Source organism: Hemibagrus wyckioides, linkage group LG15 (genome assembly GCF_019097595.1).
Source record: "Hemibagrus wyckioides isolate EC202008001 linkage group LG15, SWU_Hwy_1.0, whole genome shotgun sequence".
Taxonomy (NCBI): domain Eukaryota; kingdom Metazoa; phylum Chordata; class Actinopteri; order Siluriformes; family Bagridae; genus Hemibagrus; species Hemibagrus wyckioides.
Window position 1 is genome coordinate 16,458,348 of NC_080724.1, and position 71,389 is coordinate 16,529,736.

Here is a 71,389-nt window from a genome sequence, read left to right on the forward strand (position 1 = left end):
CGTCCTCACCGTGCCTAAACACCATGGTTGGTACATGGTTTGCGTAGTTTATGGAGTTCTGTAGCTCTGTGCTGTGCATTGAGGTGCTTTGTAAGTGACCTGTAGTGTTATATAGAAGATAGTTACTTGGACTTGATCCTCTAGCGCCTCTCAATCAAATCCTCTCCAGCCACTGTTTCGCTTGGATGTGTAGCAGATCAGGAACAGTATCCATGAAGTGAGAAATCCAGTGTATATAATCCTGAATATCTGAATATGAGCTTCAGTGGATTTTCTTGTATTATTCCTCCCTAGCCACGAGTCCTAGTTCTTCTAGCTGCTTCTGTAGTGCAGATCAATTCAGCCTAAGTGCTTTACACCATCTGACTTTGGTTTTCACTGGCCACTAAAGTAGCTTTCCCACTTTTCCTTAGTGTACCCTACCCTGAGCCAACTAGTAGTTTTCCTTTGAGGCTTGTGCTCTATCTCTCAGCTCTCCACCCATTAGTGCTTCAATCGTCAGTGTACTGTATGGCCGAGGAGAGCAGCACAGGAAATTGGAAGTGCCTTGTCTCTTTCAGCAGGCACTGATGAGCACATTATTGCATGATATTGATTTTCTTGAGTGGCAGATCAGATCAGAGCTCATCTTTAGTTGCATGCATCTATATCCAACAGCAATTAGTCTACTGTATGTAATTTTCCAGTTCCAGTTTTTCATGAACCTTAGTAATCTGTAGTCTAATTGGAATTGGGAATTCTCCCATGACAGCAGATAAATGCTTTAACTGGGCTTTATCTCTAAAGACGTATGATTGCACCCTTTATATAACATCACAGTATATCCTCCTGTTGGTCATTTTTATTTGGCAGTATTTCTGTGTAGTGCACTTATTGACTCTCTGCACAGATGAGCCAAAACATTATGACCACTGGCCTAATATGCTGCTTGTCCTTCATGTGCCTCCAGCTTCAGTCTGTTGAGGTGCCCTCTGAAGGTGTACTGTAGATGAAGAAGAAGCCTTTATTTTTCACATATGCATTACAGCATAGTTAAATGCTTTTCTTCATATATCCCAGCCTAAGAAGTTGGGGTTAGAGCACAGGGTCAGCCAGGATACAGCACCCTGGAGCACAGAGGTCTAATGGCCTTGCTTGGCAGTGCTGGGACTGACATTTCATTCAGCAGCCCAGAGCTTTAACCATTTGAGCCACCACTGAAACCTGGTACATGGCTCTAAGATATTAGCAGCAGATCCTTTAAGTCTACTTGTTTAAGTTTTGAGATAGATCTTACTTCTTCAAGCATGGAATTGATATCTGGGGAATTTGGTAGACTGAGTCAACTCCTCAAACCATTCCTGAACAACATGTGCAGTGTGGCAGAACATGTTTTCCTGCAGAAAGAGGCTGGTGCCTTCAGAGAATATCACTGCCATGCCTGGCTGAACCATGAGAACCGACCAGTTTGGAAACTGTCTAATATATCCCAGATCTTGATAGCCTGTCATAATGTTTTGGTTCATCAGTGGATGACAAGGCCCTGCCTATTCTTCTGCCAAAAGTTAGCAAAATAATAAAGTAATAAATAAGTGAAATGTTTGTAGCAGATCATAATTTAAGTTAGATTGAGTGGAGTAGGGTCTAAACTGTGTTATGTGTAGGCCTACCGAAGTCATGCTTTGCTTTGCATTGAGAGCATTCATCATCTACCATCTTGTTTCATTAGAAGTTAATTATGTTTCAGCTGCCATTAAATGATCCCGTTTGCAGCCGTCACAATGGTTTGAGGTAGATGACAACAGTATTTCTGCAATAATAATTGGAAACACAAGCAAGCTGAAAACCATTAACTGGATTTACATAACTTTAATTCAGTCTCATTTAGTCACCTCATTACCCATGCATTCTATAGTAGCATACTGTACAATATTTTGACAGAGACTGACTGAAAACGATTGGTGTTTGGTGCATGTACTAATATTTTAGACTTCTGTTATGTCCATCTGTTTCTTTCTGTAGCTGCTTTGCTCAGTGCTTATATTCTCTGTGCAGTTCCAGCCACCAAGCTGAACACCATCAGCAAGTCCAACCTGGGCCAGTGTGTGAGCAAGTATGATCTGCTAGCCTGGTTTGAGATCAGTGAACTGGAACCAACTGGAGAGTGAGTATACCTCAAAATGTCTACATTTCCCCTGTTGTTTATTTGTTTCAGTGAGAGTTCACGGATCATTTTTTCTTCTTCGTATCAGGTATATCCCAGCTGTTGTGGACCACACTGGAGGACTGCCCTGCCATGGCACTTACTTACTGCACCAGGTAACACACTGTCTACCTGTTTATCAACTCTTTCTACTTACAGGAGCAGGAAGTTGTCCAGACTCCTGTTCCTCACTTGTATAGCTACATAGTAGTAGTTTTTCTCTAATTGCTGATGAATTCATGGTTGTTACTGAATAAATCAAGTCTTAGCCATTACTATAGGTGATATTCTACCTAAAATTACCAAAAAGGGGAAAATTTTTAACCATCAGCTAGATTTTACAGATCTGCAGTCTGTAATTTACAATACATTCAATACCAATTGATATATTTTACAGTCAAGTAGAAAAATCAGCATCTCCTATGCTTTAGAAATGGAAAGAATGAAAATAAGCAATAATCTACGACAGAAATAAAAATTGCACAAAACTAAAAGTGAAATCTGCAACAATACAACAATCCACAATATAATCTTTTAATATTAATCTTAAATATTATAACTAGGAGGATCCAAAAACTGTGTACATTATATAATTTAGGTTGAAACTAGTGGGTGAGCATTGAAGCTATTAAAAATACTTATATTACATACAAATATGCAAATATTTGACCTGATATCATATTATTTGTCCATAAATGAATATCAGTGGAACTTAACACATTATTGTCTCATTGCTGTAAATGTAATTCCTTTGTCTGCATTATTTTGGGTATACAAAGGTTGTTTTTGCACTCGTGTTGTGTGAGACTGATTACGTTACTGCATTTTTGCCCCACAGGGTATCCAGCGCAGGATCACAGTGACGCTCATCCACGAGAAGGGCAGTGAGCTCCACTGGAAGGACGTCCGGGAGCTGGTGGTCGGTGAGTTTTTTGGATGGGTATATAACTGCGAATTGACAAAGTTCTGCAGATTTTTGTTTTTTTAATGCTGGCTATTATGATGCTTTCAGGTCGAATCAGGAACAAGCCGGAGGTGGACGACGCTGCAGCAGATGCGGTTCTCTCTCTTAACATCATCTCAGCCAAAAGCATGAAGTCCTCCCATAACTCCAACAGGTATGATTCACGCCCCATTTCATCTCCACTTCATACATAATAAGAAATCTGATGTATTTATTATGTTTCATTTTTAACATTAAAGTGTCAGGCCTTGAGCATTTCCCATGAGCTATGTTCATTTGTGCTGGAAAATAGATTTCAGGGAACATGATGTACAGGCTCTTTTCCTTTTTTTTCTTTTCTGTCTGAACGAAGTCGTGACAAATAGTCTTGGTTTAGAGCAACAGAGACACCTGGTGGACATAATAAAACTTTCATGTGTATCTGATTGACTACAGGTTTGCATTTTGCTGCTTGCTGACATGACATTTCATTTGCCTGTCTAATTTCAGTACCACCGTCATTATTTCTTATCACCTCACTTTTTGTGTCTCTTTTGTGTTCTTTTCTTGTTGCTGCCCATGCTGGACGCTTTCCTTCATACAGGCTTTCTATTGATTATGATATTCCTAGGTATCACCAACACTTGGGCATAAAGTGCTTTCCCTGGAAAGGGCTTTATGAACAGACATCACTAGTGACTTTAGCAGTTATTTGTAATCCTGTAGCCACCAGTAGAGTGTAGTGCAAATACTGTGTAGTTCTGTGTCATTGTCATCTCACTGTTTTTAGCTTCTTCTTTTATTTAATCGTATTAAATATGAATGAATTAAAAGGAAAAAACAAAACAAAGCTTTTTTCATTCAGATTAGATATACGTAATTGTATGGTCAAAAGTATGTGAACACCTACCCCGCAGACCCATTTGTGCTTGTTGAACATCACATTTCAGACGTAGTCTTTCATTTGCTGTCATAATAACCCTCCGTAGTGGAGAACCTTCCACCTTTTTGAAGGTTTACCCCTAAATTTTGGACCATATCTGTGGAGTGTGAACAGCTGATAACTTCAGTTTGATATACAAGACTTCAGTTTAAAACTCTAACGATGCTCGAGTTGCGTTACACACTTATCACTGTTATTGAAAAGAAACATAACACAACTGTTACTGAAGAAAATTTATAATCCGACAATCGGGATTGTGTGAATGGATTGATGGATTCTGTTTTGGGTCTGTTTCCTTTTAAGATTTTTGTCCTTTTGTCATCTCAGGGAGTTTTTTCGTCACCATCATTGTCTCCGTCTTGCTTATTAGGATTTATAATCTGAAAATCATGTACATTTTTTTTAGGAATTATTAAAATAGAAAATCAGCGGTTTATATGACGTATAACTATAAAATTGTAAAATATTTCATTATTAACAAAAATATAATGTAATAAAATTATTGCCAAAATAATACGATAAACAATAATAGCCAAAGTTACAAAACAAAAATTTACTTTAGTAATTCATCTTCAAAATAATAATAATAAGCTTTTTTATTTAAAATTTATACCACCTTTTAATTTGAATTTTCTTTCCAATTTTCATACATTTTTCATACAAATATAGCTTAGAGTACTTTATTGGCCATATAACACCATCCTGACATTGATTTGATTATTTTCCTATTAACCACACACCCAGAAACGTTTTACTTTTTGCTTAAATTTTGCTAATGGTTAATTAATTATCACAGGGTATAAAAAGAGTCAGCCTCCTCCTACCTGAGTCCATTCAGCTGTACAGATTGAAGGAGGTCATGCGTTAAAATGAGTCTTGGACAGATTCCTCCAGACGGCCATAAGCTTGAGGATTACACGCATGTCATGTCCATGCTCAGTCAGAGTCTGTCTGCTCTCAATCCTAAACATATGCAACATGACCTCCTACACACAGTCTGCATCTCCTAGTTTTAATCATCGAGCACATACTCACTCCCTGACCGCCAGCGACTTTCACCCCATTACCATTTGTCTCACGGTGTAACACCTGCTAACACTCCACAGTGTTGTGGCTGTCACACTGCACCTTATCAGCATCTTGTTTAAGTACAGAGAGCCGTTCTCACCTTCTGGGGCACAATAATAGATGTGTCGGGCATAAACATGATGTTCATGTGCCGTGGTCTAACAGGAGCAACTCTCAAGAGTATTAGCAGGTGTTTCACTGCTGCATTAGAAGATCTTGCTCTATCATGTTAATGTAGCATTGCAAATACAGCATTAGATCCAGAGTTATAGCCTTAACGGTTATCAGAAATTGGCAAAATATCAGTTTAGGTATTAAAATGTGTCTAATTTTGGCCAAAGAATTGATCGAACATGACTATGTATATCAGAATTTTTCAACACCAGCCCTGGACTCTCACTACTCTGCTCTCACAAGCACTGAGTATCAGGTGTGCTGAGAGACACTCTGGAACCTCTGAGAGCAGTGTGTGTTATAGACTGGAACTGGTCTGTGGATTGGACTAATGTGAATTTGGACTAACCCTAACCCGAGGGCTCTCATTTTGTAGTTCACTTGAAAGAAAATCTCGAAATCCAGGCAAACAATACCTGGAAGTATTTAGCTTTAACAACATCTCATGTGCTAGTGCAGAGAGATTGATTAGGTTTCTAATGGTCTTAGAGCTGTATTTGGAGCTCTCTTTTATCAGGAAACCTGGTGTTTAGACAGAAATGTGTTCACTTACAGAGACAAACTGAAGACGCCTTGAAGGTTAAAGATTATGTATGTGGAGGTTCTCTGATAGGAAAACGATCTGCTTTAGTGTCATATGTATTAAATTTATGGGCAAAACAAAGAACCCAAAGTTTAGACATCTGGTTCCTGGACTTCTTGCTGATTGGCTCTGAACGTCCCCAATCTTTTTTTTTCTTTAACAGTGTAGCATCAGTCTCTGGGTAAATTGTTCTTGTTTGGATGATTTATGGTTCTAGTCTTGGGAAGAGGTTATATAGGGCGCTAGATAGAACCATGCTTTTTCTAAGGGTGTAGATTACCAGGACCATGTGTGAAAGTTTAATGACAGTATGAGAGAAAAAGTCAAAGCAATGAATACTGTCATTTTGTGCATAGTCTTTTTGTGCATAGTCTTTTTGACTAGTCTATAGTGGTCCTATTTTGACTAGTTGATCATTACAGACACAAAGACAGTTTTGTGTTTGGGCCATTTATCATTTGTATTGTCTATGAAGTATTATGTAGGCATTTTCCTATAAATGTTTAGAGACGAGGTTCACACCCAGGGCTGAGAGAGAGAGAGAGAGAGAGAGAGAGAGACTCATTTTCACACTCGTCATTTTTGCCCTTGTAAATATGTCTGTTTAACATTTACATTTAAACTATTATTTGTATGTTTGTTTGTTTTTTTAAAGATGGCCTTTTTTAATAAAAATGACCTTGATGTAATCTTCAGGTAATATTTGTTGACCAATCTGTTTATCAGAAACAGTTTAAAAAGCCGTTTCTAAGAGCTTACTACCTTGTATTTTCCGCCTGCAAAACACAGCAGGCTCACTTGTGAAACATGTTGCAGAACAGAATAAGCAACAGCATCATTGCAATACAGCAACCACCAGTTAAGACATATTCAATGTGCACAGGTCTGACATAGTTCCTTGTTTTTCTACTCACAAATCCCTCTCTAAATGTAGCCAATGTACCCAATGTTTGCATATTAGCGATTTTATATACTGTATTTGTGGCACATTGTTGAGTTGAAATGTGTTAACCTATGCAGCCTTTATAGCAGAAGCCTTGACCTCTTTCCTCCCTCCCGTGCAGGACATTTTACCGATTTGAGGCTGTATGGGACAGCTCGCTGCACAACTCTCTCCTGCTCAACCGTGTCACTCCTTGTGGAGAGAAGATTTATATGACCCTGTCTGCATATCTGGAGGTTAGCTTAATCCACTCCCCATGCACTTGAAGCTATTCTATTCACAACAGCACTACAGTCTAAATGTTAGGCTCTGGTTAATGGGTAAATATGGATAAAGCACCGTGTCCAGAATGAATTCAATGACTCTGTTGAATAGATACTGACCTAAACATACCATGTGTTTTCTTCCTCTAGCTTGACCACTGCATCCAGCCTGCCATCATCACCAAAGATATCTGTATGGTGTTCTACTCCAGAGATGCTAAGATCTCACCTCCACGCTCTCTGAAGAGTCTGTTTGGCAGCGGCTACTCCAAGACACCTGACTGGTGAGCTGCTTTGTAGATTTGTAGATTTCATTATCCAGAATTCAGACAAGGTTACATACACACATACGTATATGGCATACACAGTATGAAAAGTGATGACGGAAGCAATGTTTCACTGAGGACTATAAATATATAACCTTAGTCAGAAAGGAACAACAGAACTGGAAGTTTCCCATTTGGTTCTTTTTTCCCAGTATTATTCATTTCTGTAGGTCTTGAGCAGATACCGAAAACTTTTAGAAATGGCCAGTGGCATCTGACACCAAAACTTCTGGCACTGGGCTTTTATTCATTTGAAAGGACAATCAATCCCGAACACCAAACTAAAAACAAGAGGTGTTTGAGTGGTCTAGCATTCTAAAATGATGATTTTTGTTAGGAATGTAGTATTACGTAGAGTATATATCTGTTTTTGTTTTTGTTTGAGTGTTCTATAGTTTAACCAATCTAAACTCAAGCTCTGTGCTCCACTATTCTACCTACAGTAATAGAGTGACCGGGATCTATGAGCTCAGTCTGTGCAAGATGGCCGACACAGGAAGCCCAGGTATGTTGTGTTGTTCTGACCTCATTTTTGCTGTGAATGGAAATTATACATTCCAGGTTCTAGGTATAAGTGTGTGTCTGTGTGTGTGTCCACGTGTGTGTGCTTACAGGCATGCAAAGGCGAAGACGGAAAGTTCTGGACACTTCAGTGGCATATGTGCGTGGAGAGGAGAACCTGGCTGGGTGGAGGCCCAGAGGAGACAGTCTGATCCTTGAGCACCAGTGGGAGCTTGAGAAACTCGAACAGCTGCACGAGGTGAGATGCAGAAGTGTGTTTATATTAGGCATAATGACACACCCTGTATGCAAAATCCGACATTAAACAGGAAAAATGAGAGAGGAAGAAGATTTTTCTGCCCCATGTCATTTCTGCATCCAGTGTCATTGAGAGTTTGTTTCGGTTGTTTTCAAACCCAGGTGGAATTCAGAAAATGTTGAAGATCACTTGAAAATGGTGGTCTGAGGTTCCATGTAAATAAATTTGACCCTTGAACAGCTCTTCGCTATCAGAGTTGATTTGGCACAAGTGCACATAGCAATTAATCTACAGTTCAGACATGAAACTGGATACCAACTTAATTCTAATTTCCATATCTACTATGTGTGTGTGAATACAGGTGGAGAAGACACGTCACCTCCTGCTGTTGCGGGAGAAACTGGTAGAGTCGGTTCCTCAGAAGTCTCTGAGCGATTCTCTCTCTCCGAGTTTGAGCAGCGGCACCCTGAGCACCTCGACCAGCATCTCCTCACAGATCTCCTCCACCACCTTCGAGAGCGCCATCACGCCCAGCGAGAGCAGTGGATATGATTCGACTGACATTGAGAGCCTGGTGGACCGTGAGAAGGAGTTGGCCACCAAGGTAACACAAACACAAGCAGCTAATTTAGACATTATTTCATTCATCATATTTATTGTTGTTTAATAATGCCATAAATCAAATGATGTTCTTCATTTCAGTGCCTCCGCCTTTTGACTCACACATTTAACAGTGACTATAACCAAATGTGCAACAGCATCAGCGCCTGCCAGGTACAGCTGATTGTTCAGTGAATTCTTTTGAAGCAGGTGACATGTCAAGAGTAGTACATTTTAAAGCTTATTTTCTGTGTTCCTTTTTATTAGCTGTCTGATATCTCACCCATGGGCCGAGATCCGTCAGTCACCAGTCTCAGCAGTGCCACCCTCACCCCGTCCTCTACCTGCCCCTCCCTGGCAGAGTCTCGATGTTCAGACCAGAAGTAAGTAAGATGCTCTGCACCTCTCCTAACTTAAATATGCTTTTTCTGAGGTTACGCATTGGGTCCTAAACTGTGGATTTCTTTCAGGACTCCTGAGCCCAACTCCCGTGCCACCAGCCCCTCGTGCTCTGACTATGAGAACTTCCCCATGGTGCCCAGTGTGGAGGCGTCATACCTGGCTCGCGCTGGCAAACACGAGTTCCTCAACCTGGTGCCCGATATTGAAGAGATGAGGCCTGGGTTAGTCCCGTCACACACTTTCACAGGGAACCTGCACTGGTAGAAATGAATTGATTCCACCAGTGATTGATTTTTGATTTTAGTCGTGTTGGAAAGGGGATTTCTATGCAGCACATCTGCAGCGAATGATAATTATGCACAATAAATTGGCCAAATTCTTTGTACTAAGAATCATTTATGTGAAATTCTAAGTTTTGCAAAATATGTATGTACAATGCTATTATGAATTCCAAATTCAGAAGTGTTTATAAAGTAATTGGCCTTGTCTGTAGTAATCAAAGATACTCTACATACAAAGCTTAAGCTGATAAAACAGTAAGAATTCCTGTAATATATTGATGTATTTTCTGAGCTCTTGGTTGTTCATATAGTTTACAAAAGAACCATTTTTTTTCTGTTCGTAGCTCTGTGGTGTCTAAGAAGGGATACCTGAGCTTTATGGAGCCACGCTCGAACTCCTGGGTGAAGCACTTTGTGGTAGTACGCCGCCCGTATGTCTTCATCTACAACAGTGACAAGGACCCGGTGGAGCGAGGTGTCCTGAACCTGTCCACTGCCCAGGTGGAGTACAGCGAGGATCAGCAGGCCATGCTCAAGGTAAACACTCATCACTACTCACTACATATTTCACGTCCGATAAAATGGCGAGTTGAGTAACCGCTTGTTTATTTGTCATCTTTTAGACTCCCAACACGTTTGCCGTGTGCACTAAGCACAGAGGGATACTGCTCCAGGCCAACAATGATAAAGATATGAACGACTGGCTGTATGCTTTTAACCCGCTTCTAGCAGGAACAATAAGGTATCTCATTACATTGTGTAAAGCAGTTTCTCAAGATAAAGATATTTCAAATTAAATATGTTTAATCTGTATTATTGTATCATCAGCGTATATACACTATATTGCCTAAGGTTTTGGGACACCCCACCAAATCATTGAATTCAGCTGTTGTTTTTCAGGCCCCTTAGTTCCAGTGAAAGGAGCTCTTAATGCTTCAGTATACTAAGACAGTTCGGGCAATTTCATGCTCCCAACTTTGTGGGAACAGTTTGGGGATGACCCCTTCCTGTTCCAACATGACTGACCACCAGTGCACAAAGCCAAGTCTCTAAAGACACGGATGAGTGAGTTTGGTGTAGTCCTGACCTCATGCTGATAGAACACCTTTGGGATAAATCAAAGCAAAGTCTGTGAGCCAGGCCAAAACTGGGACGTCTGCCTTTACATGCACATGAATTTAATATGGAGTTGGCCTGCCCTTTGCAGCTATAACAGCTTCAACTCTTCTGGGAAGGCTTTCCACAAGGTTTAGGAGTGTGTTTATGGGAATTTTTGACCATTCCCCTAGAAGCACATTTGTGAGATCAGGCACTGATGTTGGACGAGAAGGTCTAGCTCGCAGTCTCTGCTCTAATTCATCCCAAAGGTGTTCTGTGTTCAGGACTCTCTAAAGTTCCTCCACACCAAACCCACTCATCCATGTCTTTATGGACCTTGCTTTGTGCACTGGTGCGCAGTCATGTTGGAACAAGAAGCGGTCATCCCCAAACTGTTCACACAAAGTTCGAATGCTGAAGCATTAAGAGTTCCTGTCACTGGAACTAAGGGGCCGAGCCCAACCACTGAAAAACAGCACGAGTTCAATGATTTGAAAGGGTGTCTCAAAACTTTTGGCAATGTAGTGTATAATGGAAATGAGAATTATTCAAGCTTTCTGTGACTATTAAGATCTATTATTACTATCTGCATTTGAGGAACTAGACATTAAGCTTTCCTTTTCCCCAATGTCAAAATCACATCAGTGTCATCTGATACCTTTCTGCCACTGATTCACAATTTAGTAAAGCGGTGTGTGTGTGTTTTATAGAATTTTATGGACTCTGCTCTATTTAACTCCTGTCTATTAAATTAATGTCCTGTTGTTTTTTCCTGCAGGTCCAAACTGGCGAGAAGACGCTCTGCTTTGCTGAAGGACTAAACAAGCTTCTCTGTTTGAAGAGATCGTGCTCTGTTTCTTCTCCCTAGCCTTCGAGTGTTAACACTTATTAAAACTTTGTGATTCTTGATGGTTTTCTCTTGTATGTAGACCTGTGGCTTAAATCTCCTCTCCAGCAAATGAACTCTTGAGTTTCTGAACACCTCTTCCTCTTCCTCTTCTCTCTCTCTCTCTCTCTCTCTCCCTCCCCTCCCTTCCCCTAACCTCTCGCTATTTTGTTTGTTTGGATCCTTTCCGTCTTTAAGTTTCCGTTCTCTGCCATAGCGGAACCTTCTTCTAGTAGCATGTCGTAATAGTCTGTTTGTGTGTGCACGATTCTTCCGAGCAGTTTCTCTTCTCTATTTGAGTTATTACTCGTCTGTAACGATCGTCTTTATCAGTGTTATCTGTTGAGTCAGGTCCATTTTCTCCCGCATGGCCACAGCAGCAGTCCTCAGGATATGAGCAGTTTGCTTACAAAGCCTCACAGAGTACCACTGAACTTAGCTGAAATACACTATATGACTTATCTGAAAAAGAATTATTTCTCTCCTAGAAAATAATAGCTCAGTAGTTTTTACACTAGTGAGTAGATGTCCCAACACTGGAAGAGATGGAGACGTATAAAGGGCCAAGGCATGAATTTTAAGTGTATGACTAAATCTGGGACCAGTCAGCATTTATTATGAGTATTACTGTGGATCTGGATGAAGATTTCAAACAGATTTAATTTCTGTGGTCCATCAAGCAGTTCTCCAGCACAGTGCGGCACATTTGCTTAGCATTATTTTAATCGTGTGTAGTAAAGGGATAACACGTACCCATTTATAAAGGTGCATTACTATGTAGCACTGGAGGACGGATGGATGGACGGATGAAAGAGAACACTATTACCCTGACGTTTATGCAGTTGCTCAGCATTTGCTTCAGAAAATCAACTATTTAAAATAAGTCACGGAACAGAGCAAAGCGATCCGCTGAGACAAATGAGATGAAGGTCATTTGTAAATACTTTTAAGGATTCCTGCGCTTTCACGCTAGTCATTCTGAAACAAGAGACATTCCTTTCGCACTGTTGTCCACACGATCTTTTATTTAGAACGAGATCACAGCAGTTATTTTAGCCAGGTGGATTTGATGTCCACTGGAGTTGTGGTACTGACACTGGAGCTTAGTTAAATAATGATACAGTGGTGGTTGAAGCAGCCTCTTAGCTCTCCATCAGAAAATAGCTCCATGACCATGTTTGACCTTGAACCTATGAATTTAACCTCGATAACTAATTCCTGTACTCGTTATCTTAACTTATTTTTCTCTAATGCTGCTTGTTTTTATATCTCATTAACTTAAGTTTGAATTGAAAAATGAAGCAGGTTGTTGAAAGAAGGGCTTTTTTTTTTGTTTACTTTTACTTTATCCAGCTGATAGTTTTGCACATGGACACAAAACCCAAACGGGTCACTGAAGTAGATTTTGGTCCCACACTGTTTGAAGGTTTAAGTATTTTGCAGTGTGATGCATAGAAAACGGATAGAATGTATGCTCACACTTTTTAATTTATCATGAGAAGATTTGCTCTGTTAATGTTTGATGCAGTTAGAGACGTATCTGAATAGACTTAACTGGCTTTCAGTCTCTGCCTTGCTTTAATGGACGGTTTTGGCTCGGAGATATACGCGACTTGGTGCACAGAAAGCCTCTGGCCAGCCAACCAGCCGGCTGTTGTGCTTCACGTAATCTCTGGAGCTAAAGCAGACTTTCAGCTTAGTCTAAAGGCCTGCCTTTCCAATGAAGCAAAGTCTATCGATGACTCCTTTAGTCGTAAGGTCACGTGAAAGCGAAAGATTCTGATCCTGTTCTGAGGTCAGCCAACCTGAGAAACAGAAATAACAAGGTGATGAGAAAAGACATTTGCTTGAACTGTTATTAAACACATACATGTGTATATATATATTTCATATGACAATTTTAAGGGGAAATGGTTTTGTCACGCCATCAATTTCATCAGAATTTCAGTGTTGAAGGAGAATGTGATGTAATGAATTGCAAGAGCATACGAGCAATTTGCACAAATCTTGACAGAGCAAAGAGGTGTACTTTTGAGAGACATTAGAACTGTATAGACCTAGACAAGCATCATCTGACTTTTTTTTTTGTTTTTGCAGTGTATATATTAATTTGCAGTCCTTTGCACATTTAAGGGGTGATGACTAACAGATCAAATAAAGTGGATTTCTGGTGTTTTACTCAAATGAATAAAATAGGGTAAGATCAGATGGGATTATGTGGTGTGTTACGGTTGGGAGTGGATTTTGAATGTACCTCTGGGATGTCACTGACAAATATTCACTAACTGCATTGGTGTAAGAATAAAAGGGAAAACTTTATTTCTTTTCTTCTTCTTTTTTTTTGGAAACTGCCAGCTTGATTCACTGTAGTGCTTCTTGTTGCTCTCGTTTGGTTGCGCCACTCCTACCAACCCAGTTCGAGTTCAGTTGTGTACTTCAGAGTTATGATGATGCGGGGAGGGATACTGCTTAGATTTATTTTCTAATATCAGGGACTATATTTTTAGAGGTATTCCAGAATTAATCATTACTCATGCATATACCATTTAATCTTTGTGGGGGTTTTTCAGTCACTGTAGTGCATTTTCCCATGCTGCCTTCAGAACCACTCTGGTATACACTCCCTCTCAGAGGCCTCCTTTTATTAACCTCCCACTCGTTTTTGCTGACAGACAACAAGCTAAACCAAGGCGTTAACACTGTACATTATTTGTCAGATTGGCTTCATTTTCATACTTATTTTGTAAATATTACATGTTGTATGGAGCTTGAATTAAAATGTAAATATGTCTCCTGTATTTGTAATACTTATAATCCATTCGCTGTATAGCCTAGATGTGTAATGCAGATATCTTAATTCTGTGTATGGTAATCTTGCACCATTGATCTGTTTAGTGAATGAGGTAACAATAAAGTCCATCCAACGCATTAGCAGAGGAAACATCACCTGTCTCTTTCTTTTAAAGTTTCACGAATCAAACGGATACCTGAAGACACGTGATCATTTTTGCTTGTTTGCCTGCATCACATTCTCTGTAGTAGTCAACTTTTTTTATATTTAAAGCAAATCTCTTTCAGGGCTTACAGGCTACAAATTCAAGGAAAATAAATTGGTTTAATAAATAAGTACACTGATCAGGCATAACATTATGACCACCTGCTTATTGTTGTGTTGGTCCCTCTTTTGCTGCTAAAACAGCCCTGACCCATCATGCACTGTGTATTCTGACACCTTTCTATCAGAACCAGCATTAACTTCTTCTGCAATTTAAGCAACAGTAGCACGTCTGTTGGACCGGATCACACGGGCCAGCCTTCGCTCCCCATGTACATCAATGAGCCTTGGCCGCCCATGACCCTGTCGCCGGTTCACCACTGTTCCTTCCCTGGACCACTTTTGATAGATACTGACCACTGCAGACCGGGAACACCCCACAAGAGCTGCAGTTTTGGAGATGCTCTGATCCAGTGGTCTAGCCATCACAATTTGGCCCTTCATCAAACTCGCTCAAATCCTTACGCTTGTCCATTTTTCCTGCTTCTAACACAAACTTTGAGGACAAGATGTTCACTTGCTGCCTAATATATCCCACCCACTAACAGGTGCCATGATGAGGAGATCATCAGTGTTATTCACTTCACCTGTCAGTGCTCATAATGTTATGAACTGATCGGTGTACAAAATATAAGAATATATGCATCATTTTAGATTATTTACCAAACCTTAAAATGTTCTCATGTGGACGAGCCGGCAGATTAAATGAAATCATTGATTTTGAAATAGAAAGAGTGCAGGATGGAAGTTTGTTAAGATATAATACTAAATGGAGGAGGCACTGACAATAGCACTGTCTGGGAGTTATAGCCATCTTGATCAGCACCAGCTTAGTAGCATCGTAAAACAAGGTACATTTTAAAAAAGGGAACTCTGTTTATCGTTAACAAATGTATGGTTTCAAGAAAATGTTCAAATCCGTTTGCTCCGGCCTTTATAAAATGAGGTCGGTAGGTCCTCAGAGCAGAAGGAACACTATTAAAAAACAAGCTCTGTGTCTTAAACAGTGTTCTACTGCCAAGTCCTATAGGTTCTTTCTAACAGGTTCTTTTTGCATCCCAGCCTACTGCTTAATCTGACACTTAGTCTGCCTATTAATAGCGTGCTGTAAAAGGTGTAAAAGGTATTATTGATAGTGACATATGCAAAAATCTTTCTCAAGAATTCTTGGTTAATAATTTTACCTTTCTAAAGTGGTTCTAAATGAAACCCTTTGGGAAAGGAAAGCACTTTGTTCCAAAGAGGACCAAAATGAAGAACGACACAAGGTCTGAAATGTGTAAAGGTCACTTTAGGTATGTTTTCAGCATATAGAATAAACAAGAAACCACAAAATTCTTATGCTGTAGTGGCACGCCTGTACAGTATGCAGTGTCTAAAAACAACAAATGCAGAGAGTTCTCACGTGTGAGAGATAAAGTATTGTGCAACACATTCAACAGTGCATAATAAAGCATACAGTGTCGTGCAAATAATCCTGCAATGGTTTGAAAATGATGATACGTCCATTGTATTGTGGAATTGCAGTAATGCCCTGAATACTGAACACTCCTCAGACATGATTATAAAATGTCATCTTAGACAAAGAGATAAGTAGAGTTAATAAATGTGTTAAAGGTACATGTTTGCCTGGGGTTTATTTTACAGTTACAGTCCCTGGCCCTGGTGTAGAGGGTTGTTGAGGACATGCAGGTGGTTTGAGAAATAGTTTCATGTCATTGTGTTGTTGTCTATTCGGTGTGAAGTGATGGGCGGGTTGATACTGAAGTGACGATACTTTCGATCCAGATATCGACACTTTAATATGAATATCGATACTGTCTGAAGGGGTTTCTTTATATCACAGCTGATAAATAATATTTTATATATAAAATAAAGACAACGTCAAAAGAGAGAGAAAAAACAGAGTTTTAAGTGTGTGTGTGTGTGTGTGTGTGCACTAAATTGTGTGTAGAGTGCTGTATTGGGCAAATCCTCACAAAACACACCATCAATCGAGAAATAACTATGAACTGAAACCTAAAAAATACAATAAAAACATTTGTTTAAATACAAATTTTGCTTGTTTTGCACGAGGTTGGCAACGATAGTGTCAAGGGTTGCCAGATCTGCGTCAACCGTCGTTGTAGTTGCGGGATTTTACAAATGCGGGATTTTACTGACGCTTAGTTGGCAACCCTAATCATAATTATATGTCCAAAGCTTCTGTAAACGAACAAAACTCATTCCACATATAAATCTTGACACCCATGTTTGTACATGAAATCCTCATTGTAGAAATCCTCTTTTTATACACGCTTTTCTAAGTAATGGTATCGGTTTTCTAGTCTCTTTTTTTTTGTGGGGGGTCGAAAAGTAAATCAGTGGTATCACTCGCGATGGGCGTGACTACGGCTTTTCAGCCAATCGGCGATGCTTTTTCTCAGCTCAGAATTTCTCCTCCAATCACTGAGAGCGAAGATGCAAAAAACCGTTGCGTCTGGATGACGTCAGGTACCGAGGGAGGCCATTGGGTGACAGGTCTCATAGAAAAAGCAAGGGAATAAGGAAGTGTAGTTGCAGCGAGATCCGTCTAACACAGTGCAGGTTTATAAAGAACTCCTCTTCAGCCATGGCGCAGTAAGTGTCCTTTCTTTATGAGTGTCATTTATCTTTATAAGGTTATACATTTACTTTCGAACTATTCGCCTTGGAATGAATTAAAAATTATAATCGCTAGGCCTTTTAATTTGGTCGGCGTCGATTTCGGTTAAATCCCAAATGTCTCCGTGTTCCCCTTGAGCACTTCATCGTGTATGATATACCCTACCTAGTGCACTATCTATAAAATAAAGGGCTATTTGGGATTAGACGTCTTGAGCATAAGGTCGTCTCTTTTCAACTAAAACACACAGAAAAACTAATCGTCTGACCTTGTTGATTATTTTTTATTTCTTACTAATTTACCGTTAGTGTTAGTTCACTTTATTGTTTCACTTCCTAATGTAAATGAATCTTTTATCATAAATATCTCCCCATCATGGTATAATAGTTTAATATCCTTTATAACAGCTGTCGTCTATAGTTAATACACGTCATAGTAGCTTTGCTTATTATTGATTACATCTAGGATATAATCAGTGTGCAATTAATTGAATTCTGGTATCTATGAATATTAATTCACAATTAAAACACAGCATAATACCATCACAGACCTCCTGTTTAATCCCATTATAAAACCAGTGTTGAATCAGTTTCAGCTCACCAGTTTAACCATTAGGACCCTTGCACTCTCAATAGTTTTATTTTATTCACTTCTTGTTCCCTAATTTTGCTCATTTCCTGATTGCACAGAGCGGATATTGCTCTCATCGGTCTGGCCGTGATGGGACAGAATCTGATCCTGAACATGAACGATCATGGCTTTGTTGTAAGCGAGCATGATTCATGTCTACTCCTTTTTCTTAACATTGTCTCAATTTCCCAGCTTCTTACTGATGTCCTTTCCTTCTTTCAGGTGTGTGCTTATAACAGGACAGTGTCCAAGGTGCATGACTTCTTGCAGAATGAAGCCAAAGGCACTAAAGTGATTGGTGCAGAGTCTCTGCAAGAAATGGTCTCTAAACTGAAGACCCCTCGACGCATCATTCTCCTCGTCAAGGCCGGGCAAGCGGTCGACGATTTCATAGACAAGCTGGTAATGTCATGCTGAATATTGACTTGTTGTCCATCTCAGTGTCTATGCAGTTGTATAACATCACCACACCTTCCACATGCTATTCAACAGGTGCCTCTTTTGGAGTCTGGAGACATCATTATCGATGGGGGCAATTCTGAATACAGGGACACAACAGTAAGTCCAGTACAGTTACACACACGTTCGAGGTTAGTACACATCTCAGAATGTGAAAGACTTATACATGCATCTGTGTGCAGCGTCGGTGTAAGAGCTTAAAGGAGAAAGGCCTGTTGTTTGTGGGCAGTGGCGTGAGTGGAGGAGAGGAGGGGGCACGCTACGGGCCATCACTGATGCCTGGTGGACACAAGGAAGCATGGTGAGAGTTTTATTCTTTCAGCTGTAGAGTCTCAAATGATTTTCCTGTGTTTACTGATGACCGTACTTTCACTTGGACAGGCCACACATAAAGGACATCTTTCAGAGCATTGCTGCTAAAGTGGGCACAGGGGAGCCATGCTGTGACTGGGTGAGTGTCACGATCATAATTATTAACCATCTTACTCGTCCCAGCCTGTTCGGTTATAGGATATAAATAGACATTTATTTATTTTTGTAACGCTGCTTTGTCTAATGTCCATTAGCACTATACACATGAAATGGATTTGAATGTAAAAAGGATCAAATGAAGAGGATCAACATACAATGCCAGAGTGTTATGTGTATGTAATTACATATTGTGGAAATAATAATAATAATTACTACTATTAATTATAATAATAATGGGGCACATTGGCTTAGTGGTTAGCACATTTGCGTCATTTGCCACATTTGCTGTAATTGGGGGTTTGAATCCCTCCTCCACTGCGTGTGTAAGATTGCATGTCTGGGTTCTCCGGGTGCATTTGGGGGTCTCCTCCAGATATTCTTGTTTCCTCCGCCTGTACCAAGACATGCGCTTTAGGCTGATTGGGATCTCTAAATTGTCTGTAGTATGTGTGTGTGAGTGATTGTGTGCTTCAATGGACTAGCACACTGTCCAGGGTGTCCCCTGTCTTGTGCCCTCAGTCTCCTGGGATAGTACAGGATGTACAGGAACTGTATACTGTACAGAATGCCCAGTAATCAGTAACGGGTTTATATTATAATTTGATGCTCAGGTTGGTGATGAGGGAGCAGGACACTTTGTAAAGATGGTCCATAACGGCATCGAGTACGGTGACATGCAACTGATCTGTGAAGCCTACCACCTGATGAAAGACGTGTTGGGTATGGATCACGATGAGATGGGAAAGGTGAGTCACAACCCTCCTTCACCTGTTAATATTATCATCTTACATTTCCTTGTTCCTTTATCTTTTGTCTTTCAAAACAATATGTTTCTTTCATTTTGAAAAAAAAGAAAGAAAAAGAAGACAGACTTCCTCCTTTCAGGCACTGTAAGGCATTAATCACTGCTTTCTCCTCAGGCTTTCGACCAGTGGAATAAAACCGAGCTGGATTCGTTCCTTATTGAAATCACCGCAAACATTCTGAAGTACAAGGACGCCGATGGCACTCCCCTCCTGCCCAAAATCCGAGACAGCGCAGGGCAGAAGGGAACGGGGAAATGGACAGCTATCTCTGCTTTGGAGTACGGCGTTCCTGTCACACTCATCGGTATGTACAGGCATTCGGGTTCGTTTTTGTTTTTTTATGAGACATGACTTTTAACATGGGATTACATACAAGTGTGACTTTGGCCCAAGAATGACCTGACCTATATTTTTCTATTCACTGCTTCTGTCGTGTCTGTGTAATGAATTGACAAGAATTTCAACACATTTCTCTGTACTGTGAAGTGAAATGTGTTTGGGCATCCCAGCTGGCTGCATTTACACTTCCATTACGAGGGACAAACAGGCTTCCCATTATTTCCTCATGTCCATGGTAATTGTACATAGACTGCAGGAGACTCTGTATTTGTTTTTCTTTTACTTGTTCACATTTTCAGCAGATTCTGTTTCCCCGATCTGTTTTATTTAGGATGTCGGATGTTGATAAAGGAAGGTTTTTATCACTATGCAGCTTGTTTGGTGTTGAACAAGGCCAGCAACTAATGATGAGCTAATAATAAGCCGTTTCCTCTGATTCTTTTCATTCCCAGTCAAGCTATAAAACCATGAATGAATCTACAGTACGCAGTAGTGCGTTTAGAATAGAAGGATTGAAAGCTTCGATACCGTGCCGAACTGAAGGAGAAACACTTGGACACAGGAATTCGAGTAGGAAACAAAAGGCTGTTTTCAGCCTATCAGAGGTCAAATGTGGGGAAACGAGAAATCGGGAACGGTTTCACAATCAGCTCGGTGTTTAGCTCATGATGACATGCAGATTTTCCTTTCCCCATCCACCTGCTTTAAACCCGTCGTCAGTGTAACCTTACTAATCCTACATCGTCATGCTTACACAACTGTGTGCTGCTGTGACTGGGAATGTTTGTTAATGTGGCAAACCCTGCTTTCACAAAAGCAGACCTGATTAATCATTGCCATTCTTATGCGTACAGACACAATGACTAGGTTTTTGAGGCAGGGCAGCTGCCTGTATCGGATCATTTTCTGTGTCTTGGCGCTTCATCAGAATAGGCACCTGACATGCCAAAATATTGTTTTTTTTTATATTTACAAAGTATATTAGCTTCAGGTTTATTGTCACGTGCATAAAGAGTGCTGCATTTTTGTGTTACACTCCTATCCAGACCAGAAATTTATTCTTACGACATAGCTCAATAATAGCAATAGTGTCATAGTGGAAGATATTGCACATACAGCACTCTAAATTATTAATGTATTCTAGCAAGTAAAATATTGTTTCTTATTCTATGCAGTGAAAAGTGAGGTAGTGGGAGATATTGTGAATACAGTACAAGGACAGTCTATCAGTCCTATCCTTCAGTCAGAGTCCAGTGTAAGTGGAAGGGATAGATGATACTGCAGTGCATGGGTGATGAGTGTGGCTTGTGCTTGTGGTGTTAGAGTTTATATCATAAGTACTGTACTTTATTATAATGTATTATATTTTAGAATTGGTGCTGTCAAGAAAAAGGGTGTCATTGCATGAGTCTGTATCAGTGTGTGTCAGTGTGTGTGTGTGTGTGTGTGTGTGTGTGTGTGTGTGTGTCAGTGCGCCAGTATGTGTCAGTGTGGATAAGACTGCGTCTGTGTGTGTGTGTGTGTGAGTTAGCAAGCAAACATGCAAGCGTGTGTGTGTGTGCATGTGTTGCTTCCCATCCAGGGTGTATTCTTGTATTGCTCTCTGTATTTCTGGTATAGGCTCAAAATTCACAGTGACTGATCAGTGTAAAGTGGTTACTGATGATGAATAAATGAATAATGTTTTCTTTCAGTATACCTTACTTTAGTCCCGTCAGGTCACTGATGTATTTTCTTGTTTATTAGTACAAATCAGTAGCGTGTATTACAGTTCAATTGTGTTTTGTGTGGTTTAGAATTGAGCAGCTGCTGTCTGATTTCTAAAAGATGCTTGTCTGTGGTTTCTGTCCCACAGGAGAAGCTGTCTTTGCCAGATGTCTTTCTGCTCTGAAGGATGAGAGAGTCGTTGCCAGTAAGAGCCTCACAGGACCCAAGGGGGCTAAATATTCTGGGGACAAGACTCAGTTTCTTGAAGATATTAGAAAGGTCAGTGAAGAACATGGGTCTTTATTTTATGATTTCTGAACAACAAAATGAAACATTTGACTGTTTTATATATATATTTGTTGTTTATTGTAATCATATAAAAGCTTAATGACTTCAGACACTCTGGACTTTCATCATTATAATGTTCTCTAATCATTTCCTTTCCAGGCTCTGTACGCCTCCAAGATCATTTCCTACGCTCAGGGCTTCATGCTCCTGCGGCAGGCAGCTAAAGAGTTCGGCTGGTCTCTTAATTACGGAGGGATCGCTCTGATGTGGCGAGGTGGCTGCATCATTCGGAGGTGAGCTCCGTCTTTCTCAGATACACGGTCAGAAAATAAAGAGCGTGTAACCTTAGACCTCAGAGCACACTGAGCCTGTTTGCTGAGACACAATGCAGTGCAATGATACTGCACCTCAGTGTCACCAGCCAATGTTGCAACAGTGAAATAACCCATGAGGAAGCAGAGGTAGTGTTTCAGTTCAGTGAAATACACTGCATATTATCTGATGAAGTAACATTAGCCAAGGCTGTGCTGGGAAAGCTATTAAACAGTTACAGGAAAAACTAATAAAGAAAAATGTTCTTCACAGTACAAGAATGTAGCTGGAGAGGAAATAAAATAAAACACTAAAGTTGATATGTGGTTCATGTGTAATAATGAATATATAAAGCATAAAACCATGACATTTTTCCAGATTATTAATATTATTATTGCTATTTTTATTTATTTATTTATTTATTTATTTATTTATTTATTTATTTATTTATTTATTTATTATTTTGCTCTCAAAAACTTATTTTAAATCATTTTTAAAGGTTTATTTAGCTTCTTTTTTCAATACAGTTCTGTCCTTTCATTAATTTTATTTCTACCTTTTTCTTATTTATGCTTTTTATGCAGAATTTTTGTGATTAGTTATTTAAAGTTATAAAACCATGAGCCTGCAGTCACGCTGACCTGCTTTCAAAGTGCTGTCCCGAGGGAAACGAGCTATAGTTAGAGTACGTAGAGTTTTGTGTTTGAGGAGTAACCGAAGAGGGATACAAGTTCTTCTGAACTGACGGAACTGCATTAGATGCAGATTTCAGATTTTCTTTTAGTCCTTTTAGTGTAAAAGCAACACCAGAAAAACAGAGGAAGAAAACTATTTCAATGTTATGGCTCATTTACTCTCAGGCACAGTGAGGCAGTGTGTATTTTTATGCTGTCTCATTAAGCAGACACATTTCAATTTACTCCAGTGCAGCTTGTCTGGACGATGTGGTGTAATCATGCTTCTTTTCATGTGTTTAGCGTGTTCTTGGGGAAAATAAAGGAAGCTTTTGACCGGAATACAGAGCTGCAGAATCTGCTGCTAGACAGCTTCTTCAGTAAGGCTGTACAGGATTGTCAGGTACAGAACATCCAGCTAGTCTGAACTGAGAGGTTTAAACAGAAAACTCTTTAAACTATACTTTATACAACGGCTGTCTCTCTCCTGTGCTGTAGGACTCATGGAGGCGAGTTGTGAGTACAGGAGTTCAGCTAGGGATCCCTATGCCTTCCTTTACCACTGCACTGTCCTTCTACGATGGTTACAGACACGCCATGCTCCCTGCTAACCTGCTGCAGGTAAGGCTTCATGTTGGTAGAGCCCATTTTACACACTGCTGTAACTTTAATGGGTCCAGCAAGGCACCAGAGCGCCTATATAACAACAATACTATGCATTTATAACATCATTTATTGGTTATTTTCATCCTCTGTCTAATCGAAAAGAAGTTTATTGGTTTCAACATCCAGATATCCGTCCACTAACTTTGCTTAATTTTTGTTATCTTTTGTTTATCTGAGGATTTCGCAGAACATTTTACTAGAATATTTATTGGTACATCTGCATAGGTCAAAGGCTTAACATCGTCTTTGAGTCTTTCTTTTCTTAACATACTCACTCTTTTCCCTAATTTTCACATGACCATACTAGATTCATTTGTTTCTTTTGCTGTCTTTTAAAAACATTGAAGTGAAACCCTAGCTCCATGACTAGGATAAATCGGTATGCCAACACAGTAACCCTCAGTAATATCACTGTACGTTTCAGGCTCAGAGAGACTACTTTGGTGCCCACACATATGAGCTGCTCTCAAATCCTGGCCAGTTCGTCCACACCAACTGGACAGGCCACGGTGGGAACGTATCCTCTACATCTTACAACGCCTAGACTCAGAAATCCTGTCCAGTGAAGAGCAGAGAAACCATTTGAGATCAAGACCAGGGACCATCTGACCAAGACACACTCTTCATGCACTTCTCTTCTAAAATACCGCCCTATTTCAAGATTACTGAAGGCTTTTATGATGCTTTGAATTAACCTAGAGATCTATTTATGATGGAATATGATGATATAGTTTGTACACTGTTTCAGTAGGAGACACCTTAGACATGAGAGTGGTGTTGATGAGACCTTGCTTACAGTAGATCAGAGCTCAGTGTTAAACCTGCGTTACAGTTTATTACTGCAGTGTATTAGGCTAAATAAAAACTTCCATCCCTTTTTAATGAATCTGTCCTCTTTATTGACTTGCTGTCCACTCTGAACCAGATTTACTGCCATTTTAATGTTTTCGAAATGTTCCATTTACACTGCTAGTTAACTGTAAGCCCTAGAGAGACTTCTTGTCCTTTCTCTTTAGAAGACTCGAGTGTTTATGTATAATTACTTTAGAGCAAGAATTCTCACACTATTATTGTTGTTTTCACATACAGTGGGGTCTTAAAGTCTGAGACCATGTTAAAAAATCTGGGATTTGTTTCCATTTAAAATATCCAATAAGCAAATTTTAATATTCTGTAGTGATCATTTATCTAAATGAAGGCAATGTGTAATATTGAACTGTTTTTAATCTTAAGATTTTGCACAAGCTTGTGAGACTTTGAATGCACGCTGACATTAAAGCAAAAAGGGGACAAATCAAATACTAAGAAACTGAAATTCATGTAAATATTTCTGCATTTCACTCACGTTATCAATAATATAATTTGTAATCGAAACCGTTCTATTAAATTAGAAAATAATGCAAAATAGAAGCATTTCCAGCATTAGCGATATTAGACTTTTGGACTCTACTGTACCTCATCCAGCTGAATGATGTGATTAGCTAAGAGTGTAATTAAACACCTTGCCCCACTGTTTATTTTGGATGGCTATGTTGGCCCAGCCTACACACTGCTAGCTCAACATTGGCAAAGGAAAACTTTTCATAACAATAATTGAAAGTTTATCAGTCCCTCTGGACCAACATTTACCCAATGGACAAAATAATGGTTACCCAGCAAAATTCTGTCAGTTTCTGACAGAAATTCTGACAGAAATTTCTGCCTTCAAATTCTGTCAATCCCAGGTCCACCAAGCTGCCACTGCTGGACCTCTGAGCAAGGCCCCCTTAATCCTCTATTGCTCAGTTGTATAAAATGAGCTACAAATATAAGTGGCTATGGATAAGGGTGTCTGCTAAATGACAGGAGATAAATGTACTGGAGACATCACTGTGAGATGTGGTGTATGTAGTATGCAGATACTTTACTCAAGAAAATGTACTCATGAAAATGCAGTATCAAATTAAACCCTTCAAATTCTCCACTCACGTTAAAGCAGAAAAGTATGAACTATTAAATTTACTTGAAGTAAAAACAGAAAAAAATGTTAGCTGTGACAAAACAAACTACTGTAATAAAAAGATTGTTGGGTCTCTGAATGTCTATTTCTAACATTAGTAAGCTAAACGTTTCTTTTGAAATGCTGGATTTAAAAAAAACAATTCAAAACAATATTACTTTACACTATATTGGCAAAAGTTTTGGAACATCTGCCTTTTGCACGTCATGCCATTCTTAATCCGTAGGGTGTAATTTGGAGTTGACCCCGCCCCTTTGCAGCTATAACAGCTTCAACTCTTCTGGGAAGGCTTTCCACAAGGTTTAGGAGTGTGTTTATGGGAATTTTTGACCATTCCTCTTGAAGCGCATTTGTGAGGTCAGGCACTGATGTTGGAGGAGAAGGTCTGGCTCACAGTGTCCACTCAAATTCATCCCAAAGGTGTTCTATTGGGTTGAGTTCAGGACAGTCAAGTTCTTCTACAGCAAACTCACTCATCCATGTCTCTATGGACCTTGCTTTGTGCACTGGTGTGCAGTCATGTTGGAAGAGAAATTGACTGGAACACCTGAATTCAATGATTTGGAGGGGTGTCCCAAAACCTTTGGCAACATAGTGTATTTCTTGCTTTTGTTCGCTTGTTACAGTACATGCAATAGGATTTTTTTTTCCAGCAGAGGGCACTAGTGTCTTATTCGCAAGAAGATCGGGATTTATTTTTACCACACAAAACAATATTAAAACATTTTTGAAATGCGACTTAACATAAAATATTACATAATGAATTATCAGAGTTTCTAATAAGGCAACTAACCAACTATCTGCGTCACTATTTGAAGACGACGTTGAACATTTGATTCAATTCACCTGTTAGCCAAAACCCACTGACCACTATGTTCTATTTTATTAAATGTCACCTGCCTTCATATCTTACTGCCCAGTCGTGCGGGACACCTCCAGATGTGGCTTTTTATGGTCAGTGCATCCCCTTGAATCCCGACCCAGCTTGAGCCTGTAACAGCAGTCTGTGCAGAAATTCAATGTTTATGTTCACATTTGATATCAATGCACCATCATTTTTTTTAATGAAATGAAAAACATGGTTATATTATTGTTATTATTATTATATATTAACAAACTTTTTTTTTTAGACTAGTAGTCCACTGATTTTTTGGCCATAGAAGCCTCAGCTTTTCCAAGGGACATAAATTGGTAATGAATAAGTACATACAGGAATTATATAGTGCATTTCTCAGTTATGTTACACTATATACCCAAATTCTGTGGACACCTCACCGTAACACCTGTATGTAGGTCATCGCCAAACTGCTGCAACAAAGATTGAAGCACATAATTGTATAGGATGCTGTAACGTTAAGATTTTACCTTAGAACTAAGGGGCCCAGACCCTGTTACAGCATGATGATGTCCCTGTGCACAAAACGATCTCCATGAAGGTCTGGAGCTCCTTCTAAGTGCATGCACCTTCTTGGTGCATGGCCTCACCTCGCCTCGTGTGGCGGAATGAGCACAATTTCCCAAGGTCGCAGTCCAAAATCTAATGGAAAGTCTTCCACCTTTGGCCATATATTGTGTATGAATAGACTTTGCATCCAAATCTCAATTCTAAAGTCATCAGTTGTTTTAACTATGGACCTGCTACAGTTAGCATACAGGTAACATATAACTCTTTCTGTTTTGTCTCTGAAGGTAGAACAGGTGTGAGGTAGTAAATAAAAGCCTTTGTATAGTGCCCTTTGTTCCAGGGTCACTTGAATACTCATCCATTTCACCTGTTTAGCCATTGAAATTGCTAGATTTGAAGACTTATATCTTTGAAGATGTAGTAGACATGGTTTTCATCTTGATAGCAACATACTATGTCTTATTTTTAACTACATGGCTAGTAAACAGTACCAGTAGCATGTATGTGTGATCACTGTACCAGCTGCCGGGTGTTTTTTCTCCTGGCCTGTTTCTTGATGGGCATAATACCATTTAATTACGCAATCTGCACAATGGTGCTACTGAATGCAGAAAATACGAATCATAAATCAACTGAGTCATTTTGATAGAAGTCTATAATGAGACATGCGTACCCTAGACATCTTTACTCATTACCAGTGAACTTTCCGTGACAAGAGCCTTGCGCCAATTGGCGCTCCATTGAAGTGATGACAGCAGTAAGAGCTTCATCCTATTTAGCAGTACCTTGTCAGATCCTGGGTTGATAAGACACTTCCTATTCTAGTCATATTAACTAGTACTTGTGCTCATGACTCATTGAAAATACATCTCAAACCCTCTCAAGGACCAAAGCCAAATTTCTCTTGAGTGCTAATGCAGGACGCAGGACACAGTAGACAGCAGCACTCAGATGAAAGTGTGTAAGAGCTGCTGAATCATCACGGCATGCTCCAACCTCTGCCAGCACAGTAAGTGGACACCGTCTCCTCTACCCTGATGATCAATTATGCAGAGACCGGACTGCAGAAGAGGCACATTCGCGAACAAACAATGAAGTCTGATGTGCTTTGTTTTGCAGCAGATCTTCATCTCCTTTACGACCTGTGTTGTGTGTATGTATACTATCTTGAAAGCATGCTTTCTATTACAGTGCATGTATCCTTGCAGTGCATTCTGTTCGGTTAGTGAGAGAGCATCCTAGAACTGATAAAACACTGATTGTGCGATCCTCTGAAATCAGCCTTATTAGAATGCAGCTGCTTTCTAATTATTAAGCATAATATAATTATTAAATACGGGTTCTCTAACAGAAATTCTTAATTTATATATTGTTTTGTTGAGCTAATTGAAAACCTCTTCATTTATTCTTTTAATGAACTGCGTCAGTGGCTCTTGTGAGTGCTTTATAAAGCATGGCACTGGGTGGCAGAATGAATCTTTACCAGGCAGTAGACAGTCCCACGTTCATAATGAGAGTGCTGCTGAGCCTGGTCCCTCTGCTGCTCGTCGCATGGAGCGTAAACAACACTGAAGCATTGCCTGTACAGGGCAAACTGACAAACAGCAACGAGGTGAGTCCATATTTCATGTATTTCATTAATATTGCAGCATGTGACTAATACAGAAGTTTCATTCATGATTGTTAAAGTTACAGTGCTGAAAGGTTTGTAACTTTTTAATGGTTTTTAATAAAGTCCCCCTAAACCTAACAGCTCGGGGGTCCATGAGACATTCATGAGTTTAGGTTACTCTCTGCATGGCGCATGCTTGCCCCGTGTCTGTGAGCCTTCTCTAGGTTGTCCGCATTCGTCCCACTGCTACAGGCTACACTAGAGCCCGTAGGTATGAATGTGTGTGTGTGTGTGTGTGTGTGTGTGTGCGCATGGGTGTCCCATCCAGGGTGTATTCCTGCCTTATGCTGAGGATAGACACTTAAGGATAACATTCCCAGGATAGGCTCCAGGTCCATCATGAGCCTGAATGGGATAAAGTACTAGTAAATGTATTATGCTTTTAAATGTCGCAAATACTACACAAGATTTCCAACAATCCTAATTTAAGACATTTATTTGGTTCAATCGAAAGTATCTAAATCTCTAGTCTCACTTCATAAACCTTCCTAACCTAAAAAACTAAACACTCTATATAGGTAACGTGACTGTTTTATGTCTACTACTTGTTATCTCTCTCTCTCTTGGAACAAGGACAGTCGTAAAAAGCATTTCACTACTTACCGTGTATGAGACAAATAAAATTAATTGGAAAATGACCCGAAAGACTGAAATCCTTCACTTCGCATTACTTTAGTAGATTACTTGGTACAGCCACGTATAATAAATGTAACATTTCTCACCTAGGTGCTGACAAAAGAGCAGAAGGACTTCATGACAAAGGTTTTGGCAATCCTTGCTGAATTTAACGTGACCATCAAAGACCTGGAAAACATGGACCCTGAGCAGCGGAGTAAACTGACCGAGAGAGTTGTTCTCGGTCTGCCACCTGCACGAGAGAAATCCCAGTGCAAGAACTTCTTCTGGAAGACTTTCTCTGCATGTTAAACTTGCATGTATATAAGGGACCAAAATGACCCTACATCTTACAAATTACAAAACTAATGAACAGCTGAATACTACAAGTACTAAGTATTAATAAAAACATCAGCAATTATGTCTGGTTTTGTGAGGTTTTTGATGACCCTATAGCTGAGGCAAGTAGATTACATTTAAAAATTATAAACTTTAGGAATACTAACATAGATTAATACTTTTAAGTTTTTACTGTAATAACAGACAGTACTTAAAATCACATGCATCAGTTAGTTGGCCATTTTGGCCTTTTATTTGGCCAAAAATGCATTGTCAATTACCAACATCGTTAAAATAGTGACTGGCAATGTCACACCATTTTCTATATTACTAACATTAACAGCCTTTAAAATCATGATAAAAAATAAACAACGTTCCCAGGATACGCTCCAGGTCCATCATGACCCTGAACTGGATAAAGTACTAGTAAATGTTTAAAACGTATTATGCTGTTATGTGTATTATGCTTCGCAAATACTAAACATGATTCCAAACAATCCTAATTTAAGACATTTATTTGGCTCAATCAAAAGTATTCCAGTCATCTATATCTCTCGGTCTCACTTCATAAACCTTCCTAACCTAAAAAACCAAACACTCTATATAGGTAAAACATTTGTTTGCAAAATGTGATTTATTTTACACATTAAATAACTAAAATCAAACTTGTAGAAAACTGGATAGAATCTTAAAATACAGTATTAAAGATTTGTATGAGTCTGTTTATTGAAAATTACCAGAAATTCACACCAATCACTGCCAAATCCCCATTACAGTCCAAATATTTCACACAGGCCCCAGGGATCTTTACAACTCACTCATGACAAACAATAAAACTTACAGGCTTCTGATCTGGGGGGGGGAAAGAGGAGAGGGGAGAGACTGTCTTTCCCACTTTTAGAAATATCAGGCCACTTAAAAATTACAACGGATGAACCTTCCATTGGTGACAGCTTTAAAACAAACAAAACAAAAAAAAAATTAAAAATAAACCTAATAACAATTGAACAATGAGTCACTTACAAAATAAACAGTATGAGCGTCACTGGAAACGGGACTGACGGGCTCAGGCATTGTTCCGTGACGATATTCTTTACCCCTTTATTTTCAATTGGGTTTCTTTTCCTATGTGCTCCAGCCAATTTGAAATAGTCCATTTAAATTTCAATTGAGATTCCAGGGATCCTGTTACAGTGAAGTGAAGAAGTCCCTTTTCAGGTCTAAGGCAATCAGCAGCATGTCCACAGTTGGATTGTGTTGGAGCCGCCAACACTACACCAACTCCAGTCTTCAGCTTCCCCAAAACTGACTTCACTCTGGGATCTGATGTAAACCTGGGCCAGCGGAGTCCAAGGTCCCTATACATGCGAATTAAATAAGTTTTTGCAATTCAATTAATTTTTTTGTAGCAATCAAAAATAAGCCACTGTCAAATACCTAGTCAAATTAGTTTTATTTGAGAGTTCCCTTTGATTCACAAAACATAAGATGGCATTCAAAGCACTTCAACAAATGCAACTTTTCTTTAGGGATTCTTCAACTTTCACCGCCACATCACCCCTCGAGACACTCGCTGGCACACACCCCCACACAACCAGTGCTTTCTCACAGACACCACCACTTCACATTTTCACACTTGGAGGTCAGTAACAGGGAGGAGATAGAACACACACACCATACAAGCATTCACGACGGATAATATACAAATACTTAGATTGCTAGACATTCCGATACATACATACATATATTTCCTGTAACTATATAAGCTTGGTTATATGAGGAAAAAGAAGGAAAGAAAGGAGATAGATCAAAAAAGGGAGTAAGAATAATTAATGTCCATCTGATAATGTGACAGAAAACATGCTGCTGCTGTTCACACTCGCTCACACAGGTTCTTCTCACATCTTGCAGTCATCTTGTTTTTTTTTTTTTTAATCGCACAAACAGCTCACGTTCGCTCTCTCTCAGTCTGTTCGCTCATTCAGTCTCTCACTCTTGGCCCACCAACAATCCATCACCATCTCACTCGCTCTCAAAGCGATACATATTGGACAGATTTATCCATGAAAAGGGGAGAAAAAGACAACACCCACCGTCTAACACAGTAAATGAAGAGTGAAGCTGTGTTCTTTGATGGCAAAGCATTTACACATGGGAAGAAGGGTACTGATACTGAGATCGCTCGAACATTGCGGCCAACGAAGCGCTTCTTCCAGGGAAATGGGAAAAGAGGTGGTGAACTGTAGAAGAGATTTATCAAGGCTTGACCATAAACTCTAAACAAAAAATGCAAACAACTCCACACAATACAACTCAAATGAGATTCACAACAAAGCATGTCTAAGCACAGTTCAATAAACAATGAAATGCAATGAATTGTTAGATTTTAACCAAAATCAATGAAAACAAATTAATTGGGGTTTTTTATGTAGTGTTCATACCACTCTTACAATTTAACCAAATCAATTTTATAAAGATTTTTTTCAAGTATCTTTTAAACAAAACATCTTTTAAACAAAACTCAGAAGCAAATTTTTTCTAAATACAAGAAAAATAAAATCTGCCTGCAAACTCATCTCAATGTACTTACCTAATTTAGAAATAAGGACACTGCAAAAACAAAGTAACTCTCTACATTCCCCAACTAGACTTTGTCTCCATACTGGAGCCAAAGCCAGAGCCAAAGCCACCGCTGGAGGCCGTGTTATTGGCTCCCCACCCGAGACTAGCTGAGCCGGCGGCATTATAATTGCCGCCGGCCGCACTATAGCCCTGACCCTGATCTCTGTTACCTGCCGTTTGGCCGGGTGCTGTGGTGCCAGAGGCGGCTGTCTGACTCTGCTGATTGGCCAGCATACCCATCATTCCCCAACTACTCTGGAGGGCTGCCTGGGCTGCAGCCATCATGGCTGGGTTTAAGCTAAGAGCCCCAAAATTCACACTGCTGTTATGACTGCGACTACCACCAAAGCCCTGCCCAAACCCCCCAAAACGAGCACGATCCAACATGTGCCTACTATTATTGTGCTTAGGCTCTGCGTTAGAGATGTGTACGCTGGTGCCCTTGATGATCAGGTCCTCACCACACAGAGACTGGGCAACCTGGAGAACAAAATTACTAAGTTACAACAAGTGTCACCTAAGCTAACAGCAGATTCAATTCTAGGCACACTGTAGGAAACCAACCTGGTCATCAGCAAAAGTGACAAAGGCGAATGCTCGGAAAGGCTTAGGAATGAAGACATCGGTGACTTCACCGTACTGCATAAAGAACTGCCTGAGGTCATCGGCAGTCATGTCCTCAGTACAACGGCCCACAAACACTTTCCTACTGCGCATAGGCTCGTCTAGCCCAGCTTGTTCCATGAAATACTAGGTTGATAATTAGGAAACAATCACAATCATGACCGTGACGGCATAATACATTATAAGGCTCAGGATAACGCATGCGTATAAGACAGGAGTGTCCAATCTTTTTCGAAAAGGGCCAGCATGCAGGTTTTTGTTCCAACCAACCAGAAGCCACACCTGAGTCCAATGAAAGCCAAGATAAACTGATTAAACAGGTGAAATCAAGTGTGGCTCCTACTTGATTGGAACAAAAAACTGTACCCACACTGACCCTTTGCGGATAAGATTGGACACCTCTGGACTAAGGTATTTATGTAAAAAAACAAAACAAAAACAAAAAAACCCAGACCCTTCACATCTAGGGTTACATCATACTACTCAGGTCATGTACATTGCATCCTGTGTGTATAAATATTTATTTAAATGATTAAACAAGAGAGAAGTTATACCTTTGAGTTGGGGAGCTTGCAGTCACACCATCTCCCATCTATCATATGCCGCTGGGACATCACTTTAATCTGTGTCTCATAGTCTGTAAACCTTACGAAACCAAACCCTTTAGAATTTCCTGTTTTTGCATCTCTTTTAACCTGTCAAAGACAGAAATCACTCAATACATACGGCACTCATGAAGGCCTTAAAGGTTAGTCGATGTGTTGAACTGCACATTTCAAGACGCATGTGAAATGCCGGGAGTCTAAACTAAAGCATAACCCACTTTCTCCAAATTGAAGAAGAAACACTTTGTTACGAACCTGTACCATTATCACCTCTCCAAATGTGCTGAAATAGTCTTTCAGGTCTTGTTCAGATGTTTTCCATGGTAAGCCAAGAACAATAAGGTCTGAAGTTTTCTGAATGCCCCTCTTAATTTTCACAGCAGAAGCAGCATCCATTTCATCCATCTTTCTTTTATTGTCTAAAAAAATTAAACAAAACCAGGTTAAGACAATACTAAAATAACGACATACATACATGTGGTCAGTTTAATGGACTCAAACGCTGTTCATATTATCACACACTTACCACATAGGTGTACCTTACAGGGATAAAATAAACAGTTTGTCATCACCATTCTACCGTCCAGAAATGGAAAGGATCACAACAGGACCAACACTGATCAAATGCTATTCAAACGATGGGCCATTCTTAGCACAGAAGAGACATGGACACAGCAGTGGCTTGGTAATGCGTGTGGTGCCGCATCTAATGAAGTAGTCAGTGGTGTCGTTACGGTTTCATAGGTTGTCACGATGTATAAATACACTCACTGTACCTCAAAATCACGATTAAAATACATGTTGTTATTCTTTGGCCTTGTGCAGCTGCACAATTGATGCTATATAAAATGCATTTATATAAAATAGCTCTCAAGGTTTTTCTAAGAAAGAACAATTAGAGACATTTGTACAAAGACTTTGTAATAATCACTGCTTTAACTTTCCCCACCATCTTGTGTGTTTATGGTTGAATAATACAGTGATATTTTTAGACCAAGTTATCATACTGTGAAAAGCTCAAACTGCAATACCCCTAGTGGTCAGTAATAAAATAAAAGGCCAATACTGCTGCTGTGCCCAGGAAACACCCAGCAGGATGCCATTTTCATGACTGATGGTTCACCACGCAAGTCTGGTCAGTGGTGGTCCTAAGGTGATGCTTTTCCAATGCTGAATAGGATAGAGAAGATCAGATAAATCGGGCATTTGACACAATGGAAACAGGCTGGTTTTGTGCTAAGTGAACTTATATGGTGTCTGTAGGTCACAGATTCCCAGCCCTGATCCTGGAGTAGCACATGTTCTGCACATTTAATGTTTCCCTTGCTCCAATACACTTGACTGCTAATTAACAACCTTTCCTAAGTTGAAGGGGAAATGGAAACCACTATAATGCACAAGACAAAGGGGACTCCAAAACCATGGCCGGGAACGTGGGGTGAATTAGAAGAACAATGCGTGGACATGTGCAAGCCATGAAGAACCGCCTGCATCCACAAACCAGCAACAAATGCACACGTTTTATTTCATGGTGCGTTTTACAGATTACCTTTTGGGTAGTTGACTACATACACCAGATTGCCCCAGTCGGCCTCTGGTGCATGCAGCACGCCTTCCACTAAGCGCACTCCCCGCATGCACTGAGACACCGGGCTCCGGTAACGCAGGCCGCACGCGCCTGGAAACTGCGCTGCCACGCTGGACAGCAGTACTGTCCCGTCCTCCTCTGAAGGAATTTCCATTGGCTCTTCGTTTTCATCCTCGGCCACACGAATATAACACGTCTCCATTATTTAATGCGGAATCGCGGTGGTCGCTAGCTAGTACTAGACGTTTAGAGTAGGCGGGCGCTTTGTGTGCTAGCCAGCTAATGCGTTAGCCACCAGGGTAAATAATTTAGTTAGCTAGCCTAGCTAGCTTTACGGAGGGACGTTGCAAACACCGTGCCTATTCAAACTCGGATATAAACAATGCACAAGGTAGTATGAGTTATCTAACAAAGTAGTATCACAGATAATATAACAAATATCAGTTAAACGGCTTTACACTTATATTCCCATAAATCACCGCTGCTAACTATCGTCCATGAAGGATGAAAGAGGGCCCCAAGCTCGCGCAATGAATGGTAGAAAGGGTTTTCGCGCTCTGCCTCTTTCCCCCCGTCTAGCTTGTATTATTTTCAGGGTTGTCGCGGCGCAAAATTGAAGTTCGTTAAATAAAGGATCTGTGATGTAGAATTAAATTCCCGGGAGCAAATGTATTTTTGCACAAAAATAGAACAAATATCCCGGTCTATTTTTCTAACCTCAAACTTCTATCAAAATGGCCGCTCGAACAGAATCGTCGAAGAAAGTGCGTCACCGTCTGGACGGCACCATCACGGCGTAGAAAGGGAGGGGTAGACGTTACAACTTTTGTAAATTATTTTGCAACAAACGTGGGTTATTTCAGTCCTTGAATGGATAGTTTGCGATGTATGTTTTTGGTATTTATTCAATATTCGTATATTAAGTCTTTTATTCTAGAAAATCAATTTGAAATTTTGAACGAGTTGTTTAGCTCTTCCCCATTGTTGTATGACGAGCACAGAATTGGGTAGTCCTATCACATTTAAACGCGGATGAACCGGCATGCGTTCAGGGATAAGCGCCGGGGTTTGGTGAGGAGGGTGTTAATACGGCTCCTGTTTTCATTATGGAAAACATTATGATGAGTTTTTTTGTTAAAGTACAAACAATATTTAGTAGATGTAGTGAATATACTCTTTACAAACAGCACATAAATCACACCGTCCGTTAGCCAGAGCTGATAAATAAGGAATAACACACAGCGGGGTTTGCCGTTCATAGGAAAATAACTAACGACTGAAACAATAATGATCTAGAAACCTGCCAAAAAACCCAAAGCTACTGTTTTAGATCTTACTGTCACAAAGTACTGACATCAGAGACTCCTTCCATAGGCATTCAATATAAATCTCCTCACTATGAATTTCCCTTTGGGATGAATAAAGTATCTATCTATCTATCTATCTATCTATCTATCTATCTATCTATCTATCTATCTATCTATCTATCTATCTATCTATCTATCTATCTATCTATCTATCTATCTATCTATCTATCTATCTATCTATCTATCTATCTATCTATCTATCTATCTATCTATCTATCTATCTATCTATCTATCTATCTATCTATCTATCTATCTATCTATCTATCTATCTATCTATCTATCTATCTATCTATCTATCTATCTATCGATCGATCGATCGATCGATCGATCGATCGATCGAAGCTTTAACATATCTTTCTTAGTTAAAATGTCTTTTTTAATATGGAGTATGTTGGATTAGGTTAAGTGCCCCGAAGTACCCATGAAACAGTTGTTACAATAAAGATAACTTGCGACAAGAAGTGTATTAATACAAACCCAATTATAGAATTCTAATGATCATTAACTGACTAATCGAGTCAGCAGTAGAAAATCCAATTGCATGGTATAATCAAATTCTGAGTTTGATATGAAAGCTGTTTGTTAAACCGAAAGTTTACAATGCAGAAATGTGTGGATGTCAAAATACTCCAAGCTAACAAAAGACACAACACATTGTCCTTGCTTTCTACCTAACCACTTTGTACCTCAGCCTGTGATGTTGTTTTATGGTGCACCTTGCGCTAAGTTGTGATTTTTAGTAGACAAACACAGGTGATGCTTTCGTTTATAAGCCCTTTATAAGCCCTACTAGCAGTGTCAGGCACAGATGCGTCAGCCATGGCCCTGATACACCTCAGGATGTTCATCATTTTCTTGTAAGTATGAATTTCTACTGCAGTGTCCTACTAAGAAATACACTGAAAACATCTATGTAGACATGATAAATGAAACTATAGACCTATGGGATTGCTTCTTCTGTCTTTTTTTTTTTTTTTTTACCATGCAGGTATTTTGTGTTTCCTATACTTTATGGTGGTGTTTTGCGAGTGCAGAACAGAGATTGGATGGGAAATCTACCTGCTAAATTCATCGGTAATTCTCAGTGAAGTGCTTTCCATTTAGGCTGCATCCATTACAGACATTCCAGACCTTTGTTATCTGATACAGTGCAGTGCTTGACAGTGCAGAGGAAACAATATATATATATATATATATTTTTAAGAAAAATGTAGTGTTCATTCACAAGCATAGTACCACACAAACATAAATCTTTCTTTCTTATTTCGTTTTTACGCAATTGTTTAGAGGGAGACGTGGAGTGCTTTTCTGAATACATGGAACTGTGGATCCACAGAATGAGAACTGAAGGGTTGAGACTTTGGCTTTCAGCAATGCTGAGGATTCAAGGTGAGATAGATGTACAGCACAAAGGTTGTTTCAGTCACAAGGGTGCTAGCCTGCTACCATAATCAAACAAGAAGAAAGATTATTTGGAAAAAATATAACCATTTTATGGCAGAGAACACAATTTTCGGTAGAATAGAATAGAATAGGATAGAAAGCTTTTATAGTCTATGTATATTTCTGCATAAAATGAAATTTGAAAGTTTTTTTTATTAACAATACAGTAGAAAAAAGTTACTGAAGAAAAACATAGAGGCTGAAAATGTAAATGTAAATTCTCAGTGAAGAATTAGGCAACATGATTAATATGATGGTTGCATTAGAGCATTTCAAGAAATGCATCTATTTATTTTTAGTCAATCTTGGGTCACTGGAGATCTTAAATCATCAGCTGTCAGCATGTGGCTTTGGTCTGCATAAAGATGCTGACAGGAACTACATCTTCAGAGTTATGTACAGCGGATGCTTTGTGCAACAAGAGGTAAAGCCCACTTCAACCAAATCTTTATTACTATAGCACACACAATTGTTTAGTCATAGTTTAACCTAATTACAAGTACAGCGTTCTTCACTACGTTCATGTTTAATTACAGAACTTTTAATGCGTCTCTTTTCAGCATGGCCATTACGTGATGGTATTGAACTTGATAAAGAGAATAAGCCGCTTTGGAGGCAGGACCCATAATTATGTAATGAAATGTCCTGTAGTTCCAGCGCCACCCAACACCGAACATATTCACTGTGACCCTGATTTCATCCAGGTAGAGTTTAGGTAGAAGCTCTGATTTGTGAACGTCAGAAGAAAACTACATTTGAATGGTCCACTCAATCATTTATATTATTTTATATTCAAAGGTTGCCAGAGAGATCCCAGTGGACAGTTGGAACAATGAGGTAATGTTGGCTAAATGATTTGTATGTTTGGTTATAATGTGTCGGTTATATTACAGATATAATACTTGTGATGTGCTGTTATAGGGATGTGGTAGCTTAGTGGTTAAGGCATTGGAGAAGCTTGTGAGTTTGAATCCCAGGTCAACCAAGCTGCCACTGCTGGGCCCTTGAACAAGGCCCTTAACCCTCAACTGCTCAGTTGTATAAAATGAGATAAAAATGTAAGTCGCTTTGGATAAGAGCGTCTGCTAAATGCTAGAAATGTAAATAAGAGCCTTGTCTTGATATTAATAAGACAAACCACTGCACTAAGAGATGAAAAACGTACAGCTTTATCTCTGACTGCTACGAAGCATTGACACTGGAGACTCCTTTCTCACCTTATCTGATTTGTGGAGCATCCTTCATACAAGTATAGGTGTATAGGTGGTTACTAATCAATCAGAATTAAGCTGTGTGGTGTAAAATAAAATAAAGTGTTTGGTAAATGTGTTAAAGAAGCTAATATATTGTATCTTTCCTTTCAGCTCAGATGGTCTCTTGCCTTGAGAGGGAGTGTGGTAGTGGCGCTGGAAGATGCCAGTCTCATTCAAGTAAATGTCGACGTTCAGAAACCGCTCATTACTGTTCAAGGCAGGAGGAATACAGTTCTCAGTCCTGTGGAGGTGAGATCAGGTGTAATTGTGTTTTCTTTAACTTTCTGGCATTTTTCTATACCACATCTTCGTCACACTACAACGCTCTTAGAACTCTAGCTGTGTAACCCTGAGTTATGGATAATGTTATTGGTTAATGTTCAAGATGCTGTCATTTGGCTGTAGATGAAAAATAGACAATGCAGAATTGTAGTGAAAAATAGAAAAGCAAATGAGAAAGCACATTTTCTGTCAAAAGCATTTAAAACCCAGCTTTCCAGCACAATGTCATGTGCCTACATGTGACTCTCAGATAATTGGTTGGACATGCCTATACTACATATACTTCAAGAGTAATACACAATAAATATGTTTCACACTGTTTTTTCAGTATTGTTGGTACTGCTATCTAACTATCTAGCAACACAGGGCCTCCATTAGCCTGGATTAGTTCATCCTTACTCCTTACTTTGTTACGAGACAACACAAGCCAAGCAAAATGTGAAAAAATGTGAAGCAGACTGGGTTTTTTCACTATTGGTCAATCAAGTGGACCACAAAATGAATAAATGTTTGTTTATTGTTTGTAGTGTTCACATGCATCATCAATCTGATTGGTAGTTTGTTAAGAATTTTATTTCTCTTTTACTCTTTCTACTTTTTTTTATTTTTTTATAAAGTTTACAAAGTTTTTTATAAACTATAAATTATATTAGAGGCTGTCTGGATACTCATTCTTTGTTGTGGGTGACGTAATTGGTCACCTGACCAGCGTTATAAATGTGTTATAAGTGTTATAAATGTGTTATAGTGCAAACAAAAATACCATATTCATACATGTAATATTCAGTATTGTTTATAAGTTTTTACTGCCACAGAAATATTAATATCTGAATAGTAATAAATGTCTATATTAATGACTATAAATATATATGACAATATTACTAATAAAAAAAAGTTAATTGTTTTAATACATTTTCAAAATGTAGCAAAATTATTGACTCATATAGCTTAGAAATATGTGGGATTAGATATGAACATTATATTTAGACAGTGATTTATTCGACATATACTATTTTGTCTTTTCTGCCATCTTGTGGCCATAAGGATGTATGATCTATACTGTATGTTTTAAGCATTATGTGTTTAGAAGGAACGTTATTCATTTTGTGGTTTCACGTCTACATTGTTGAAATCAACATTTGTCTTATAACATTAACATTTGCCTTATAACCTCTTTGCCTCCTAACATTTTTTTAGGTTCTACAGACTGAGGGCCAGTTCTTACCTCTTAAGCTGGTCAGTGGACAATATGCTTATAGTATGGAAGCCACTTGTCCAAATGGTGTGTAAAGCTCATATCATTACTCACATATCCATATATATATATATATATATATATATATAATTCAATTCATTTTTTTTGTATAGCACTTTTAACAATGGACATTGTCTCAAAGCAGCTTTACCGAACATAAGAATTATAGAACAAAAAGTTCATGATTATTATTACACAGAAAAAGATTAGACTTAGATTTAAATGTATTTGTATTTATTTCTAATGAGCAAGTCTGTGGCAAGGAAACAGTCCTTTAAATGGTAAGAGGAAGAAACCTTAAGAGGAAGCAGACTCAAAAGGGAACCTACCAGAGAGTGTGATTATAAATGATTATAAACACTGGAGAGTGTGAATTACCATAAATACTAGAGACTGTGATTATGAATAATGTCCTTTCTACAGTCAGTTGGAGTTATGTAACCAGGAGCTCCTAACCAACTCATAAATTAGCTTATCTGAGTTCCTTATAGATTTAACAATAACTCCTCCAAGCCGAAGCCTTCAAATGCTCAACGATGGAGATACACATATTATTTATATATAGAAATTAAACTTTTATCAATATAAACTATGATATAATAAATGTAATATAAAACTTCTAACACAGTGCAATATATTGTAATACAATCTCTTTTCTGCCATCATGTGGCCATTTGGAGTTCTGATCTCTTTTCTGGACAATATGCCTACAGCATGGAAATTACTTATCTATATCATATACATGTATGTATGTATGTTAATTTGTTAATTTAGTGATTCAGCACTCATCTGAGGACACAGTGCTGCACATTTACAAACGGCGCATGGGACTGACTAAGAGAGGAGGCTATGACAACGAGACCCTGTCAATCAGCAGTGTATCAATAAACCAGACTGACACGTTTACCTGGTCTGAGACCACCAGCTTTGTGAAGCTCATTGTTCCCACTGCACTTATTCAAAAGACAAAGGTGAACCAACTTGCATTCCTCAAATATATATATATATATATATATATATATATATATATATATATATATATATATATATATATATATTGCATTATATTATATATATATTATATTATATATATATATTATATATATGCATTATATTATATATATTGCATATATTGCAACTTGCATTCCTCAAATATATATATATATATTCCTCAAATATATATTGTTACACAATTATCAGTTTGTGCTTTTTACTATCATTTAGATATTTTTTTTTTAAATTGCAGAAATGTGCTGACAAGGACTCTGAGGATCTCCTGCAGTCATTCTTCAGAGTAGATGTTGTGCTCACTTTTAAAGAGACAAATTACAGGATGCTCTGGACGATGGAAAACACGTCACCATGCTCAAGTGAGTATATGTAGCACCGAATTTATTTTTTAAATCATTAAACAAAGTGTTTAGACTCGAACTGTATATAGAACGTCAAATAAATGTAAAAATCGTTAACATAAGTAATCATTTGAGAGCTGCAGCACCAAGCTACGAAGCTGGCTGGGAGTTCATTTACCTTTTTTTAAAGCTGAGAGGCTTCAGAAAATATGCCATTTCCAGTAAAGGAACATAACAAGCATCAATGCACACTTGTTTTTGCGGTGCATTGTGGGATTTCTTTTTAAAGAAGCGAATGATCCATTGCACTGGAAGGATTTTAGGACTGAGTCAGCCCTTAAAATGATTGACTCCCCTTTCAGTGCCCTGACTGCTGAATTAGGAAGCTGACTGAGACGCACCCATCATCATGCACATCGTCTTGTAATCTGCTAACTAGCTGAGCCTTGTCTCTGGCTGCATTTACTTCTACATCTCCGAGTCTAGCATTTGCTGTTACTTCTATCTTTGATTTCTCATTAATATGACTTTGAATATCGATGAACAATGTAGGAAAATACACTCTTTTGTTCTTAGGGTTTAACCACGAAACCAGCCTGTTATCCCTTATAACAGCTATTGTCACTGTGCTGGTAATGTCCCCTTGTGATATCAGGGTGGTAGGCATCACTAACACCTCACAAGGAATAACAATAATACAGCACCAACCCAGAGATTAGCACCAGAATCATTAAACACATCACACATATTTCATTAAAAACATAATTAAGATGTTTCGAGGCGGTGTTGTCTTTTAATACTAAAAAAACTGTTAATGCTAATTAGGAACATGAAGAGTTAGACCTTGACATTATACTCCTGCTTGTTTTAATGAGTGGAAGCTGATTTTATGGCTTCCCCTCTGCCGGAACTCCTGGACACACTCTGACTAACACAATGATCTGTATTTGTTTTAGATTATCACATTCCTTCAGTGACGATTCATCCATCAGTAACACCTAAATCTACTGCTGCATTTACCACATTAAACTCCACAATCCTCAATTCAGTCACGGAAGAGCCACTGATTTCTTCCAGCATGGAGCCACAGACAACATCCTGGTCCACTGAAAAAGGGTTTAGCAAGACTAGCATGGATTTTCAACCTACTAGTGTACATGGAGTGGTTTCAGGATTTCCAGACAGTGCTACACATGATGCGGACAGAACTACCTCATTCAAGGGAGATACTAGTACTGACATTCCTGGGAATCTTGTTTTAACAACATCTCTTAGCAAGGGATCAGGTACAACACGGGTTAGTTTATCCAATTCTTCATTTAATCCCCACCCTGAACAATTTACAGACTCGCCTAATGCTAGAAAAACGACAACAGTTATGCCATACAAACCACCTCTGTCAACCACAAGACCAGTCACAAATAGTGAGATTAGCGAAGCTGTACTTTTTGATACGTCTCACTCTGAGGCTGAAACCAAGTGGAGCCCTGTGACGTTGTCACTTTATTTAGAAAGCGCTAGTACAAATTTAATTCCAGATACAGTCTCAGACATCACTTTAAACTCTCCATCCCTGACACCGTTCCAACGACATCAGCAAAACACTTAAACATCCCTGTCTCCCTTACAACCTGATACTACAGTGCATCCAGCAGTCCTGAATAAGACCACCGTTACTCACACAGGACATAATGGCACATCTGTGCAGCCAGAGAATGTCACATTAGCAAGTACATAGGTCCTAAAAACATGGTAAAGAAGATAAAATCACTACACTTGCACCATTGAACTGGATGACCCTCCAAAAATAAGATTCCTTCCTTCATTCATCACAGCAGCTAATTTACCTACCAACCTACCTTCCTCTGGAAAAAAACATGCAAAACATTGTATTGGTCCCCGGAGCTGTGAGGCACCAACAGACCTGTGCCACTGTGTCACCCTAAATGAAAATCAGCCAAAGACAAAGCAAAACCACAACTCTGATACCTGTCACCACGGAACAATCATAAGATATAATACATCTGCCTCTGGGTAAACGAGTGCAGTGTCTGAATGTTGTCTTTCACAGAAAACAGGATCCTGCAGTGTCATTGTTTCTGCTGCCCCAAGGCATGATATAACAACCATATAGCCTTTTGGCTTTCAATAACTGCCACTTAGATGTAAGATCTACATAGTATGGACTGTTGTTGTATCTACTAAAAAAAAGGAAGTGTTGGAAACATAAAAGTCTCTAATGAGTAGGAATAATGCACATATTCAAAGTTATACACCACAATCTAATATGCAGTCAACTTTCAGTTGATCTGTTTCTTTGTATTGTTTTATGCTATGATGGGGGTTTTAAATAAAGTGAATTATACAAAAATATATTTATATTTATATATTTATAGTAATATATATAAAAATATAAATAAAATACTATATAGTATTTTATTAATATTTTAAAATATTATAATATTGTAAATACATCTAAATATTATTTTATATTATATTATATTATATTATATTATATTATATTATATTATATTATATTATATTATATTATATTATATTATATTATATTATTATTTTGAATGCCTGATTTGAATGCAGAAAGCAAATTTTAAATATATGATTACACATCATTCATTCATTTATGTTGAATATCTTTTCATATCTATCTATCTATCTATCTATCTATCTATCTATCTATCTATCTATCTATCTATCTATCTATCTATGAAATAGTGCAACATATGTATGTTTTAATTAATTTAATTGAATGTAATAAAACAATCAACATGCTAACAAATATTAATTCACAAATTACGACAAAGGGTAAAGAGACAAACATAAATACAATAACATACAACACAAATTGATTTTAATGTATATTTTAAATAATTGGAGGAAAAGCAATACATGTATCAGGAAACATGTCTTTAATACAGTAAAAATAGACATAAATTAGGCCTACAGTTTCTTTCTTTCTTTCTTTCTTTCTTTCTTTCTTTCTTTCTTTCTTTCTTTCTTTCTTTCTTTCTTTCTTACTAAAACTAGCAAAAGTAAAACTGAGAAATCAAATCAGGTATATTTTACAGTTTGGTCATGCTCGTATAAATAGAATATTAAAAAAAAAGATGGTACATAGTGGTAATATATCTTTTGAGCACATCAATGTCAGGAAACATCTTCAAACACATTTGATATTTGCTTAACCAAATTCTGCCACAATCTCCCTGCAGGTCAAACAAGAGTTCAGACACAAAGGGACTCTCGTTTGAAAATGAGGAAATGATTATGTAAATTACAGTGAGGTTTTTTTTTCTACAGGGTTCAGGTATGATAAAACAATTCAACGTGAAATAGGTGGCTGGCCGTTATGCGGTGGCAAGTATATGAATTAGTAGGTAGATGGCGCCATTTTCTACATTTTGTACAGCTAGGCTCGGGGTAGAAACAAGGGGACAGGGCTTCTGTTGCCCTAGAGTTCACTCGGCACCCTCGTGCAGTTCCACCGCTCGAAATCCTTCAGTGTGAGGGAAAAAAGCCTAAAATCCACCAGAAAAAAATACAAAGAAACTGCATATAAGATTAGGATATGGATAAATCACTAAACACTTTATCATTTTATTCATAAATACTTTATTTTTGCATACTGTATGTCCAGAATTGTGTGTGCAGCGCCTAATCTGAGCCTAACACACTAGGCACAAGGGGAAATTTGCCCTGAATGGGTCTATCACAGGACACTTGCACACACACACACACACACACACACACACACATACACACAACAATATATATAATTGTTTATTGTTATTATCACATCATTTTATTTATGACATTAGCATACAGTCCATGGCAATAATCCATGTGAGAACTGTAACTTTACAGAGTTTCGTGTCGTTTGTTGACTATAGTAAGAAAGTATGGAGCAGTTGTGCTCTTGGGAGTATAAACAGTAGTTACTGATGTACACATGTGTATTATTCTGCTGAGAAACGATCTGACCTCATATGGGTGTTTGGTTAATTTGCCTTTACTGTGCAATTTTCCATGCTTGGCTGCATTCAATTAGATCCCAGAAAGGGCATGCTGTTTTAATGTAGGCCGAACACAGCCTTGATATTTTTTTTTACTGAACATTTGAGGGAAGGACACCAGTGTTGAATTTCAAAATCAAGTCATTTGTTACCCAAATATTGATCACACTCATTCATTCTAAATGCAGATACTGCATTTCACTGCAATAATATAATAGTGTGTCATTCCAGTCCTGGTCTTTTATCCAATTCCCAGTGGACACAGCATAAATCTAACCGGGAAATATGTGGTTCTGTTTTTAATTGGCATCTGGTGCATGAACTTGCGAACAGGAAACATTACAGCGTCACAAAGTACACTAATATCTGAAGCTTTTCATGTGGCTCTTAATACCATTACATTATCTGTGTAGGCTATCGAGTTTAAGATCTCTTTCATGTTTTTTCCCCCCTTTCTTTTCTTTCTCATATTGGTTGCACATATGGGAAGTGTCCAACACGGCACAAAGAAGACAGGCTGTACAACACATTTACTGTAACATGTTACAGTGGCTTGCACGTCTGATCGCCCCACTTTTTGTAGTTTTATAGTACAATAGTAGCATTATCAAATAGTATTTTCAGTTGTTCTGTGTGAACAAGGTGAAATTATACACTGAGGCATGGTTTGGGCACTGTTTTTTGAAATTGGACATCTTTAGGGCATCCATGAGGGAACAGGGATGTGTATAAGCTTCATGCAAAAGTGGTTACAGGATCAATCAGACAGGTCCAGTGTGTAAGAGGAGCAAATGTATATGATTGATAGCAACTAGTTACACCAGAACTAATTTACAGCAATGGGGGATGAGAAAGGGGGGTGAATACTTTTTTTTATTCATAATTCATTTTGAAAACAATGTTGATTTTTAGTATTTTAAGGGCTATTCATGCTATTTATAATCTCAATTTCATGTCTACTAGTTGTAGAAATAGTTAAGGAGGTGAACACTTATGCAAGGTATATCTGTTTGCTTCATGAACTTACAGACATGATATTAGTTGAAACATCTTTCAACAATGATCATGAATCTTTATGTGTCTAAATACATTTACATTTATCTGATGTACAAGGCTCCAAAGTTAAAGGAAAGCAACTGTCTGTTTTGGAATGGAAAAGGCGCTAACAGAGAACTCATGCAGGACTTCCATGCTTTCTCTTCATCTCACTTGGTGGGTAAATGACAGGATCATGGGTCAGCCATACATGCAACCACAGCTATGTTACACAGTAGCAGATGTGTTCATGGCATTATCGGGTAAGAGCATGAACATAAACAAAAACAGATGCAGCTGGTTACTAGGGACCTTCGCCAAACGTGTGCGCTCTAATCATTTCCATGTGTAGCTGTGCGGCTGGAGCAAAGGGTTGCAGGCAGCAAAATGCCATGTTTGAGCAGTACTCAAATCAAGTATTCAATGGGAAATCTGAGAATTTTTCCTCAGACCTCTTGTCATCAGGGTGTTTTTGGAAAGTAAGTGGGCTGACACAGCATATGTGTCCATGTCCTCTCCTGGCTGTACTAGCACATGATTTACTAAGCCTCGAAGCGCAAGTCTGCAGAAGTTTGATATGAGATACCTCCTCAGATATGACTGTTATGTCTTTCTACAGTCCTGTGGAACAGCCCAAAGTGCTCCAAAATGAATAATAATTAACTAGCTCTACTATGCTATATCATATATCCTAGAAATTCCAAGCATGTCACTTATATTGTTTTTATTTAGCATGTTTAGCATGTTCCATAGAAACTTTCCTTCCTTTTGAAGCTAGTAAAACATAAAAAAAAAAGCAAATTGTCATGCTACGTGGAAAAATGATGTGCAAATCTTTCCTGTCCTGATGATTTATATGTCAGAAAACCTATGCCACAAAACAGCTTTAACTCTGACTGTTCCAAAACACTGAAACTGGAGACTCCTTCCATAGATAGTAAATAAACATCTCCTCACACAAACTTTACCATATCAATGATTATTTAAAATGCTAATCAATTTTTTTTGTTATTAAACCCAGGTTTAGTGTCCTGTTCCTGTGAATTAGCTGTTATTTTAGAAATGACTTTATATTAGAATGAATCCTTATAAAAGTTATAAAACCGTGTCTGTCAGCCAGAATTCCTGACAGAGCTATTTGACCACCATCATTTAGAATTCTGACCAATCGGAACCAAGAATTCCTGTGGTAGACTTACAAATAAAACCTAGATTAAGTTAAGTGTGTCAAAACAAAGGATCTGATGTTGAACATAATATTAGTGAACTAATATAATAAAAAATAATGCTAATAGGCTGTGGAGTGTACAGTTCCCATGCACTTTATACAATGCCTGTTGTAGGATACTATAAGATGCTTTAAGATCCTTTGGTTGCCCTGTAGAAGTGATACACACTTTATTCCTGTCAACTGATGTACACTTTTCTCATCTCATCGGACTTGTTTTTATCTTTTTATCTCTGGCCTGATTGTGAACAGTTTGAACCCTGCCTTGGGTACGTGTGACATTTCACAATGTCTGAGAGGTCATTGTTGTTTGGAGTGTATCCCTGCCTGCAATCCAGATGAGACATGCAGGAAGGGGGTTAGTTTCTGTGATATCCTGTGTGTGTTCGCCATCTGATTAAACGCAGGGCTCGATTTCTGTTCGTGCCAGTGACAGCTAAGTTCACAAATGCGTGATATAATAAAAACATAATCGGAGTTTTTTCTGTGTGATATATTTCTGATTGCTAAAATAAGCGATCTTGTCGGGGTGAGCTCCTGCTTCTCAAATGTACGCGACTCCCCCCTTAACTCCCGCTGTATTTGCTGTGAAGTTTTCTGCCAGCAGCTTGTGCCTTTTCTCTCTCTCTCATTAACCACAACTGTCAGATCCTCCAGATGATGAGCAATTAATGCAGATAATAAACACTCGCCATCAATTCCTGTTTGTTTGTTGTTGGTGCTGTTGTTGTTGTCGACAGGGCTCCTCTGATGCCACCTTGGTGCTAACTAGTACTTTTGTAATGCACCAGTGGCAGAATTAGTCTCTCTTTGTTGGCACAAAGCTATAACTGTTCAGCATAAGGCAACAGGATGATAATAAGGCAGGCTGAATGTTAACAATTAGATCTTAATCAGAACCAGGGTGACTAGGCTGCTCTTTTATCCCAGGGCTTGAGAGAAATGCAAACACAGTGACTGCCAAGGTAGAATACTACTTCTGAATAATCATGTCTCTCAGCTCTCCGACGCTGTTGTACAGGGTTGTAGCAAAGACGGCATGTTCACTGTTTGCTCAGGTATTAGACTGATAAGACAGCATTGGCTTCACTAACCAGCCTTGTCTCCCTAGTGATTTTGAGGGGACTGGGTGATTAACATTGGCTGTGTTGTCCATCCATTGTGCACATCCATCCATAGACTGGTGAATTTCAATGTAGCACTATGGAAATATTTCACCCACAAGCATTAAATGTGTTGATAATGAATTATTTATGATGTGTTTAGCAGTTCTGTTGTTGCTTGGTGCGGTGTTTTTGTTTTTCCTGTGAGAAGTTAGCAGTTGTGTGCTGTTCTGTCATGACGATTACAATAACATTTAATAGATGAAAAATTTGCAAACTAAATGATAACGGGTGCTTTTTATTTTTAGCTTCAAAAATCAAAAGAGCAAGAGCATCTGTTCTTACTCTGTTTTTTAGTGATGTCATATTAATAAGAAATTTTGCATTGAAATGATCTAGATAACAATCAATGGACAGATCCAGAATGAAATGAGCTTGATAAAAACAGTTTTATTAACAGCTGTGTTTATTAACAGAGACTTGGCTGAACTAGTTAATAATCTTAGAGAAGTGGACAGTGATTATAGAGCTGGGTTGTTGATGGAAAGGTCAGGGTTCAAGCTCCAGCACTGCCAAGCTACTGCTTCATCGGTGATGTATCATGGCTGACCCTGTGCCATGACCCGAAGCTGGAATATGCAAAGAAAAGTATTTCACTCTGCTGTAATGTATATGTGACAAATAAAAATTTCATTTGGCTCTGAGGGTGATTTTATGATTTGTTTGAGTGAAGTGTACAGAGGAATAAAAAAGCTGGACAGACTGGAGGGCTAAAGTGCTGCTGCATCACTCTCTTTAGGCAGAGATGAAGCAAGGGCTAATTACCATTGGCGCCTGGAGTCAGTCGAAAGGCGTTGTGGTTAATAGATGTGAACTGTGAACCGAAGTAAACATGAAAGAAGTTTAATCTTAAAAAGAACCTAGAATTTGATTACAGAATAAATTTCAGGTGCCAACGAAGATCACATATTAATTACCGAGTCGTTCAGAGCGAAGTTTTCCTTTAAACAACCCCACCTCTGTCACAGAACGTGCTGTTTTCTGACAGATCTGATTTAGAGGTTAGGCCTCAAGCACTCTCAAATATCTTGAAATGTGACACATACGCAAAACCCTGAAACAGTGGAACGACTTCCTGACAAAACACACAGCTGTGCAAGTGTGTATCCATTACAGATCAGCAAAGGATTGCCAGGAAAAGGCACGCTTTTCAAAAGAACTGGTCCAAAAAAAGACCTTAAAAACAGCAAAACATCTGATTTCCCCAGTGCATGGAAAAATTATTGTAGCCTTTTGTTCTGAAACTGAATTTCCCTCGAAAACACTTTGAAAACTAAACAGAATTGACAGACCTCAGATTGATTGCGTTTCATCCTTTGTTCTCGGCAGAGTGTGTTTGTGCCTTTGCCATGGAAACGCAGGATTATTTACTCTTGGGCCGCTTTACACTTACCTTCCCTTTTCCTGACAAAACAACAAAGGAAGTACCGGGTCAAGCGTCTTCCCGCTCACATTATCTGGTAAACTGTGTCTCTGTTTCAGAATGTATATACAAACCATAATAAAGATGTCTATTTAAGGGTCTATTTTTGAGCACGGCTTGCTGAAACTCTTGAACTCCCAACAAACAGCCATCCTGTTTTTACTTAGGGTGGACCTGAAGTGCTTAAAAAAAAAGGAAATTCGGTAGTCCATGTTTGTTCTAAACATACAGCCAACATCCTTGACATCAGAGTCAGACGTCACAGTGCTGAAAAGAAACCGTATAAAAAATCTTCCAGGTCATTGAATCTTGAGTGGCAAAAAGCCATTTTCTATTTGCATCCCAGATATCAGGAGCTAATGTATAAGGAAGTGCATGAATGTGGCATGGGCACTGGAGGGCAGGTGGGATGTTTAAAGAGGATGGCAGAGTTTTCCAGCTGATGTTCTGCGCTGATACCTTACAATAGCTGGATATCATCCTCGTCGATATTGGATTTGTTTCCTGAATGATCCCACTAGATGTTCTTGTGATTTAAGGAGATGAAATTGAGGCACACGCTGACAGCTAGTTGGCTGAAGTAACAGTGTTACTGGAGGCACTAGATGGAGACAGTGAGATTTACATTGAGCCTGCTTTGTTAGGAGTAAAGGGATTCTTTCAGCTTTCTTGCTCCCAAACCTGGCATTTATGACAACCTTTTACATAGAAACACCTTTAATGTGGCGTTCCTTTAATTCGCTTGTAAAGTAAAGTTTTAAAGTTGGTCCTTAAATGCACTGATGTAACATTATATGTATTATTTTTAAAAGTATATAGATACCTACTAAAGGTACAGTAGATATACCCATGATGGAACCACCAACACAGCGACAAAAAAAGTGCAGATTTGTACCTTTATTTCAGAGAGTGGAGGGTAAAATTTTTATTAGATAGTGGTTTAGGTAAGACATATTTTCAATATTTTGCCGGTGTAAATCAGTATAACACCTATTTTTCCTCACCTGCAATGATGATGAGAGTTCTTCATCATAATGAAAAATTCTTATGAATATTCTGTGTGTGAAGCACACCGTCTCTCTCTCTCTCTCTCTCTCTCTCTGTCACATATACACACACACACACACAGAGTCTATAATAGAATAAAAAACTGTCAATGGAAATAAAAGGAAATAACGCATGAAAGCGGAAGGTGAGTAAAAAGAACTTGTCACAATTAAGCACCTTAATGGGTGAAAATCCCCAGATAGATCACATATAATTTATACTAACAGTCACTCTAATAAAGACTTTTAAAAGTTAACATTGAAATTTAATTAGAGTGTTGAATGCATAACCAAAACTGTGAAAAATGAACTCAGGGGAGGAGGTAATGTAATGGTGATGGTTGGGTCCTTTTCCAGTTTTGCCCCGAGGCTAAAAGACCCATTAATTTAATACATTTCATGTTCTTTCGCGTGAGCATTTCTAAGTTACAGAGTGCTTTCCTCACACTAATGTTCCTAACACAGTCTCAGAGCCTGTTCTTGGTTATGTCTAAAGAAAAAACCCCAGACATTATTACCCTACTATAAACAGCCAGACCACCTTTAGTTGGTCATGCATGAAAAATTTCATCTGAATGCTTTTAACTGGTCTTAATCAATCAATTAGTTTTAGAAGTGAACTATTAAATGCGCTTCCTTAATTTGTTTGTTTTCTTTCCATTCTCACACCAGAGGAGTAGACCTTCCTCCTAAGCTATAGAGCTTCACTGAGCGTGAGGTCTTCGAGTGGGGTTCAGCAGAGGAAAGCTAATCAAAACATTAGTCATTAACAGCAACTTAGTAAATATAAGTTTACATGAAGGTCAATCCACTTTGCAACATGTAATGAATTACACAGCAATTACAGTGGAAGAAAAGTTGTTTGTCAGTGCTCGTGTGCGCAGTAATGACAAGCACAGGTCAGCAGTGTTAGACACAAAGTTCCTTCTCCTTTTCTGCAGCTAATTATCTCAAGTACGTCTGTTAATTTGACCAATTCACAATCCAATCACTTGTCTCCTATTTCCATGCCAGTGCTTTAGCTTTGGAGCCTTGATCATCTTTTTAAATCTATAAAATTTCAGGTTTTCTAATTGATTTTGGAGATTTGTGTGCACGCACTTTCCATTTAACACACCTGTCATGGCTATTTCATCTGGTATCATCTGTTATATTGAAATAGAACATTCCTTAGAAATAGCCTTTATTTGTCACATATACATTACAGCACAGTGAAATTCTTTCTTCGCATATCCCATCCTTGGAGAGGTTGGGGTCAGAGCACAGGGTCAGCCATGATGCAGCGCCCCTGGAGCAGAGCAGCTTTCCCTTACAGTCGGCGTGTGATTATTAGATACTTCTCATTTTGCTACACGCCATCTTCACATGTGGTGATGTTTACATACTTTACATTTGTCTTCACATTTGATATTTACTCCTGATTCCTTTCATTTTCACGTTCGATGTTGGCGCATGCTAAAATTTCCACGAGCGTTTTCCACGATTCATGATTTTCACGTGATCTTTACAGACAATTTGCCCTTTTTCACAAGTGGTTTTTTACAAAATATAGTTAATTCATGTGATATTTACACATTTAAACATATTTATTTTCACATGTGTACAAAAGATTCGTTTGTTTTAACGTGCGATTTTTACATGAGCACATGTGATGTTTACATACCTCATGATTTTATTGTAACTGTTCATGTGGTGTTTTCACATTCATTTATTTTCACGTGTTTTTTACATGTCGTGTGATTGTTTAAAAGGTGATTTTTACACGCTTCATGTAACTTTTCCGCATGAAGGGAATGTAGTTTCACATATGATTTCTCACACAATGCTTTTAATGACACGGATAACCCCTATTCACACGATCATATATTGCTCATGTGATGCGACATGTGTTGGAGAAATGGTGACACGCCCCTTCACATTGTTCACGCATGATGCCCCTTCTCACATTGCACACATGATCACATTGTACCCAAATAATCATGTGTAAAAAAATCACTATGATCAGATGTGATTTTATTTTACGGGTTTAAACTTTTCCATTGCTCTGTAATGCAGTGTATCCAATCTGTTCATAACTTATTACACTTTAGTAGTTTGGTCCAGGAGAACCAGCACATACTTTTACACAAGGCACTGAAGAAACAGCGCAAGAGTTGTTAGACGAGAAAACCATAACTTATAAATGACCGAACTATGAATATTTTCTTGTTTCAGCATACATTTCCCCTCCTCTGGCATCTAAATATTTAACACTTCACATCAGATTGATGCTCTTCATAATTACAAACATTACACCAAAATCACATCTGACAGGAGCTGGTATGTGAAGAACATTTCCATTAAGAATTAAGAAAAATGAGCTTCGCTTAAATATTACATGCATTTCTTTGGACGGGTGACAAAATCATTTGAATTTACAGAAAAGACGGGCGAGTTTAAGCGAGAACGCTGTGATTTATTTATGTGTGTTTAGGAAGCTCTTCACGTTTCCCATGAAGAGATGAGTCGCTTGTAAGCACTCGCGTTTCTCCTCTCCGTAGAAGAGACAAAAGAAATTTCAAGTGCGTGCTTTATTTATTTATTTTAAAACAGAAGGATTCTCGAAGCTTCGTCCAGATTTGGCCGTTTGGAGTTGGAATAATGGATGGGTTGTGCATGTATATTTAATGGCTCCATGTTGTGTGGGAGATAAACATGGTGTTTGAGATGTTCTCCCTCTGCTGAGCTGTGTATTCCCATTACTCTGCTCTCCACTATAGTATTAAGTACCAATGTCAGCATTTCACCTTAAACACTAAAACGCTTTCTAATACAATATGCCATGATTTGCATTATGTATACAAATTCCCCCTTTATATCTTGTGTCTTTAAATTCACTCAAGGCAGCGCCATAATTATTTTTTTTGCTGTATCCAGTGTTAAGAGCGACCTCATTGACTTCAGCACTTCCCCGAGACTGTCATCTTGATGCACAAACAAATAAGTGCTTTTACTGCTGCATCTTATTTCCCGGCCTCTTTGGATTTTACCTGCTTCCAGGAGTCTGAAATGAGACCCATCTTCTGGTCGACTTAAAGTAGTTAAAGTAATTCGCATGCAATATGGTGCACTAATTCTGACCGCCGAGACTAACTACAGTCCTACTAATAATGTGTTTGGGCCCATTTTTAATAAGTCATCATAATTACACTGAGAATTTGATTGGGCATCTGTGCCCAGGAAGATGAAACATGTTGTGTGGGCTTGATGGTAAAGGATATTGCTTGCTGTTCATACATAATTGAGAGATCTTGAATGTCAGACCTGTGGGAGCAAACGCTGGAAAAAGCACCGGTGCCCCCCATCATTAGGTACACAGCTTCTGCACAGTGGATGTCTGTGTGGGAAGGACAGATGTCACTGCGTCGGGACCGAATCCAACTTCAACATCTAATTTTGGTATTTCATAGCAGATTTCAGGGATTTTATTAGCTGCTTAAATTACACAAGGGCTATTAAGCTTAGTAGTTTTCTTACATGGGCCACTGTTTATCCGCTACGAGTCACATGAACCTTTATCATATGTACTGCGTAGGTTTTATTTTCACATGTGATCCGTAAACAAGATTCACACATTTGTACATGGTTTTTAGGTATGATTCATATATTTTAGACAATTCATTTACTTTGTCTTTTATGCGTGATTCATTTATTTCACATGTGATGGTTGCATAATTCATTTATTCCCAGATGTGATGTTTATACAGTTCATTTCTTTTCACATGTAGTTTTTTTACACGATTCACTTAATTTAATGCAGTATTCACTCTTTAACACTACAATTTTCACATGATTTTTTTCACATGATTAACTTTTCATATGTGTCTTTTATGATGCGTTGATTTTCACGTGATTTTTAGACATGATTAACGTATTTTCACACGTTATGTTTACACAATTTATTTATTTTATTTTAATTTTTATTATTATTATTTTTTTTAAACATGACGCTTTTGTTATCATATGTGATGTTTACACATTTTACAAATTTAAATTTACAGATGATGTATTTACATTCACATTTTACGTGCGATTCTTTTCATTATAGTAATCGTTTTTATTTTTTGTGTTTTTATTTATTTTTTTTTAGATGCAATTTACTTAAATACATATTCTTTTTCGTGATCATGTATTGTTGACATGATGTCAAGAGCTAGCTTGTGAAATTTTAGGGCATAAGACGGTGAAATATGAAAGATGTGACTGCATAATCACGTGGGCAACACCTGTGAAATCATGGGAAATATGTGTTACTTTTCTGTAAAAGGAATCTGAAAGATGTCAAGATTTGGCAGACATCCTCATCCAGAAATGTCAAATTAGTCAGAGGCTGAAGAATTGAGCTTAAAAGAGGAAAGATACTACAAGAAGTCAGGGAATAGCAGGAAAAAGCGTAGATGGATACAGGTCTTCAGTCTTTTCAGTCAGGTCAGTTTTATTTTTTACTAAGCACCGTTTTAGCACCTCACTGTTTAGAGTAAAGTGAGGAAATATTACCATTTAGTGTGTATGTGAACTCCCCTACCCTTTGACTGCTACTTGATCTAAGTATGTGAGTTATTTTCCTCCTCTGTGAGAAGTAGGCTACTCCATTTACCTGGCCTCGACTCCATTTTTCACTGCTGGCCTCTTACACTGATGCGCCTTCTCAGGAGGTCTGGATATGAGCATCGTCTATAAAGAGAAGCCCTGACTCTGTAACTCAATGAGATGCGCCAGGAGACAGGGTGCTATTTATTTTCTTTTGGGTCCTGGGTCTCAAGCGAGATAAATGGGAAAGCTGTCGCACGAGCGAAGAGCCAGCTTTATATTTTTGACATTTCCGTGTTTAATGTGTTGCACGTTTTATATGACCCGTCTTTTTGCTCACTCCTTCTTGCATTTTCTTTTAAGGCTTTAATGCAATTATTGATGTGTTGAGGCTCGGGAACATTATGCGTTATTTGTTAGTAAGCACCATTTTTGCATATTGACGATAACAGGAAAATGCACGTATGGAAATTCGAATATAAATTGACTTATGTCTTGAGGGCTGCATTCTGCACACTGAGCTCTTCTGCAAGTAATATATATATAGTTCTTTATATTGCTAATCTAAGCATGTGGCTTTTAAGAGTTTAACTTGATAAAAGAAATGCCTACAGGCCTTCAGGTAGGACTGCTAAAGACTTTTATGTTATTGCTTTGACAGATAGCTCTTTCTATTGCTTCTAAAACAACAAGAAAAGTGGCAGTCGTGAAACACAGGAGATTCAGAACGGAGTAGCTGATCATTATTGGCTCTCAAATTTATTTTGGGTACTTTTCACTATCAGGGTTACATCTCTGAATGAAGAAATGTGTGCAAAAAAAAGAAAGGATCTAAGACTACCATTATAATGTGTTAAACAAACAAATGTATAAAACAGTTTGAATGAAAGTCTCAAATATGTATATTACAATTAAAAAATCCCATTTATTTTTGCTGTGGTTCTTTTGTATTTCATTACTTAATTGCTTTACTTCCTATATAACAGTGTACCGAGCCACACAACAGTTTAAATGTGACTGTTTTTCTCATTTATTCCTTGTGTTTTCAATGCATAAAGCTTTTATAAGAGCCGCGTATAGACAGCCTCAATCCAAATCAGGCTCTTAGAGTCAGTTTAGACAATTTTAAAGGTGAAGCAGCGGGCTATGACTCTATCTCTGATTTATGAGAGCTTTCTGTTTGCCTGGATTGATGCTATGCTTTCTTCAGCCCATGCAGCTTTTACTGCATCATCTTGCATCCAGAGACATGGCTTCTGCCCAATAAAGCCCCTTTTAACATTCGTGAGAGTTTCTATAAACAACAGGACAAAAAACTATTAAAAAGAATACTAATGCAAGATGACTTTCACTTCAGCTTGGTGAAAAGAGCATTACACAATAAAATGCAGAATAAGTGAGATATGGATGAGTAAAATTGAGGCTTGTGATGGGGTTTGTAGCCTTGAATGTCCTCTCTGTGCCTTTAGAAGACATCACCACACATTTGAATGAGAAATGAAGGCTGAAAGCAGGATAAGGAGACTTATTTGGACAGGTGGAGCGACTGAGAGACATCCATTTTAATCACTGGCCACACTACATAGCATTACAGTCCTAACACAAGCGAGCTGAACAAACGAGACAACTGTATCTTTCTCTAACTATCACATACAGCAAGGCAGAAGCGCGGGGTACGGGACTGTAAAATGAGTGATGTTTGTAAAAAGAGACAGTTCTGCCCACTAAGCACTTTTACATGGACGCTCTGGCGGTTTTATGTAGCGCTTCCCCTAATGCACTCTGACACTCTGTTTTGATATCATTACTACATTATACTTGCAATTTTTGAGTGAAAAAATACACTACTTAGAAAGTCGAAATTCATAAATACATTTATGTCAAACTGCACTTAATATTGATTTTGTTAGTGTTCAGATTCAATAATAAGGTACAGGGTGCATGAATATTTAAATATAATCTTCATTTCTGCATCTCCTAATGGCCTCAGCTCCTCCACACTCAATTTAAACACAATTTAGGAACTATAATGTATTGAAAAATACAGGGATTTGGCAATAAATCATGGGGAGAATATCCTGGGCCTATTATAAGATAGTTCAATATTAGCCCCCAGAGGGGCCTGCACAATTAGATTCCTGTTTTTAGGCTACTCAATTATCTGCCTGCTCTCATTTCATGGGACTTTTACCTCTATACCTCTCAAAGCTGTTTGCTTATAGAAAGAGCCAGACGCTATGATACAAAGTGGCTGAGTGGGGGTGGTGGTGTTACATTTCTGGAATAAGGATATTGTCTTCGCTGTGGGTATTAGAGGTCCGAAAGGAGGTTAGAAAAGCTTTAAATATGTTAATAGTGGTCTTTAGATTAGTTAGTTACTGTCATTTAATAAAATTCCTGTGTATCTTGAATGATATATATGTACTCACCATTCCCATTATTAGGAATACATGCACATTTGTTCATTCATGCAGGTATCTATCAATCAATCATGTGACAGCAGTGCAATATGTAAAATCATGCAGACCCAGTTCAAGCGCTTCAGGTAATGTTTACATTAAATTGTCAGACTTGACTTCAGAATAGAGTAAAAATGTTATATCAGTGGCGTGATTGTTGGCACCAGAAGGGCTGGTTTAAGTATTTCAGAAACTGCTGATCCCCTGGGAACATACTGGTGCAAAAAAAAACATCCAGTGAGAGGCAGTTCTTTGGGAAGAAATGTCTTGTTCATGACAGAAGTAAGAGGGGAATGGAAGGACTGGTTTGAGCTGATAGGAACACTACAGCAATTACTCTTTACATCAGTGTTAAGACAAAAAGCAACTCAGAACACATCAAACCATGTGGAGAATGGGCTACAACTGTTTCAATAATCCTTTGCAGGGTTCCTCGCACTACACCCAATAAACATACCAGAAATGAAGATCATTAACCGTTTAATTCATTAATAATGAATCAGCAATTCATTCAGTGACTACAATGAAACTAATAGCAACAGTTGTTGTAGATATAATGTCACTGACAAGTCCTGGGAATTTGTTACTACCAGTAGTTCCACCATTACACTGCTTTATTTCAATCTTGGCTTGATTTAACATTGCAGTAGTGATTTCCTGCCAGTCGGTACATTTGGAAACGTTTGCCACCTGAAAAGTGCACAAACACAGAGTTATAATCTCATCAGCGTCTTAAAATCTCTCGAATTGTGTCAAGTCAAGCAAAGTTACATCATTTCTGTTTGGATTACAGGCTATGTGGTGCACTAACTGTAAACAGATTGGAGCTTATATTTATACTGCTAGAGGAAGCTTTCCAGCTTTTTGTTGATTCCAGCTCACAGATCTGCTTTTTTCACACTAACATCAGAACAACAGCTGATTGTTAAGCTCAGGGTCATGGTGTACATTCATACATATGGTTCCTTTTAACTAAGTCACAAATTATTATTTTCACTGTTTCAATGTTGTCCAATGACTGGAGTAGGCAATAATGAATGACATTTTGGAGAGAAATTTGCCTTTTAATTTTCACGCAAACAGTTTCTTCAAAGGGTGAAGAAAGAAATTTTGAAGCACTTCTCTGGCAGTATGCAGATTTACCAGTTTATTTGTTAGTAGACTTACATAACTAATAGACTGACAACTCAGAAGTTACATATACACTTGCACTATTGCATTCTTGAATCATTTTTCTATAACAGCAGGTCTAGCTGCAAAGCAAGTCACTGATTTGTATTAATGCACTCGTTCTACTAGATCATTCTTACAGTTGCAACCATGATGATAAATAATACAAAATGTATGATAAATAATCCAATGGTAATAGTAAATAAATTAAAAAAATTATGCTGTAATTTAACAAAAAAATAATATACAGATATAGATATGCGGCAGTTGTCTTTAAGGAGTCTTCAGTGTCAGCGGTCAGCTGGTCAGTAAGAACTTGTTCCAGTTTCTTGCTAAGATAAAAAGAGGCCAGGAAGTGAACAGCTGTTTATAGCCGCTATAGCATACGCTACAATAGGTACTAACTTGTTTTGCAGTCTTTACAGTGAATCAAATGTAACTATAGATTGATAAAATGCAAATGCTTCATTTGTTGCCAAATAAAACAGTAATGGGTCAAGTGGTTAAGGCTCTGGGTTGTTGAACGTAAGATGGGGGTTCATGTCCCAGCACCCTCTCAGCTCTTAGGGATGCTGCACCATGGGCTGTGCTCTGACCGCAACTTTTGAAGCTGGGATATGTGAAGGGAAAAAAAATCTACTATATCCTTACATATGGTGTACACACAAAGACATATATATCCATCCATTTTCTGATCAGCTTATGCTACATAGGGTAGCAGGGAGCCTTCAAGAAGATTCAGGGCAGGGGACACCTTGGACACGATGGCAAGCCATAACAGGGCACCCACTCTTACCCATTCACACACTATAGAGATGCCAATCAGCCTTCAACACATATCTTTGGACTGGGAGATGAAAACAAAGTACCCGTAGGACACTCCTGAAGCACAAGGAGACCATGAATACTCTGCATACAGGACAGAGGTGGGGCTAACTAAATAATTAAATTATTAACCCTGGTCATAACCATGTCATTATAATTTTTGGAAAGAAAATATCTAAATATATATTAACTGGCTCTCTTTATGTAGTCAATGCAATTTTTTTTTTATTTCTGTTCCACCATATGAATGCACTCGCAACGAGATCCTTTCATGTTAATTGTGTATGTGTTCCAGCCAAGGGCCTTCAGTCAGCAGTGCCTACTCCCCATTTACTGCCAAACACTGATTGCAAATGTAGCAAAATCCTGATTACTGAATTTCTGAGCAGCTCCTTTGTGTATGCCACTTCATTTTCCCTTTCTTGAGTGGTTTATTAAAAATTGATAATTCTTTGTAATGGCCTCATTTCTGTCAGTTTTCATATTTTAATCCGGTTTTAAGGAAAACAAGATACATTAATCAAATATGACAGAACACATTCTTAATGTAATCATGCGAGGGATTATGAATTGCAAATGTACAACCAACCGCCCTCCCTCCTCTCCAAACGTACTTCCATTAATGTTACAAAATAAAATAATCATGACCATTTTAAATTGAGTTTGACTGCATCTGATGCAATGGAGAATTTACAGTTGGGTCTGTTGGAATTGGGTAGAAGTGTAAGCTTCTGCACTGAAAGCTGTCAGTGTCAGGATGTTTTTAGATCAAGGCAGAGGTTTGGGATGGCCGGGGGTCCTAAACAAATTCGAGACGACGTCCTGCCACTACCGCAGAGGAAAGGCTACTTTTCTGCATTACAAGCAAAGCACAATTCATTCATTTATTCATCTTTAGTAACTGCTTTATCCTGGTCATGATGGATCCTGATTCTATCCCTAGCCTGGATGGGATGCCATGGTCAATTTACTGGAGCAAATACATCTTGTAGCATGTTTTTTGAGAGATGGAAGGACTCCCATGTGGACACGGGGACATATTAACAATGCCACACAGACAGTTACCTGAGTTCAAGAATCAAACCTGGGAGCCAGGAGCTGTGTGAGAGCAGTTAAGGATAAATCCTTTGTTTGAAGCATCCTGCTTTGTTTACATCCTGTGTTAATTTGTTGACCTGTGCTTAAACTGTCAGCAGATAAGAGTAAGAAATGTGGCTCCTTGGAAAGTGATTTCATTGCAGTCTGGCACAAACTAAAATACCCTTCCTTATATGACTATCACTTTATTGTATGCTTTGTAACTTTTGAAAGAGGTGAGTAATACCACAGAGAAGATGGAGCACCAAAATTAGATGCATTTCCAACCCAGATCAATGCTTTTTTTTCTTCTAAAACGAGAACGCAGACAAGGCCATTAAATAATCATATCCAAATAAGTTTGTGTTTACTGGAAAAAAAAAAGTATATAGTCAACAGTGCTCATAAACAGAAATCAGCAAGCAAAAAAACCAAATGAATATTTAAAGAGGTTAGGAGGAAAATGGCTCTAATGAAGAACGGCAGGTCTAAAAGGCTGACCCTGGCACCCGGAGTGAAGGAATGCTTCCCAGGGTACCTTGGCCACACTTAGAGAAAAGCAGATAATTCGTTAATGTCACGCACTTGTTGGAAATGGCAGATAAATGGATTCCTGCCATTATTTGCCAGCCTAAGTGAAGTGAAGGAGGCAGCATGGTGGAGAGGACAAAACCAGTTATGAGTGATAAGTGTCTGAAAGCTAATGAAGGCTGAATAGGCCAAGGTCAATGGCTGCCAGCGAGGTGTCTGTACCGCTCGGCTGTCCTGCTGCTTAAATATAGTGGGAATATACATTGAGCTTTTAACACCTTGAAACATGGAAGAGGATGGAATATGAAATATGGGCTTGTAATGGCTTTTTAATGATGCCCCCCCAACCCTCCACCCTGGCCTGAGATTGGAAATCGGAGGTGAACCTTGATATCGCTGCACTAAGTGCTTGTAATGCACCGTAACTTTTTTCCCCTCAGTGTGGATGAGGCCATTTTACATAAATGACGAATGTCTTCCTGACATAATATGTTGAAGGATGATACTGTTCTAAATGTACTGAACAATATGAACAGAAATAGATTTTTTCCATTAGGGGTTTCTCTGAAGGCATTTTTACCTTAATAATGACCATAAAAACCATAATGACCATAATAATATGAATGTGAAATGTTTCCACCAAAGTTAAATTCACATACATATAATGATTTATAGGCCACTCTACGGCTCGAGGGTAGATATTTGACTTGTGTAACAGCTTTCATGTCTGCAACCTGGAGAAATGGTGAGTGAATGCAGTGGTACACTATACTCTGAATTGAATCACTGAAATACAAATTAGTTTTGATCTCAGCACAGGATTTGGAAAAAAAAATGACAAATAAAACCGAACGACGTGGCCTCTCTTGCTTTTAGATTGGGTGAGAAGTCTGTCGGTTCTCTGCTTCTGAGTGCTTAATGTCCTCTAAAGACCTATATTACACCCCAATTAGATGCCACTCTTGTTTCCTTACATCAAGGGCTTGACTCTACTGGCTTGTCACCCTCCCCTGGCCCAATCAATTTCATTACTCCAGTTACAGCCGAGCTCGGGTAAAGCTGTGCCCTTAAACTTCAGCTTCCCTCCAGATCGATCAATAGCCCACGTTCTTGCCAAGGTTCCATTTAAAGTTCATTTATTTCAAGCCATCATATAAAACAAGACAGAGCATCAATGTGGCCCCACTTTGTTTTATTTGTCTGAGGATTTCCAGCATGACACTCTATCCTGAGTGCTGGGAGGAAGGCTGCTAGTTAAACCCTGAACATACAGCACACTGATCTCACCTGTACAAGGCATATACCACGGTATGTTTGCTTCACTGCATGTACACCTACGTTCTCTTATCCCAGTGCTGCTTTTAACAGTCTCACTGACACTAGCAATTTGCTGCAAGGTTGATTAAGCTAGTAACCTGCATGCATTTTAATTCTGAGTGCAATCAGGACAATTTGTGCCTAATTTCTCTTGCACTGGTTACATATTATTCAGGAAATGGAAAGTACACTGTTCAAGGCTTGATTTAAGGGGAAGGTTAAGAGAATGCTTTGAGAAGAAAAACCATTGGCTTTGTAAAATTCTTTTCGAAGAAATGCTTTTTGGGTTGTATTAATTAATATGTTTAAAGAAAAGGTAGAGCACACAGTGCCACAGTGGTGTAGACAACAAATACAGGCAGTTCTAGCATTGTTATCCAGAGTAAAAATGTCAAAGAGTTAATAAAACAATAAATTAGATTTGATCACCTTCAGGCGTTTTGTTTAACTATGCCATGTAGATCATTCCCACCACTGGGATGTCATTTATCCCTCGCAAATATACATTTTTAAATATATATTTCTTAGAAACAGAGCTAAACATCTGAAAATGTGCATGTCATGTTTCAATGTTTCATTTCATTTCACGCAACAATCTCATATTTTACACGGTTTGTTTACTGACAACTGCTGCATTTTGCTCTAAAATGAGAAACATGGTTTGGTTTGTAGCATAGAATTAGCAAATACACAACATGTCGTTAACTAGCACCCACACTAATATAATCAGGACACTGAAAACATTTGAATGATTTACTTCCCATCTATAATCTGAATAACAGGGTTGTACTATTAATGTGGCTTCATCCATTCCTATGATTTTCAGGCGATTCAGATAATCCAACTTCCTGTTGAACATGTGAATTTCGCAAATATTTCACATGTTCAGGTATTCCAGGGGACTTGGGGTACACGTCTGGGGACACAGTGCAGGGCACACACACACTCACACACAATAGACAATTTAGAGATGCCAATCAGCCTACAATGCATGTTTTCTAGACTGGGGATGAAACTGGAGTACCTGGAGAAATCCTTTGAGACACAGGGAGACCACACAAAGCATCAAAATCAACAACCCTGGTGGTGTGAGGTGCAAGGGTCGAGGAAAATGTACTAACTACTAAGCCACCTTGCTTTGAAATTCATACATAAATGAAAAAATATTTTGGGGGTGTCACACATTAGTGACACCCCCAATTAAATAATTGCCCGGATGCTATCACCCAGATGAGGACCGGGAGAAAGCAGTTACTTAAAAGGAATGACTGGATGACTGACTGAATGAATGAATTGTGCTAGTTAAGATAATTAGTTAGTCTGAGTAACTAACTAACTGGTTTGTAGGGGTTCCAGTTAATACAGAGCTTCGTCTTCTTCACAGTTTCACATTGTTACTGTCTAATAAACCACACCTTGACAGCTTAATGAGTAAAACAGGGTCGGAGAAGTTTATAGGAAGCAGGTTGTATCAATATAATTGGATTTTAATTTCATTACTATTATTATTGTGTTTATGTGTTGGCATTAGAATTTGCTACAATTTATTGACAGACGCTTTCACAGTTGCTCACAATCAATATTACGGCTTTAACTAGAGACCATGCAGAGCCTCAAAGGTTCTGTGGGGCAGAGGTTTGAGAACATTATCATGGCTCACACTTTCCAGATTAGCATATATGCTTGGGCTCAGTGTATAATATAAACTAGCAGCAGACATTCTGTAGTTATCGTGAAATGCATGATATATATATATACAGCTCTGGGAAAAAAATAAAAACAAGAGACCGCTGCAAAATAATGAGTTTCTTATGTTTTTTTCTTACAGGTTCATGTATTGGAGAGATGAACAGTTTTGGTTCATTTTTTTGTGAACTGCTGACAATATTTCTCCTAAATTCAAAATATAACTATTGTTATTTAGAGTGTAGATTTAAAGGAAATGGCAACACATCAAAATAACCCAAGATCATGCAGTATTTGCAGAGCTTTAATAACTCAAATAAAACAAAATGCAAATAATTTTGTAAACAAATTGTGTTAATGCTTCGGCTAAATAACATTAAGAAGTCAGTATTTGGTGGAATAACCCCGATTTGCATGTGTTTTGGCTCCATGCTCTCCACCAGTTTTTCACATTGCTGTTGGGGAACTTTATACCACTCTTTTTGCAAAAAAGCAAACAGCTCAGCTTTGCTTGATGGTTTGTGATCATCCATCTTCCTCTTGATGACATTCCAGAGGTTTTCAATAGGGTTCAAATCTGGAGATTGGGTCTCTAGTTTTTTTCCAGAGCTGTATATATATATATATAATTTTTTTTCATTTTTTTGCATAAAATATACTGTGCTATTATGAACTCAAGTGGTGATTCATATCGTATCATAAAACCTTTCAAAATGTCATTAGAGTAAATTACAGAAGGACTCAATAAATACAAGGTAAAATTATAGAGTAATAATACTGAAGATCATTGAAAACTGCATAACCTACCCACCTGGTCTTCATGTTATGTCAGCCCTATAGAGACGCTGTTGTGGTTTAGTTATTTACACAATAGCTATACTCACTCTTTAGCAGCTATACGTATCGTATTCTTTTACTCTTAGCGTCATTGGAGATGTCCACAGCAATTCTAGTGAAATTTTCAGCAGTGAGGCATGATGTGGATTGATCCTGAACCGGGGACACATTTTGTCTCTGAGTGAAAGAATTGTTCACTAAGCTGCATGTGGCTGATACATGCATGTTTTTTGCTTTAGACATGAATGATCTTCAGGTAAATGAAAGTCTTTCTGTAATCATGAACCATTTTAACTGTAAACAAAAACAAAATCACCAAACAGAGCTTCCTCTTCCTGGTGAAATACATTCAGTTCAGATAACAGAGTTGCATAAAACCATATAATTCAAGTGACCAGTTAAATAGTCCAATAACCTTAAGAAGACAATAATAAACACAAAGGTGTGTTGTGAGTTGAACCACTGAAACCAAACAAAAAATATAACCAACATCCTGGCTGTACTTCATGAACCCCACTTTGAGATCTGTTAATTTATAGTACATAGGTAGAGCATGACAGATAAATTAACAATAAATTGAAGCAAAGATAAAAAGCCCCTAAATTGTTGTTACTTCATTTTATTGGCCATGTGAAGGCATCATTTTATTGTGACTGGTTTAGGTCGAGTAATATCTGGCATTTGCCCTGCTTCATATTTACAGATATGGTCTTATAGTGCTGGCATTCTAGACGCTCCCTCTGTTTGGATAGTGAGCATGAGTGTCAAGCAGTGGCAGGGTGTTTGTGAGAGGAGTTAATTGAATGGGAAGTGGGGAGGGGAAGAGTCCTTTAGCGCTTTTATGCGTGGTGCAAAGACGCTGCTGCTTACTGCTCTCTTCTCGCCAGTGGACTTGGCAGTGTGTGACAGATCTCTGGGAGTGATTTTGTGCAAAGCTGGCCCACATGAAACCATCTCGTTTTAATCAGAGATCCTGGCTAGTGTACCAGCAGCAGGAGCTGTGAAAGCTTTGGCAAATGTGTCGCATCTCTGTTCCGTGGCACACGTACAAAATATACAAATATTTCCATTGTAATTATGTATCAAGTGAAACAAGCAATCATGGCCAGGGTTTGACGTGTTCAAGAGAGCGTGGGTATGGTGTAGCTGGACACCGTAGATTGGACCCCCAGAGAGACAAATTAGACCTTCAGATATTGAAAGATTTTGATTTGGTTTGAATGGATTGAATTACTTCATGTGATCTTGGCTCTTTCTGGTAAAGTAAAAAAAGGCCTTCATCAGTTTACTGAACACAGTTCACAGGGTGGAGTGACTGCCATTGAATGCTAAGTAACTATGAGATCATTTCATTTTTTTCCCTGCCTCTTTTGAACTTTGGTCAAAATGAAAAAGCATAACAAGAAAAAAACTACACCAGCACAATTGTAGGAAATTGTTATACTTTGCTGTAGGATTTAGCAGGTCGAATGGTTATCCTCTAGAAATATGATGATCATACTAAATGGAAGATAATTTCACTTCAATTCGGAACACCTGCTACTACAATATCCTGTATTATCTAGTATAAAATGTGATTTTAGCAGACTGTGGGCTGGTAGAAATAGACAAAGTTGAACTCTTTTTTTTTTAACACTAACTTAAATGATTGGGAATGATTGGTCTAGGATGACATGTGGTGCCATCTGTCTCTCTGCTGCATTAAAGCCCGACTTTTGAGATCTCTTCAGCTCCAGGCTCCAGCTCTGTCGCGAATGTTTTGTGTGGAATTCAGATATGCGTTGCTGTATACATGTGCTTTTGCACACATGTGGTTTATGTGTATTTGTGTTCTGTGACACAAATACAACAATACATGTGTTCTGTGACAGACAAAAAAATACTCAAACATTTGTTTCATTTTGCCTTGTGTTGTAGCTATGGGGAGCCAGTTGTCTTAGACAGGTGGTGATGGAAAAATAAAAGGCATCTATTTGTAAAAGCCATCTTTTACATAGACATACAGATTGTTTTGAACTGAATTTGCTTCCCGAAATTATTAATAAATGCTTCCTCTGTATATACATACATACATATATATATATATATATATATATATATATATATATATATAAACCATAAATTAGCCTGTTTCTTATTGACACTACACTAAAATAATCCATTATTCAGGAAAAGAGTAAAATAAAAATAAAAATAAATAAAATTCTCACTTCTAAAAACTTCTAAAAGCCACACAAAAGCTGAATTCCCTGCACCAGTAGGGGGAGCTGTAGCTTTGCATTATTCACATTATTGAGCCTTTTATACGAGGTTAGATGAGTTAGATGAGATGAGAATGTCCTCAGATTTGTCCAGCGGGGAACTTGTGCCGTCTTATTCAATTCATCCAAACTCGAGAGGGCCTAAATTCGGCTAATGATGTCTATACAGGAGAATTATAGCCTCGTTCTTGTGTCGATTATATTAACCATATATACATAAGCAACCTGGGATAGTGCACGAGCACGATATGCACGTGGGTGATAGTTCTCCTGCGCGTGTCCTCACTCATCAAGTGAAACTCAGAAGTTGATTCAGATGTGTAGTTTAGACACATTTACACGTTTTCACCATCTTTAATGTGCAAGGCTGATGAAAAGGAAACTACAAAACTTCGCTTCCAGATGTCTATCAACTTCCATTTCAGTGAAGCTCATTAAGCTGCAGTATGACAACTCATCCCAATTAGCCTAACTGGGTGAGTTGAAACTAGTTTGAGCCCATTTTTATAACATTTTAGATATACTACTTCTAGTACAAAATGCTATATACAGGCAGTGTAGGTAAAGCTCTGGACCAGGGTCAAGGTGTGACTCGAATTTCGTTCCGTTTGCACTAAAGACAGCCAGACGCCCTTCCTAATGAGAGTCAATATGGCGAATGACAAACAGCGGATCCTTTTAGGACATGAGCGCACTCAAACTCCTCCAGCTCTGCTTAAACTCGCAAAAAAACAGGAGACAGAGTGTATATTTTCAGCGCAAGACTCCATAAACTGATTTTGCAACCGAAGAGCGATGTCAATATAACGAAAAGGTGACGGCTGAAGGACTCAATCGGAGTTTACCTGCGACGCGCATGCGCAGTGCAGCCCCAATTACACCCTACCTTACTAAGTAGTATGTCAAAACTGATACACCAAAGTAATAACCCCTGGTTTAGTACTTATTCTAAATAGTATGTTAGTATGCATTTTTGAAGCAACCACTCAGCCAAAAATGAATCAAGCAGATTAAGTCTATAAAGCAGGTGCATATATTAAGGCATTCACATTAAAACAATGTCTCGGTGATATATTTTAATCCAAGTCCTATTATTATTTTTTATTGTTATTTAGCATTCTCTCATTCCCCGCCTCGCATCTTTGGCTACCAGATGTGTCCCCACACTGAAGAATTATTCCTCATCCCCAGAGTGGAATAAATGCAATCAATATGAGCGTTGCTCTCAGGCCTTGAAATATTACATTAATGTTCCATGTGGTGACATTTTAGCTGGAAATTTCAAATACATCATGAAGGCTCAAATTAATATTTATCAGCAAGGGTTTTTATATGCTTTGCAAAACAGTATTAGTGTGAACTGGAATTATGCTGCAGAAATGTATTTACACAGCTCGCCTGTACTGTCAAGTGAAATGTTTGGAAATGTGTTTCAGATTTCTCATTTTTTCTGAATGATTACTTTTCATGAATAAAATAAAGAAGCTAAACAAGAATGTTTGGGAAGCGTTTAACGTGATCAGAGAATGTCTTATCTTGGAGTACTGGTAATTCGTGGATTTGTAGTGTTAGTTGTTAAACACATTAGTATTCAGGAGGAAAAAACAATGGACAGCTGTAAAGCGCTGCAGTTAAAGAAAGCACTTGACTAAGGAAAGAATATATATATATATATATATATATATATATATATATATATATATATATATATATATATATATATATATGCATAAATGTTTTTACACATATGGTTTCAGTGTTATTTCTTTCCAAGGTTGCTCTGACATAATCTTGTCCGTCTGAAGCAATAACCCATGCATACAGTTCTCCTGGGAATTGCACACTATCATTTATAGATCTGTTTTAAATTATGCTTGTCATTGAATCCAAATTTATGCCGCCATTGATCTAGGAGGAAAAATATTAAACGATTTTGGGGTTGGTCTTCAGTGACCTCTGGGTCAAGGAGAATTTAACATTGGGCTTATTGAACAGTTGTCTCTCTCACCTGCTGCAGCTTTCCTTTTGTTTCTCCTCATTTGCATTTCATGTGCATTTGCCATTTGGAGCAATCACAGACTCGATCTTTTGCGTCTTAAAGACTTTTCAAGTCAGTGTTTTAAAGGGAAACTATGACTTTGACATGGAAAGAATGGACTCATGTCAGACTTTAGTAAGACTCCTTTTACAAGGTTTCTGTAAAGGGAAGTGGAAGAAATTGATGATGGCAGAGAACTTTCATCGGTGCAAATATTATTTTTCCAGTGGTTATGGGTGTGGTTAGAGATTAGGTGATGTAACGATATCTGGTAAAATAGCTTTCATAATATTAGCCTATGTAAAATCTTTAGAAAGAGTTTTTTTTTTTTTAATTATATGGTTATGCTGTAATGATTGAAGGCATTTAAGGGTACCCTGAATGAATAAAAAAATAATGAATGTATTATACAGTACTGTGTTACAGTACTCTGTCTTACAGAAGAGGAAGAAATTCCACTCACTACAATTATGTATGCATGACCAACTTAAAATAATGCCTATATTTTAGGTGTCCAAAATTACTTTGATTGTAGTGCTCAGAATATGCTGTGAAACAGGCTTTTCTTGTCATTTGCTAGATTGCTGTAGTTGCACTTGGCCAGGTTACAGTGGCACGTGGCCCGGGCTCTCAAAGTAATCGCGCTGCAGCAGGTGTTGCTGCTCAGTGCTGCTCTCCCCTGTGGCCTGCTGATGGAGAACATCTGGAGAGGCTCTGTTCCGCTTCTTCTATCCTGTCCTCGGTATGACCAGGTGATGTAGCGAGTAGT

The 71,389-nt window shown here is 38.4% G+C and overlaps 5 protein-coding genes across 13 annotated transcripts in view; 4 read left to right on the forward strand and 1 right to left on the reverse strand.

Moving 5' to 3' along the window:
• The window catches only part of kif1b (kinesin family member 1B), a 76,876-nt gene extending 62,483 nt beyond the window's left edge, over window positions 1-14,393 (forward strand). For all 6 annotated transcript variants that reach the window (XM_058409528.1, XM_058409529.1, XM_058409530.1 and 3 more), the window contains 15 exons: window positions 2,035-2,143; window positions 2,232-2,298; window positions 3,021-3,105; window positions 3,195-3,300; window positions 6,958-7,072; window positions 7,250-7,383; window positions 7,869-7,930; window positions 8,040-8,185; window positions 8,547-8,789; window positions 8,888-8,959; window positions 9,053-9,168; window positions 9,256-9,408; window positions 9,813-10,005; window positions 10,092-10,210; window positions 11,345-14,393. In XM_058409528.1, coding sequence (XP_058265511.1) covers window positions 2,035-2,143; window positions 2,232-2,298; window positions 3,021-3,105; window positions 3,195-3,300; window positions 6,958-7,072; window positions 7,250-7,383; window positions 7,869-7,930; window positions 8,040-8,185; window positions 8,547-8,789; window positions 8,888-8,959; window positions 9,053-9,168; window positions 9,256-9,408; window positions 9,813-10,005; window positions 10,092-10,210; window positions 11,345-11,387 — 1,763 coding nt within the window. In that variant the 3' untranslated portion in view covers window positions 11,388-14,393. The remainder of the gene's footprint in view (window positions 1-2,034; window positions 2,144-2,231; window positions 2,299-3,020; window positions 3,106-3,194; window positions 3,301-6,957; window positions 7,073-7,249; window positions 7,384-7,868; window positions 7,931-8,039; window positions 8,186-8,546; window positions 8,790-8,887; window positions 8,960-9,052; window positions 9,169-9,255; window positions 9,409-9,812; window positions 10,006-10,091; window positions 10,211-11,344) is intronic.
• Window positions 14,394-17,013: 2,620 nt separating this feature from the next.
• pgd (phosphogluconate dehydrogenase) lies at window positions 17,014-24,389 on the forward strand. Its single transcript, XM_058409535.1, has 13 exons — window positions 17,014-17,126; window positions 17,841-17,916; window positions 18,004-18,183; window positions 18,274-18,339; window positions 18,423-18,541; window positions 18,622-18,691; window positions 19,323-19,457; window positions 19,632-19,821; window positions 21,712-21,842; window positions 22,011-22,144; window positions 23,141-23,240; window positions 23,336-23,458; window positions 23,928-24,389. Exons 1-13 carry the CDS (start codon window positions 17,119-17,121, stop codon window positions 24,045-24,047), a joined length of 1,452 nt encoding a protein of 483 aa, XP_058265518.1. The 5' UTR covers window positions 17,014-17,118; the 3' UTR covers window positions 24,048-24,389.
• A 3,288-nt stretch (window positions 24,390-27,677) lies between these two features.
• Window positions 27,678-29,615, forward strand: sst6 (somatostatin 6). 2 transcript variants are annotated; one of them, XM_058409539.1, is made up of 3 exons: window positions 27,678-28,060; window positions 28,335-28,519; window positions 29,306-29,615. In XM_058409539.1, exons 2-3 carry the CDS (start codon window positions 28,361-28,363, stop codon window positions 29,504-29,506), a joined length of 360 nt encoding a protein of 119 aa, XP_058265522.1. In that variant the 5' UTR covers window positions 27,678-28,060; window positions 28,335-28,360; the 3' UTR covers window positions 29,507-29,615. The 2 variants fall into 2 exon arrangements, with proteins under 2 accessions (XP_058265522.1, XP_058265523.1); XM_058409540.1 differs by having other exon boundaries at window positions 27,678-28,056.
• Window positions 29,616-29,750: 135 nt separating this feature from the next.
• tardbpa (TAR DNA binding protein a) lies at window positions 29,751-35,729 on the reverse strand. Of its 3 annotated transcripts, XR_009206739.1 has the most exons (7): window positions 34,934-35,727; window positions 33,640-33,803; window positions 33,334-33,474; window positions 32,720-32,905; window positions 32,551-32,635; window positions 31,627-31,773; window positions 29,751-30,891 (listed from the first exon to the last, which is right to left on the reverse strand). XR_009206739.1 is itself a non-coding variant. In XM_058409538.1 (6 exons), exons 1-6 carry the CDS (start codon window positions 35,172-35,174, stop codon window positions 31,679-31,681), a joined length of 912 nt encoding a protein of 303 aa, XP_058265521.1. In that variant the 5' UTR covers window positions 35,175-35,727; the 3' UTR covers window positions 30,972-31,678. The 3 variants fall into 3 exon arrangements, 2 of the variants coding, with proteins under 2 accessions (XP_058265521.1, XP_058265520.1); XM_058409538.1 differs by lacking the exon at window positions 29,751-30,891 and having other exon boundaries at window positions 30,972-31,773; XM_058409537.1 differs by lacking the exon at window positions 29,751-30,891 and having other exon boundaries at window positions 30,972-32,635; window positions 34,934-35,729.
• A 908-nt stretch (window positions 35,730-36,637) lies between these two features.
• On the forward strand, window positions 36,638-44,262 carry lg15h1orf127 (linkage group 15 C1orf127 homolog). The gene is made up of 11 exons (XM_058410210.1): window positions 36,638-37,196; window positions 37,328-37,413; window positions 37,627-37,728; window positions 38,082-38,206; window positions 38,343-38,486; window positions 38,581-38,619; window positions 39,147-39,284; window positions 40,515-40,599; window positions 41,347-41,543; window positions 41,819-41,942; window positions 42,881-44,262. Exons 1-11 carry the CDS (start codon window positions 37,159-37,161, stop codon window positions 43,531-43,533), a joined length of 1,731 nt encoding a protein of 576 aa, XP_058266193.1. The 5' UTR covers window positions 36,638-37,158; the 3' UTR covers window positions 43,534-44,262.
• The last annotated feature ends 27,127 nt before the right edge of the window (window positions 44,263-71,389 follow it).

Bases quoted from the DNA above. Each gene is read 5' to 3' on its own strand.
- sst6 (XM_058409539.1), top strand. From the start codon at position 28,361: ATGGCACTGGGTGGCAGAATGAATCTTTACCAGGCAGTAGACAGTCCC. The intron at 28,520-29,305 runs GTGAGTCCATAT...TTTCTCACCTAG, and splicing joins AACTGACAAACAGCAACGAG to GTGCTGACAAAAGAGCAGAA.
- lg15h1orf127 (XM_058410210.1), top strand. From the start codon at position 37,159: ATGGCCCTGATACACCTCAGGATGTTCATCATTTTCTT. The intron at 38,620-39,146 runs GTAATGTTGGCT...CTTTCCTTTCAG, and splicing joins TGGACAGTTGGAACAATGAG to CTCAGATGGTCTCTTGCCTT. The intron at 40,600-41,346 runs GTGTGTAAAGCT...TTGTTAATTTAG, and splicing joins GGAAGCCACTTGTCCAAATG to TGATTCAGCACTCATCTGAG.
- pgd (XM_058409535.1), top strand. The intron at 18,184-18,273 runs GTAATGTCATGC...GCTATTCAACAG, and splicing joins ACGATTTCATAGACAAGCTG to GTGCCTCTTTTGGAGTCTGG. The intron at 23,241-23,335 runs GTACAGAACATC...CCTGTGCTGTAG, and splicing joins AGGCTGTACAGGATTGTCAG to GACTCATGGAGGCGAGTTGT.
- tardbpa (XM_058409537.1), bottom strand. From the start codon at position 35,174: ATGGAGACGTGTTATATTCGTGTGGCCGAGGATGAAAACGAAGAGCCA. The intron at 33,475-33,639 runs GTTCGTAACAAA...TGTCTTTGACAG, and splicing joins GAGAGGTGATAATGGTACAG to GTTAAAAGAGATGCAAAAAC. The intron at 32,636-32,719 runs GTTGGTTTCCTA...TTTGTTCTCCAG, and splicing joins TCACTTTTGCTGATGACCAG to GTTGCCCAGTCTCTGTGTGG.